The sequence below is a fragment of the Humulus lupulus genome, chromosome X (genome assembly GCF_963169125.1).
Source record: "Humulus lupulus chromosome X, drHumLupu1.1, whole genome shotgun sequence".
NCBI classification, from domain to species: Eukaryota; Viridiplantae; Streptophyta; class Magnoliopsida; order Rosales; family Cannabaceae; genus Humulus; species Humulus lupulus.
Window position 1 is genome coordinate 124,581,924 of NC_084802.1, and position 72,089 is coordinate 124,654,012.

Genomic DNA, 72,089 nt, shown 5'->3' on the forward strand with positions numbered 1-72,089 from the left:
GAGTCGCTCCAATCTTTCAAAAGATACTTCATCCGCCAGATCCCTAGGGAACAGAACATGTTTGCAGACACACTGGCAAAATTGGCCATGGATGTTGAACCACGCCTTACTCCAAGAATCCCTGGAGCTCATCGAAGAGATCCAGGAAGAATCAAAAGTGTAGTTGAAGATGTATCAGGGAAAGATCGCAACACATTTTAACTGGAAAGTTAAGAGCCGTAGGTTTGGAATCGACAATCTAGTCCTAAGAAGAGTCTTCCATGCATCTCAAGATCCAGGAGTGAGAGTTCTAGGAACAAACTAGGAAGGACCCTAAGAGGTCCAAAATGATGTGTGTCCAGGAACAAAACACCTAAAGTGGCTAGACAGACCAGAGGTCCCAAGGGCCTGGAACACAGAACACCTCCACCAGAACTATCAGTAGTCGAGAGAATTTAATTCTGCTCTTTCTAACATTTTTTATTTCAAGTAATGTATGCCCTAGGGCCATCTCTTATTTAATGAAATTTTGTGGACAAAACACCATGAGAAATGTCGTAAGAAAAGAAAAAGTTCAAGTCTGTCTTCAATTTTTACACGAACAAGTGACCCAAGGCTACACTCTTTGATCACTTGGGGGTAAGACCATCTATGCAAGTCTAGGATTGAGAACAAAAAAGGATGCAAAGCTCAGAGCTAAGTCCTAATCCATACTTGTATAGACTGGGTGTGACAGTCAGAATCCCGTGATCCGAGGGGGAAGACTGAGTAAAAGTTGTGCAATCCCACATCACCTGGGAAAGTCAAGTGTGATGATTCTAAGACTGTGTAGGTATGGGACTACGCATCTGAATATGACTTAAATGGATTGATGGGTACTACCTATGCCAACAAGATGCATCTTCTTTTCGGTAGCCCATCATTTGAGAACTCCAAAGTTAAGCGTGCTTGACCTGTAGTAGTCTCATGATGGGTGACCTCCTAGGAAGTTTTCCCAGGAAGCGTGCGATTGAGGACAAAGCACGCTGGAAAGACTCGTGTTGGTTTGTAGGGCAATCATCATTCCAAGAAGTAGCCATAGTGACATGAGGTGTTACACTGGGGGTTCAAAACTCAACTCCCAGCAAAAAAGGATGCAAGGCTCAACGCCCAGTCATAACCCGGATCTGTGTGGTCTGGGGGGTTCAACCAAAAATGGGACGCAAGGCTCAAAGCCTAGTCCTAGCCCGAACCCATATTGTTCGAAAGGTTCAAAACCCAACTCCAAAAAAAGGATGTAATGCTCAAAGTCCAGTCCTTATCTGGATCCATATGGTCCAGGGGGGTTCAAAACCCAACTCCCAAAAAGAGTGGTCCAGACCTAACGTGGTCCAGGATAATCTAATCATGGCCCCCCATGAACGGTCCAGGACCGTTGGAACTTAAATCTTAGGTTTATATTGATTAAGTTTAGTCTTGTAAATGGTCTAGGCCGTTAGAACATAAACCTCAAGTTCAAGATAAGTTAATCAATTAATTTCTACCTAAGTCATATTTTTAACAGTCCAGGCCGTTAAAATTAAGTCATGTCTGAAAAGTCCACAACGGTCCAGGCCGTTGGAACCTGAACATCAGAGTCAGGACAGATTAAGGATGACAGTTGATAACTCCTTAACGGTCTAGGCCGCTGGAACTTGAAACTCAAGTTTGAAATAAGTTAATTAACTAAGTCATATCTGAGAAACCCATAACGGTCCAGGCCATTGGAACCTGAACCATAAAGTCAGGATAAACTAGTTAACTTATATTTGGTAAGTCCAAAACGGCCTAGGACGTCGAGACCGGAACTTTGGTTTCTCCTAATGGTCATGGCCATTGGAACTAGGAGTCCACATTTAATGTCAATTCATGCATAGTGGTAAAACACTTAGTGAATTTTTGAGAAAAATAAATAAATATAAAGTGGGAACCATTATGCAAAAGCAAAAGCCAATATAATAATAATACGGATGGATAAGCAATTGTCTTAGACGCACTTGCACCCGTAAAAAATAATGTGTTTACAAAAACCAAGAAAAGGAAAGAGGGAGCCCCGATGTAATGCCTTACTGCCTTAAGGCCGTTACTAAGTGAGTTTAAAATGTGCAATTAACTCGCTAATCGAGGTTTTAGGCCAAAAATGTAATTAAACCATAATCAGAGTCATAAACTTGAGAATAAACCTTTCAATGAAAATTATAAAACGTTTAACATTTGGGATGCCAAAAACATTGTTTATAAATATTTACAACTCAAAATATAACCAGAGTCGACTAAACGACAAAATTTAAGTTTAGTACATTCATCCCTCAAAAGCACCCCTGGCCGTGGCAGCCAGGCAGACCAGACACGTAGGCATCGCTTATCTCACTCACCATACTCAAGGTTGATCGACTTTCCCATTGCCTTTACCTGCACCATAGAGCACCCGTGAGCCGAAGCCCAGCAAGAAAACCCTCACAAGTAGATAATATATGCAAATCAAACACTTAACATAAAATCACGCCATCATCAGGCTATACACATACGGCCATACCGTCCCAAGCGCTTTACCAAGCCCTGGGTTCGCGGTCTATACCGTAAGGATATCCCAGGTATCCCTTGGGGACTCGCCCTGGCAACTCGCACTCCGCGTGCTAAACACTGCTCCCGGCCCCTTGCCGTTCTCGGCCTTCGCCGTTCCATCATTTATATACACACATAATATAACTAAATAGATATTTAAACACATATAAATTCAATCAAAGGGCCACGCCCTGCAACACAGTCGTATAAGGCCGAGCCCTGCAACTCAATCATATAGGGTCGAGCCTTGCAACACAAGCTCTATGGGAACAGTAGTTTTCTTACCTGCGTCCCGAGCTTTCTAGGCACCGATGTCCCGAGCACAGTTCCCTAGTCTGAGCCTCGCCGAAACCCTAGTCACAACACATTAACAATATCAACCCATCAAGTTCTTATCCATTAAATAGCTTTGGGTCATAATTATAATCTCCGGAACATTGAATTCTATCAATCCGGGTGATAAAATCCATCCCGAGCCTTAACTATTGAATTCCCGAGCCTAAAACCTCTCTAGAACCCAAAAATGCACTAAGCGTCGCGGCCCCCAGCTCAACCCGAGGCCCTGCCTCAAAATAGCCTACACGCGCCGCGGCCCTTCTTGAAGGGCGTCGCAGCGAGCCTTCAATTCCAAACGCCCTAAGTTCTAAGGGGTCGCGGCTCAGCAAGAACAGCGCTGCGGCCCGACCCCTCGAGCCCAGAAAAACTCACCATTTTTATTCAAAAACCAGTCCAATTAACCCCAGAATCAAGCCAACAATCTAAACTAATTATCACAGAGATTATACTATAGATTCAGCAACAAAACCTAACAAGAACTCAAGCCAAAAACCTCATCAAACTCAAAATCAATTCTTCACCCAACACACATGCATACTCTCAGAAAACCAATAGAAATTTCAAGCACAATCCTTATAATTTAAAACTTACCCTTGCTGAATTGAGTCTCTGAGTTGATCTCCTAAGCCCCAAGCTCCTAGCCTCCAAAGCTCTAGCTTGATTCCTAGCTTCCAATTAGTTTTCACAAATAGAACCTCCAAGATGTCACTAAGCCTCCAAGAGTAGAAGAGAAATAGAGTGAGGGAGAGGGAGTGGGTCGGTTTAGAGAGTTCCAAATGATTCTATGTTTTGTTTTATTTAACTTAAGTCTATATGGTTACCTCAAGGCTCGAGGTACCAAAAACGTCCCCGAGGGCAAAATGGTAAATTTCCCCAATACTCCCTCCTAGGCATTCTAACCTCAAATATATCTCCAAATTTTTATTTCCATAACCCAATAACCCCATAAAATGTCTAATACACAAAATACCCCTCGACTCGTCCCGAGTCGGATTTTCGACCCCGTTGTGACTTTCTAGCTAACCGCTCCCTATAACTGTCTCGGTTCGTGCAACACAGTTATATCACAATTATTCACAATTATCACATTTATGCCCTCAACGGGCTAAAATTACAATCATGCCCCAAATAACCAGATGGGGCCCACATGCATATCTAATTCACCTAAAGATGCATCTCTAATCACATATTAACACAAATTCACATATTGTAACAGTAAATCACTTATTGCCCTCCAGGCATGCTAGTCAAGGCCCTACGTCTTATTAGCAAATTTGGGTTGTTACACCCGAACTAAAGTACAAAGGCTCAGGCCTGGGTTTCATTCTGTTCTGGGACGTCTGGAGCGTTCTCATCTTGCTGATCCTTAGCAAGAAGCGCTGCATCCTCCTTTTCCTTGGCTTCAAACTCTGCCCTCTTCGTGGCCGGATCTAGATAGAGGAGGAGATTCATATTCTTATCTTGGAGCCAAGCCATGTAAATGACATCATCAAAATCCATCCCCAACAATTCGTCAGCCTGCTCCTTCTCCTTGTGAAACTCCTCGCTCAACTTCATCTCCAGCTAGGCCATGGCCTCCAAAGCCTGGTTTTGCACCGAGAGACACTACCTTTTCCTGCTCCTAGCGAAGTTGGACCTCGACCGCCTCCAAGAGCGCCTTGGTAGAAGCTTTTGAGCCGCGAGCACGGGATAACTCTACCTCCAGATTCTCGACCAATTTCTTGTGTTCGGCATCTCTCTGGGACAGAGCCTCCTCATGCTCAGCTCGAACTTGGGACAAAGCCTCCTCATGATCAGATTGGACCCGGGCAGCCTCCTTGGCGAGGGCTTCCCTGGCAGCTTTGTGTTGATTTACAGCCCCTCTAGCTCTATTTGGGTCATCTCCAACTTCATCGCCAGCTCTGCCATCAATTCCGCGTTCTTGTGAGCCAGCAGGGCATCCTGGAACAAAGCAAAGTTAGAAAACACAAAAGGACAATGATATTAAAGAAACAAAATAGATAAGTGGCTCATCATAATGACTTGATGACGAATGTCCTAGGAGACAAAGAATGCTTCTTCGCTCGCCAAGGTGGCATAGCGTTTAAGCTGAAGGGTGGACATTGTAGTCCCCACCTAGGCTAGTAGGTCTGCAGCAAGCGGGGTCGTGTCCTGCCCCAACTTAGGCCGAAAACCCATCTTGGATGCCAACCGATCCATGATCTACTGAGGGGCGTTGAAGGCCTCCGGACGTTAAAAAAACTCCGCCTTCTGGCAGATGAGCAAGGCCCAAGCTACCTCGTCCCGTTTATCGCGCCCCTCGTCCCAGGCCCGGGTCATCATCTTCATCCTCTCCTCCAAGATGATTGAATCCTCTTCCCCATGAAGGGTCGGGTTGACAGGAAGCTTCAGAGCATCCAGGAGCTCTGTCGTAATAACAAGACTCTCACTAGAGGAATGCTCCGTGGCTAAGGAAAAATCCTTTGTCTTGGCCTTCTTGGCCCGCTTCGAGGACTCCAATGCGGCAAAGTCCATTTTCCTTTTACTCCTCCCACCTCCTTCCGAAGGCTCCTGCTCCAAATTAATGACCTAGAGAGGAGCAGGTGGGGATGAATGCTGCTCAATCGGCGCCGACGGGACAAAAGCTGCAACTTGAACTCCCTTGGAAGCTCCCAGGTCCAGTTTTGAGTCCCCGATTATTAGCTCGATTATTTTCTTCCTTGTCAGACCCTTGGCAGATTTCTTTGCTGAGGCCTTGGCAGCGACAGCCCTAGCCTTGATCATTTCCTTCATCTTGGCCACTGGATTCGACATGTCCGAGTCACCTAAGATAGGAATAAAAAATGGATTGGTAACAAAGGAATGGGGGTGACAGACAAAAATAAAGGAAACATGCAAGTATAGAGTCCTCCGGGACAAACCCTTATCCATGGAATGGGCATGACTTAACTCTCCTAGTGCAAAAGAATGAATTTGGTCCCCCATGTCATTCGGGTCCAAAAAGCTACTGTACTGAAGGAACCAAGACGATTACATAAGGTTCAGTGTGTCTACAGCAATAGGGCAAGTGTGACAGTCAGAATCTCGTGATCCGTAAGCGGAAAGACCGGGTAAAGCTGTGCAATCCCACACCGCCTGGGGAAGGTCAAGTGTGATGATTCTAAGACTGTGTAGGTATGGGACTACACAATTGAAGAGGGCTTAAATGGATTGATGGGTACTACCTATGCCAACAATATGCATCTTCTTTTTGGTAGCCCATCACTTAAGAACTCCAAAGTTAAGCATGCTTGACTTGGCGCAATCTGATGATGGGTGACCTCCTGGGAAGTTTTCCCAGGAAGCGTACGAGTGAGGACAAAGCATGCTGGAAAGACTCATGTTGGTTTTTAGGGCCAATCGTTATTCCAGGAAGCAGCCATAGTGACGTGGGGCGTTACAAATGGTATCAGAACCTTGACCCAGCCGGAAGTGTGGCCGATGGGGACGTCAGGCCCGTAAGGGGGGGTGATTGTGATAGTCAGAATCTCGTGATCCATAAGGGGAAAGACCGGGTAAAGCTGTGCAATCCCACACCGCCTGGGGAAGGCCAAGTGTGATGATTCTAAGACTGTGTAGGTATGGGACTACACAGTTGAAGAGGGCTTAAATGGATTGATGGGTACTACCCATGCCAACAAGATGCATCTTCTTTTTGGTAGCCCATCACTTGAGAGCTCCAAAGTTAAGCGTGCTTAACCTGGAGCAATCTGATGATGACTGACCTCATGGGAAGTTTTCCCAAGAAGCATGCGAGTAAGGACATAGCACGCTGGAAAGACTCGTGTTGGTTTGTAGGGTCAGTCGTCATTCCAGGAAGCAGCCATAGTGACGTGGGGCGTTACAGCAAGGAAGCCCCACCTTGCTAACAGTCTTAGTCAAATAATCCCAGTATTGTTGCCTATTCGTAACTAAGCCCTCATTGTGAGGGGTGTAAGTTAAAACCAAAGGAGTTTTACCTTGCCTCGAAATGCTAGCCCCGGGAGCTCCAATGTTGGGCTGCCTCCCCTCAAGAAGGGAATCCAGTTCCTCAGATTCGGCCCGCTCTTCACAGCGCACCTGCTCCGTTTTCTTTTTCTCTGCGTCCGCCTTGACTACGACCTCCACTGCCTTGATGTGAATAAGGGCGAGATCCTCTCTTAGGGCAGGATCCCTCTCGCATTGTAGCCCCAAGAAGCTAGGGGCATTCTATTGATTGGTGGGTGACAATCAACTTAAGCAGCTAGAGGTTCTCCATGGTCACGAAGCCCCCCACATCCAGCTCCTCGGCACTAAGGGTGGCATAATACTTTTTTTTTTATCCAGGATTGACTTAGTGAGCCGAGTTTGAGCGTATGGACCTGTTCACAGGAATGTGAGTTTCCAATAAACTAAACAAAGGGCTAAATGAAGAATGAAGAAGGATGACTTACCCACATGCTGAAAGTCCAGCACCAGGGTGGGATTCTTCTCTAGGAGGAACCCAGATGTCATGAACCAGTAATGCCTAACATCCGAGGGATGTTTCCGCGTGCTGAATGGAGCCGGACTAATGCCACAGGCCTTCAACTTATAAAACTCGTCCCGCATCTTGTCTTCGGAATTCAGTTGCGACTCCAGCTTGTAAAAGTGCAGCACCTCCGCGGGGGTGGGTGTCGCGATCTCCTTCGAAGCACAGAATATGCGCCATCCCGCAAGCAATTTATATGCTTGGGGCAACAACTGGAAAGGCATAATCCCCACGAACTTGAGGAACTGCGCAAATAGTCGTGGAGCAAGAGAGTAGCTCCTACATTGATATGGCCTATGCTCCAGGCCCCGAACATGCCCGCTCCAGTATGAGCCTTCTCTTCTCTCTAGGCCAGTCTGTTGTAAAAGAGCCCTGGGGTCGACTCTACTCTGAGGGCCTTCTCTAGCTCGTTCAGCATCCGGTAGTTCTGGAATTCGTTCTTTTCCCCGTCCATTTCCCACGTGTTTCCAGTGGGAAGCTTGTGCCCCTCTAGGACTACAGGGCCCGCTTGGACCTCATCTTCTGGATGCAAAGTAACGCCACGACCCATGATCAAAGACCTGGAAGCGACAAGAAAAGCGAAAGCCAAGCAGTTAGCACCAAAACCGAAGAAAATTGGTTAAGGTACGGGGATTCTCCTAAAACTGCTTGGAGAGGTCCCCTCCGGACCTAGATCCGGGACCAACAGAGATCCCAAGAACATAAGGCAGGAACTAAAATACTAATAAATTAATTTATCGTAATGATTTCAAGGCATCTGAATTCAATGATCTGGGACAGTCAATCCCGCACCACCAATCAAACTATCTATGGTCTGAGGTGTTATCTAAAAACCCAATCATTCATCTCTACCACTACCACTACCACTACCACTACCACTACCTAGAACCACCCTACACGGTGGTCGCGGCCCTAACAGAAATACAGTCGCGGAAATAACATGGCCATAAAAATGACCAAATGAAATATGGAAATGACCAGAAAACTTACTGTTGGATAATGGATATGGAATTCGTTCGAATTCAGGCGACAATGCCGGCAAGAATTCGGTCTTGAATTGGAGGAGACGGTGCGGCAGTTTGTCGACGCTTCCAAACTAGTTTCCTTGTCAGACCCTTGGCAGATTTCTTTGCTGAGGCCTTGGCAGCGACAGCCCTAGCCTTGATCATTTCCTTCATCTTGGCCACTGGATTCGACATGTCCGAGTCACCTAAGATAGGAATAAAAAATGGATTGGTAACAAAGGAATGGGGGTGACAGACAAAAATAAAGGAAACATGCAAGTATAGAGTCCTCCGGGACAAACCCTTATCCATGGAATGGGCATGACTTAACTCTCCTAGTGCAAAAGAATGAATTTGGTCCCCCATGTCAATCGGGTCCAAAAAGCTACTGTACTGAAGGAACCAAGACGATTACATAAGGTTCAGTGTGTCTACAGCAATAGGGCAAGTGTGACAGTCAGAATCTCGTGATCCGTAATCGGAAAGACCGGGTAAAGCTGTGCAATCCCACACCGCCTGGGGAAGGTCAAGTGTGATGATTCTAAGACTGTGTAGGTATGGGACTACACAATTGAAGAGGGCTTAAATGGATTGATGGGTACTACCTATGCCAACAATATGCATCTTCTTTTTGGTAGCCCATCACTTAAGAACTCCAAAGTTAAGCATGCTTGACTTGGCGCAATCTGATGATGGGTGACCTCCTGGGAAGTTTTCCCAGGAAGCGTACGAGTGAGGACAAAGCATGCTGGAAAGACTCATGTTGGTTTGTAGGGCCAATCGTTATTCCAGGAAGCAGCCATAGTGACGTGGGGCGTTACAAATGGTATCAGAACCTTGACCCAGCCGGAAGTGTGGCCGATGGGGACGTCAGGCCCGTAAGGGGGGGTGATTGTGATAGTCAGAATCTCGTGATCCATAAGGGGAAAGACCGGGTAAAGCTGTGCAATCCCACACCGCCTGGGGAAGGCCAAGTGTGATGATTCTAAGACTGTGTAGGTATGGGACTACACAGTTGAAGAGGGCTTAAATGGATTGATGGGTACTACCCATGCCAACAAGATGCATCTTCTTTTTGGTAGCCCATCACTTGAGAGCTCCAAAGTTAAGCGTGCTTAACCTGGAGCAATCTGATGATGACTGACCTCATGGGAAGTTTTCCCAAGAAGCATGCGAGTAAGGACATAGCACGCTGGAAAGACTCGTGTTGGTTTGTGGGGTCAGTCGTCATTCCAGGAAGCAGCCATAGTGACGTGGGGCGTTACAGCAAGGAAGCCCCACCTTGCTAACAGTCTTAGTCAAATAATCCCAGTATTGTTGCCTATTCGTAACTAAGCCCTCATTGTGAGGGGTGTAAGTTAAAACCAAAGGCGTTTTACCTTGCCTCGAAATGCTAGCCCCGGGAGCTCCAATGTTGGGCTGCCTCCCCTCAAGAAGGGAATCCAGTTCCTCAGATTCGGCCCGCTCTTCACAGCGCACCTGCTCCGTTTTCTTTTTCTCTGCGTCCGCCTTGACTGCGACCTCCACTGCCTTGATGTGAATAAGGGCGAGATCCTCTCTTAGGGCAGGATCCCTCTCGCATTGTAGCCCCAAGAAGCTAGGGGCATTCTATTGATTGGTGGGTGACAATCAACTTAAGCAGCTAGAGGTTCTCCATGGTCACGAAGCCCCCCACATCCAGCTCCTCGGCACTAAGGGTGGCATAATACTTTTTTTTTATCCAGGATTGACTTAGTGAGCCGAGTTTGAGCGTATGGACCTGTTCACAGGAATGTGAGTTTCCAATAAACTAAACAAAGGGCTAAATGAAGAATGAAGAAGGATGACTTACCCACATGCTGAAAGTCCAGCACCAGGGTGGGATTCTTCTCTAGGAGGAACCCAGATGTCATGAACCAGTAATGCCTAACATCCGAGGGATGTTTCCGCGTGCTGAATGGAGCCGGACTAATGCCACAGGCCTTCAACTTATAAAACTCGTCCCGCATCTTGTCTTCGGAATTCAGTTGCGACTCCAGCTTGTAAAAGTGCAGCACCTCCGCGGGGGTGGGTGTCGCGATCTCCTTCGAAGCACAGAATATGCGCCATCCCGCAAGCAATTTATATGCTTGGGGCAACAACTGGAAAGGCATAATCCCCACGAACTTGAGGAACTGCGCAAATAGTCGTGGAGCAAGAGAGTAGCTCCTACATTGATATGGCCTATGCTCCAGGCCCCGAACATGCCCGCTCCAGTATGAGCCTTCTCTTCTCTCTAGGCCAGTCTGTTGTAAAAGAGCCCTGGGGTCGACTCTACTCTGAGGGCCTTCTCTAGCTCGTTCAGCATCCGGTAGTTCTGGAATTCGTTCTTTTCCCCGTCCATTTCCCACGTGTTTCCAGTGGGAAGCTTGTGCCCCTCTAGGACTACAGGGCCCGCTTGGACCTCATCTTCTGGATGCAAAGTAACGCCACGACCCATGATCAAAGACCTGGAAGCGACAAGAAAAGCGAAAGCCAAGCAGTTAGCACCAAAACCGAAGAAAATTGGTTAAGGTACGGGGATTCTCCTAAAACTGCTTGGAGAGGTCCCCTCCGGACCTAGATCCGGGACCAACAGAGATCCCAAGAACATAAGGCAGGAACTAAAATACTAATAAATTAATTTATCGTAATGATTTCAAGGCATCTGAATTCAATGATCTGGGACAGTCAATCCCGCACCACCAATCAAGCTATCTATGGTCTGAGGTGTTATCTAAAAACCCAATCATTCATCTCTACCACTACCACTACCACTACCACTACCTAGAACCACCCTACACGGTGGTCGCGGCCCTAACAGAAATACAGTCGCGGAAATAACATGGCCATAAAAATGACCAAATGAAATATGGAAACGACCAGAAAACTTACTGTTGGATAATGGATATGGAATTCGTTCGAATTCAGGCGACAATGCCGGCAAGAATTCGGTCTTGAATTGGAGGAGACGGTGCGGCAGTTTGTCGACGCTTCCAAACTAGTTAGCCGGGACAAAATTGTCTGATTGCTGGGTTAAAAAAGGCTTCGTCGGAAACAAGCGAGCCCGAAGATACACTAACCGCCGGAGAAGTTCATCGACGACTTCGGACATACGAAGCTTTAGCTCTCTGCTCTCTAGATTGAGAATTTGGGATCAGTAAAAATGTGGAAGTGAGTCTATTGAGGTATTTATAGGGAAGAAAAGTACTATTCAATCCACCAGAATACGATGAGGATCCCAAGACTATCCTCATCCAACGATCCCGGATGGGGCAAGGGCATTAATTGGCCAAATCGAGTACAAAATTGTGGATTCGTCAATCCATAATCTTCGCCTACCTCATCCAACGGTCCACATCCCAAAACAATCCCCATCTGACGACTATGGATAGTACAAAAGCATTAAACAACCCACTCGAGTGCCCCAACACATCTGTTCGTACAGTCAGGACGCTTCACGAAATGTGCTGACACCCATCGGTCACCTCGGTCGTCAAATGATTCTCTCCAGATTTCTAGGGCGCGTGTGGTACAAACACACCATCAACTTGGAGACACTTGTCTAGAACCTTGGGAATGTGAAAGGACAAGGATCGACAAATTGGCCCCCAAGTAAACAAACCCCGATCCTGGTAAATGAATTGGGACTTAAGTAAATGAATTAGGATACTTGTGATTGATCCGATAGAAAGAATGCAAGTCTCCACCATGCAAATATGGATGACGACTTAGGGGGTAAATGTTATCCATATTTTCCACCTATGACACGTGGCATGACCAAACGAGTCCATGGCCCCCCAGAAGAGGCCCGAGCCCAACCTGAGCCCAATGAACGAGGAATGAGGAAACCCTGATAACCCAGACCATACTAGGCACAATGATGGGCGAATGGTGTGAGCATTATAAAGGGACCGGGACTGAGATGTAGGCCTGAATTACCTTCCCGATCTACATCCTCCGGGACTGAGATGCAGGCCTGATCTACATCCTCCAGGATGCAAATTATGGTGGCAGACTAATTGTTTCCAGGAGACGGATCCTATCAAGAATCTAGCTGAGGTCTCCATCATCAAGATGTCTGCCTTGACAAACGAACCTGAGTCCTGGTAAACAAACCCGAACATTGGTAAATGAACCCGGACTAGACGTCCGGATAGTATGAGCCTAGTCTTCCCTGATGCTGACGTGTCCCCGAGAAATCCAACAGTTGATCTCCCTAACTAACCTGCAAAATGGGGTATGCACGGAACGTACACTGTTCCTAGGAAACGGTACTATCACTACTCTGAAAAATCTTGTCCCTAGGATCTCCTTGGTAGCCCACGCGGATCAGTCCGTGCTACGTACAAAGGACAGTTGTAAGGCTTCACCACGCCTAAGCCGGCCCAATGGGCCCAGATCTACAACACTTAATTATGTTACATTTCTTTTATTATGGCTCCATTAGCGAGCAATTGTAATTATATCCTTATTGAGCCTGGATTAGTCTGGCCTAAGTGACATGAGTGCCTATAAATAGGGTCAGTGTGCCTATAGGGAGGATCCCGAATTTTCTCTTTTAAGCAAAATATTGCTGAACTTGCAAAAAACCTCTATTATCAAAACTCTCTAAAACATAATACTAGTGACTCGTAGAATAAGGTTCATTAACGCCTGAACCACGTAAAAACTGTGATCTTATTTATTTCTTAGTCTTTCTTTCTAGCTTTTATCTTTTAATATATTTACAATTTCCTATGTAATGTTTCTAATCTCTGTATTACATATTAATTTCTTAACATTTTGGTGCTCTTTGCCATTTTATATACTACCTAAATAACAAAGATCATTTAAGCATTCAATGTTTTAAACATGTAAAAAGATATGTTGGTTTGATTAATTAAGTTGTGGTTATTTTTTTTAAATGAGGTTCATTTGATTACTCCTTTAATTTAACTTGAGTTTTTCTCTCTTTTTTTTTTTTTTTTTTAAAATTCCAGATATTGTGATTGGAGTATAGGAAAATGGGTTCAGTTTTCTGAACTAGATACCAAAGATGCTCTGGGAAACTTGGATGTACAAACTTAAAATACAAAAAAAGTTGAGGTTTTGCGTAATAATAATAATAAGAAGAAGAAGGAGAAGAAGAAGAAATCACACAAATTAATAGCGTATAAAAGGAGAAGAAGTCGTAACCTGCTATTTTTTTGTGTTGCTTTTCCGTTAGAATATGTAAAATAGGAGTAAGAAATTTAAATAATGAGTCAATATTCACGATATTTTGTTTGATAGACAGATAATTTTTATACATGTACTAGTGTAGTCATCGATTCAGTTCCATAATATATAATTTCAGAGTGGTTTTGAACCAAATTTCATTAAAGAGGTTCGTAATGGATCCACCTTTTAAACATAGCAAAACATTCTTTAGGCTTATACTGAGGAGCTGTATGCCCTGCTCCCGGCACATATATGTATAATTCATAAACCAACCAAATAAATTAACAAAAGTATTCATATATACTCTATGCTAGCAATAACAATAGAAAACTTATTTCTTACCTTAATGGTTGCAAACGTCATTTTATTGGAGTAACTCCTGGTGAACCTGTTCATGCGAAAACATAATATAATAAAAAAAAACTCATTGTACATTAAATAAAATTGGGATGAATAATTATTAATATTGAAGTCATGAGGTGTACATGTACTACTTACCTGCAACTTGGTCATGGACAATCCAGGGTCTCCAATCATCTACAATTGTGTAATTTAATGACTTTATCCATGCTTGAGTACCCAAGTATGGGACCATCATGTCATGATCTCCACTGCCAACACAATAATTACTTAAGATATACAGTAGTTTGTGAGAATTTGGTCTTATTATTTTATTTATTTCCCATGTACATATTATTATTACTAACGAAATAAATTAGATGCATGCACCTGTATATTAGAGAACGGTAACCTTTGGCACTAAGATTTGCATGATACTCAACAGTGCTAAGAACTTCTGTTTTATATTTATTTTGAATGTTATCGTTGCATCGCTTCCATTGCTCTACCCTTCCCTGCACAACATTATTCATCTCGTGATCACAACTTTTTTTTTTTTTTTTTAAATGTCTGATCAATTTATATAGAGATAATGGTCGATATATTAAACATAATTATATTTTTCTCAACACTAAAGTCGGTTTAATATAGGTATTTTTATTTTCTCAATCCAATCCCTAAGGATCAATGTGTTTTCAAAAATATATTTAAAATATTTTTCTATTTTAAAATAAATTTAAAATCATTTTTAAAAATATTTTTGAGATGAACCACCCACGAAGTGACACATGTTGGTCCAATCAACACCTAACGGAGTCGGACACAATGACTATTTTACTATCTTTGATTCTTTCCTCACTAGAAAAAAAATTTGTTCTATGACACGTACAAACACACAACATTCTTTAGGTAGTTTTGACCTGAACATCTCTAAAAATTATGATATATTATTAAGAGAAATCTACGGCAAAAATCATTAAATAGTTTGAAAAGTTGCACTTAAGTCATTAAGTAATTTTTTGGTGGCAATAGTAAATAAATAAGCTGAAAGGTTGCACTTAAACCATTAAATATATTTTTTGGTGTCAAAGTTAGTAAGTAATTTGAAATATTACACTTAAGTCACTAAATAGTTTTTAAGTTGCAAAAGTTATATTTTTTACTAATTTTATCTCAATTTTAATTAATTAATAAAAACACAAAATAATATATAATTCTAACATTGAAAATTTATTTGAAATTTATTTTACTAATAAAAAAAATCAAAAGTTATAACATTAAAAATTATTTAATTTTAAATAAACTAAGTTTTAATTTTAAGTTGTATTATTTTCTAAAATTTTATTTAAATAATATTTTTATTTAGAAATTTTAAAATTATTTTTTATTTTTAAAAGAGATTCCGTTTATTATATTGTGTTATGAATATATATATTTTTAGTCACATATTGATTAATTGAAATTAAAATAAAATTTGTATAAAATATGACTTTTGCAACAGAAACAACTAGTTAATAACTTAAGAGCAACATTTTAGACTACTTACTGATTTTTGTCACCAAAAAATTTACTTAATAACTTAAGTGTAATCTTTCAGACAACTTCCTAACTTTTGTCGCTAAAAAAATTTCTTAATGATTTAAGTGCAATTTTTGAATTACTTAATTATTGTACATCACCCTTGTTTTATTTTATTTTTCATTCTGACATTGATCACGCTTAAATCATTAACGCATAACTTTGTCAAAAAAAAAAAATCAATAACACATAACTTTTCTTTAACAAAATTTGGTGACTGGTAAGCCTTATACATTGATGTATTATTAAATAAAAATATAAAGATTTGTACCTTTGGTATATGAAGGGCTTCACGAACTCGAGGATCGTTGGCCCAGAAAAAAGAAAGCAACTGATCATATATCTGAACACATTAAGAAGACAAACGATCGAGTGATAAGTAGCGAAGAGATCTAAAGCCAATAGCTCGATAGAACATCTTATTAACTCTTTTTCTTTCTTTTTAATTTTTTTGTATGTAAATTAATATTGTCAAAATTCCAACTAATCAAAGCGCATGTGGAAGTAATTGGTATCTAATATATACTCGACTACAGCCAAATGGACGAAGCCAGTCAGAATCATCAGAGTTTTGAGTCAACGATCTTCTTTCACTCGTTATCATGTATTGTGATTCCTCAGCATGCTCTTCACTCAAATCTGAAATGTAGTACTGTACATACAAAGTATATGTTACAATAATAATGTCACGTAATAAAAAAATAATAATAGTTGTTTGACAAGATGGTCATATTTTTAAATCATTTTGCACTCAATTATAATTTTGATAATTTTTTTGCAAAATGATATGTGACAATTCAAACAGCTTATAGAAAAATTCAAAATGCCCTTCAAATTTTTATACAGAAACTTTTTTTTGTAAATAATTATTAAAATTAGACCAAATTACAAAATTACTTAAAATAAATTATTCTCACCAATTTCTTATAAAATAAAAATGAAAAAAAGGTAATTTTTATTTTAATTTTTTAATCCAATAAATAGTATTGTATGAATTAAAAAATAAATAAAAAAACTTGAAATGGTGCTCACCGCGCTGCCTTCCTCTAAAATAATGGTCAATCCATGAATAAATGGGACTTTAAAATAAAGAGTGATATTATAATTATGGCATAGTGATTCCAGAATTGGTCCTTCACTCAATCCTGAAATGGACTGCACACAGAAATTGTTATGCGACAAATAAATTATACATGACCCACGTAACATAATAATAATAGTATTTTCTAAAAATATCTATTTTCTTAAGTTATTTTGCACTCTAATTTAATTATAATAATATTTTTTTTTGTAAATTGTGTTCTGAACTTTTAGACAGAACCATTTAGTAAAATATTATAAAAAATAGATTAAAGTGCAAAATTATTTAAAAAAAAAGGTTATTCTCAGTAATTTCTCTAATAATAATAATATTAATATTAATACCTTTTCATAAGCATGAAAAACTTTCAAGCACTTGATATTTTTGGGATCTATGTTTCCATAATATTGTCCTCTGCAATTTTTCTCCAAAGACTAAACACAATTTAGACCAATTATTAGGATAATCATATTCTACAATAATCCACTACTTAATTGGCTAGCATTTCAATATACATATAATATATATGATATATATATATATATATATTTAACTAAGTATTACCTGGTACTGTTCATCAGAGATAAGTGCGGTTCGATGAGCATATGAGACTTTGTAATTGTTATCAGATGAATATGTTACAGGATTCCCAAGTATGTATCCCTGAAATATTCATCTTACTACTGTAATATCTTAAATAATATGACATGTATTTATTGGTTAGACACAATTTAGGACACTAAAAAATTAGACAAAGAATTTTTATTTCACTTATATTAAGCTCTTTATATATAGGAGAAATTAGATAGCCTAATTTCTATTTCTATTTCTTAATTAGTGTATACTTACATATATATATATATGTACGTAGATGTTATAAAATATAATAAAAACCTCAAGATTTATAGGTGGTATGGTGCCATCCTTGATTCCTGCATGACAAAATATATATAAATATTTATTACAATTATTTTATCAATACTCTCACATACATTTTATGAGTGTAACACACTAGTACCAAAGAAAGCTTTTAAATCTATTTGTACATATATAATATAAGATTATTTAATTCACAAATTAAAACAATAATTCCTATAACATTGTATTATACCATTTGAGATTTGTTGAGCAAGCATGGGAACAATAATGCCTGAGTATGAATCCCCGGCAATGTATAAAGGATTCGATATAAACTCCGGGTGATTAATGAGCCACTGCAGTTATACATGAAATTTAATTGCACCAATAAGAAAAGTGAAAACAAAATTTTCGCAAACTTGTAACTAATACCTTTTTGAAAAATTGAAAAAGATGGTCCACATGTTGAAAATCTCCCTGGTCATATGCTGAAGTATTTTTGGAATAAGAAAATCCAGTGCCAACAGGAGCATCTACGAATATTATATTTGAAATCTGTTCCACAAGATTTTCACATTAAGAGATATAGAGATATCTTATTTTCTTTGTTGAGGATATAGACATATAGATAATATACCTTTGTCCAAGAGTAGTCATTTAAGACCAGCGTAGGTGTCATCCCATTGTATTCCTCAACCTTGTAACGAAGTGGACCTATAAATAAGTTCAATGTTTGTTTAGATGATGAAACTAGATTTTTCTTTATATAAATATATATAGTACTATATATTACTAATAATATAAAAATAAAATAAATTTAAAGGGCATGTTCGGTAATATATTTTATTTTGGGTGCTTTTATATATAACATTATATTTTCCACACCTTTCTAATTAAACTGCTCATAAGTTTATTAATTTTTTTCACACACCTTAAAAAGATTTAGTACAAAGTTGTCCCTTTAGTAGATTAAAAATAAATTCCACCTATATAAATATTTATTGAACATTAATATATATATATATATATATTTGACACTTTCAATTAAAAATATTAATTTTAATAATAAAAAACATTTTATCACAATTTTTTTTTAATTTTATCCCAAACTAAGGATAAATGTATACAATTTAAATTTTAAAAAAATAATCTTATTAAAATAAAAATCATTAGTAAAATAGTAATATTAAATTTTTATACTTGTAAAAATTATAATATTAATATAATTATTTCTATAAAAATTTAATTAATTAATATATATAAGTGATATATTATATATAATATTAATAAAATTATTTCTTTAAAAATTATATAATACATTTGTTAATATTTAATGAGGATATTTATGTCATTTTCTCCTCAAACTATATATTTGATAATAATTAATCTCATAATCCCACCCATTAATTCTACCATCAATCTCATCGCTCGATACAACGTGTATGGCACTACAAAAAATAGGGTCTATTCAGAGAATAGCTCTACTGAGAATAATTTTTGTTGTTCTCGGTAGAAGCATATTTTCAGAACCGCGCCAAGACTTAGCAGATTCTTTTTCATTTAAGTTGATATGCAGAAAATTTTGGAACTTCTACCAAGAACAAATGTTATCGGTAGAAGTCCTTTATATCAATCATCTTCCCCAGTAGAACTCATTTCCCCCAAAACGTAAAAAATCTACGAACTCTTTTTCTCTCCGCCCCCAAATCAGTATTCCATGGTTTCCTACCCCCAAACAATAGTTTTTTGAGAAATTTTCATCTCCAAAAAGGTTTAGTTATCAATAGGCTCTAATCAAGGTATGTATTTCTATATATTTCATTTTATTTTTGTTTAACTCTCTCTAAATGAGTTTTTTTTTCTCACTCTACTCTTATTGCATAGTATTTCTCAGATTTTGAAGCTATATTGTTGAATCGCAGAAGCCCTCAACAAGTATGTAGGGATCTAGACTTTTGTCATTTTTTTAAATATTTTCATATATTTTTTTTGGTGAAAATGGAAGAAAAAAACTTATTTTTACATATTTTTAATACGTTGTTATCTGCCATATTATATATATATATATATTTAATATTTGATTTTGTATTTATAATAGGTAAGATTTATAATTAGAAATAAAAATTTAGTTATATGCAATTTTTAGAATATAATGTTGTGTAGTATTTTAGTGAAATGCATATATAGCTTTATGATTTAGTTATTGTAATTTTTTGGATAAATAATTAATTTATTATCAATTAATTTGTGAAAGATTAATTAATGATGAATGTGAGTAATAAAATAGGCTAAATGTTTAAGATGTAAAGTAAGAATGTACATGATATGTTTTTATCTAAATTAGTATGGAAAATTATAATTTAATAGTTTATTTTTGCAATTAGAATTAATATGATTTATTATGTTTTTTGTATGTAATTTGACTTTTAGTTATAAAAATGTGTTTGCAATGCTATGTTGTTTGTTCTGGGTATTTTTTTAGTGTTGTTTGTTGTTTTTTTTTTTTTTTTGAATAGATGACAATATAGTCGTTATGCTGCCGATTTTTTTTATATACGTTTAAGATATCTACTAAATTTTTTAATAAAATGATTATTCAATAAAACTAACATTTAATTGATTTCATTAGTGAGTTAATCAATAAATTTATTAATTTTGTTAATAATGATGAAAATAAAATTTATAAATTTTAGTGAACATTTTAATGTTAAAAAATAATTATAAAACTAATCATTGCTAATTATATAATTAATTTAAAATAATTTAAATTAGAAAAAAAATAAGCCTAAATAAATAAAATATTTGTTATTCTGCTCTAAATTATTGTTAAATTTACTAAATTTAGTATTTAACTCACACATGATAAGAATAATTATTAATAAAAAAATAATTATATATAAACAAATGATGATAATTACTATACATAATAAATATAGACTTAAATATCATAAGACGAAAATTCCATCTATTTGTTTGTCTTTGGTAACAAGAAATTGTTTTCAAAGATATGATAGTGTGTTATTATCACATAGTGATAATTTTTATTTATTTAAAATTTCACTAAAAGTCTCAGACCCGTTCGGTGAGGGTGAGTCATTAATGACTCTTAAATTTTCCTCTCTTTGAATTGTCCAGTTTGACTAGTTTGGGATTGCTATATACCTATAGTGTGATTTGTTACTTATTTATTGTTTCATTTGTAGAGATTTCGGTATGCTTCTCTTTTGTTCTCGTAAGTGGGCATACTTAATTTTAGTTTGCGCACTTATGAGAAATATGGGGAGGTGCTGCCGAAAATTTTATAAATATGTAACAATATTATGAGTGTAAATCACATTATATGTATATTGTAAACCTCGGTATAGCCCCACCACATGAAAAATTTGGACAGGTTCCATCGACGATATTGTCAACTCTCTACCGAGAACATTTGTTATCGGTACTAGCTATACCGAGAACATATTTAATGTTCTCGGTAGAAGTTTACCTCTACCGACGACGATGTACTGAGAACTTTCTACCGAGGACGTGCTCTCGGCACAATGTCTACCGATGACATATGGGCTTCTACTGACGATGTTTGTTCTCGGTATAGCCCTGTTTTTTCTAGTGTGGGGACTTCATCCTCTTCATGTTACTGATTCTGGGTTGTGGCATGTGTGCTTGGGCCAAAAGTGTTGAGATTGATTAAATATAATGATTAAACTGTTTATACAATATGGTGTAAAATACTTAATAATTTTCACTTAAATTGAAGTGAAAATATAAGATTTTGTTGTAATTATTTATCAATGCTACAAAATAATTTTTTGGGACACGTTTTAAGGACACATTCAAATGCATGTACTTAAAAAAATTACGAAGTTTTTAGGAAATAAAAGTTAAGTTGTTTGTCCTAAAAAAACATTCAAGGATGCAAATTTCACGTCCTAAATAACTATGAGTATCCTAAAAAAAAGTATGGAAAATCACGGGTTTCAACAAAGTATTAAGGATATACTATTTGCGTCCTTAAAAATTAAAATAGTTATAATTTTGGTGCTATTTGGTAACACTTTAAAAAATAGTTTTTTATTTAATTAATTAAAAATTTGATAATTAAATATAAAATAATGGTAATTTTATTTTTATTTATTATTTTTTAAAAATTTCATTAAAATTTAATAAATTTTGAAGATATAATTTTTTCACTTTCAAATTTTTTTTAAACAGTTTTCGACTTTTCGTTTTTTTTTTCTTCTCTTCTTCGAATGAACACATCATTTTGTATTGTTAAACAAAAGATAAAATTAAAAGTTATCAAAAACATTTATTATTTTTTGTTTGTAAAAACAAATAACAAAATTAATTACCAAACAATTTTTATTTTTTAAAAATAAAGAAACAAAAATAAAAATAATATTACTATTTTTATATTTAAAATTTAAAAACAAAAATGTTACCGAACATAACCTTTGAGGATGTTTGACTCCTTAGCTAAAAAATAGTTTTTTGTTTTTAAAAGCAAAAAACTGTTTTTTGTAAACAAGCTGTGGGTGTTTGACATTGTTTTCAGAAAATAATTTTTAAAAACAAAGTTACAAAAAACAGAAAATTTTGAGAACAACAAAAAATTATTTTCTGTTGTTCTAAAAAAAATATTTGTCTATTTTTTTTACATCATTTTTTTTAATTATTATTATCTACCATCATTTATTGTCACATCATTTTGTCTATCATTAGTTTCTCTCTTCACTTTCTATCTCTTTATTTTCTCTCTCATCACTTTTTCTCTCCTTATATTTTATCTTTTCACTTTCTCTCTCGTTATTTTCTCTCTTCTCACTTTCTATCTTTTTATTTTCTCTTTCATCATTTTTTATCTCCTTATTTTCTCTTGCATCACTTATTATGTAATCATTTTCTCTTTCATCACTTAATATATGATAATTTTCTCTCTCATCACTTAATATATCATCATTTTCTTTCGCTATTTCCTTTCTCATCATTTTTTTCTATTAACTTATTTCTCTTCACTTTCTTTCTCATCACATTCTCTCTCATTTTTCTTGAATCAATTTATCTATTCTCAATTTCTATTTCTTCATATTTTCTCTCCTTACTTTCTCACTCTTTATTTTTCATCATTTTTCCTTTCAAATTATTTTATCTCATTATTTATTACAAATTTTTAAAAAAAATAAAACTAAAAAATTATTTTTAGAAAATATTAACCAAATACTTTTTATTTTTTGAAAACTACAAAAAAAAAATTATTTTCTGTTTTATGATAAGAACTTTGAAAACAAAAATAAAGAATACAACGAGAAATAGGCCTTTATTTCTTTACTTTTCTTGACAAAAGCTTTTTATTTTGGCTGCCTATATTCCCTAATCCTACACGCACGTTAGCCCACTTTTCAATTAATAAAAGAAAACAGAAAAAACCTAACTTCTCCTCTTCCCACACTTCTCTCTCTGATGAAATGACTCTGCTTCTTCCTCTATCACCTCTCTTCCAACCCCTTTTTCTCCCAACGGTGCGGCTCTGGGGAGGACAATGACGTGCTTGGGAGGTGGCTTCGCAGGAGATGGTTTGTGCATAGTAGCAACGGTAACTCGCTTGGCGGCGTGGGTACGATGGAGACGAGGCTTGGCGAGGTTGGAGAACGACGTCTCAATCTCTTCCACTCGCGGTAAATCTTTCTCTCTCTCATTGTGTCTCGTTCTCTCTCTTTGGCATTTATTTTTACATGTTTGTGTTTCTTCTCAAAATTTGCTGCCATTTAGTAGTTTCAAAAGCAATTGAATGATTTTTTAGTTGATTTGGTTAATTATGTTTATATATTTGCATGATATGTTTAATAAAAATTGATTGTTTCATATTTTAATGTAGTTTTGAATTTATATATGCGTGTATGTTAAATAAAAAAAATATTGAATTTGATTACTTTACTTGCTTTGGTTGTAGGTTATATTCATCGCCTCTTTGAACACCAAGATTTCACAAACATTTGGATAAGAAGCATATTGATCATTAATCACTTGAACATGTTATTGTTATTGGTTTATTTGCTATTTATCGTGTTTGAAGAAAGCTTTATTTTTATTTATCCATTGATTAGTTTAGGGTCATGTCTAATCCATTTTAGGATTTTGAATTGAATTCTTCTCATGCTATTTTTTTTATCTGCAATTAACAAAGGAAAAGCAGAACAAAGAGAGCTAATAATCATGGGTTAGCATATCCAATTCCAAAAGATTAATGGTGGAAATGAGCGCTACAGTTACATCAAAAACTCAGACTTTCAGGTGCCAAGTTGATCATACTGGTGTTGGCAGTTAAATTTTAGCAATGATTTTCATTTTATATATGCCACAAGTTTTCTTGAGAGAATATTAGCATGGTTTTTGTAGATAAGTGTGTAGCATGAGTATTTACTGTTTTGGGTAATAAGTTTGCTCTTATATTCTTGTTGGAATGTTTTTTGAAAAGTTTTAATATGAGCGATATTTATTCAGTTCTTGATTTGTCGGGAGGCATGGCTTACTGGGATTTTGGTATGGAAGGTTTATGATCAGGAGAATATCACTTTTTATAAATATAATATGTCATAATTATTTTCCTTTGTAAGAGACCATAATCTATATGTTGTATGTGTTTCATCCTCAATCAAACTTGTAGCCTCAGACACGAGATTATGAGTGCCATCTTGGTGGTGATCATATAAGTACTATTATTTGAGTCAGTCATGTATGTGTGAGCTTGAGTTGATATCTTAAAACACAATACAGAGTACTTAATTAGTTGGTCTAATGCTCCTTTTTTGGCTTTGGCTTTAGTTTTACAACTATTTTGCTAGTGTGTCCTCTGTTCATGCTACTAGGCTACTTGACTTCCTTCTTTCATCAAAAGGCTACTTATTTTAATGGCCAAATTATTTATGGCACACACTATCCCCCGCACATATGCATTTTGTCATCTATAAATATATGTTAAACGATGTTTCACTGAGTTGATTATTGATCTTACATGTTAAATAATGGATGCAAATAGTTTTTCCTTGATATGTTTATTTTGGGATTGTAATGATCTTGGATTTTTAGGCCACCTGAGAAGAAGATACTGTTTTACTTCAATGGAAATCTTTGACCAATTTTTTCAAAGGGAAGAAAATGTTTCTTGAAGAATCCATTATCAAGACATGTTATGATATTATGGGGTTCCATCTTTAACTCAAGACATTAGTATTAGAATTTCTAGTTTTGTATTATAAATGTGACAAGTTTGGTTATTCATATTTTTTTAAAAAATGTTTAGATTTTGTAATTATCCCATTGAATATATAAGTTTTGTTATTTTAATCTATAAATTTTCATATTTGTATATAAATGTTTCATTTAAATAATAATTTCAAATTAAAATTTAAAATATTACCTTTAAAGGTACTCACTGCGTGTCCTAAAAGAGAAGAGAGCCCTACAGATTTTATTTAAAGGCATTTAAAGGCACTCAACGGGATCTTTAACGATGCGCAAACATTATTTTAAGCCTCGCAATGTGTGCCTTAAAAAACCTCACTCTTTAAGGCTTTCAAATAGATGGCTCGTGGGAGGCGTGTCCTAAAAACTTTTGTATGGCTCGCAATGCGAGCCCTAAAAAGTCTTCTTTGTAGTAGTGTATAATTGATTCTAAAGTGATACAATGAGTTATCTAAGCATGCCCAAAAAGTTTGAGAGTAGTTGTAAGTATTTAAGACATTTTGAGAATGTGTTGAGTTAGGTGTAGAGGCGATGCAGTGGCTATGTTGAAAATTTTAAAAAACCATAACTAGGTGATGTGTTGCTTGTGAGGTGATTTGTCGCCTAGTGTCAAGCGATGCATCATCTAGCATGTACGTTCAAGTCTGTACGACTACGTAATTTTAGCTCCAAATGATGTGTTCAAAGTTCTAATTCTATTGAATAGACTTAATGACGGTGCCTATACTATACATAAATGTTATTAGAGTTATTGTAAAACATTGATTACACTTTTCAACTCTCACTCTCTCTAGCTCTCAAAGATCACAAGTTTTCTCCAAGAAACTTACCGAGAATCGCTTGACTTGTGTGAGTTTTAAATGCTTGTTAATTCTCAAATCTCATTCCATCTTGGTGAAGCTTCAAGCAACAATGAGAAGACTTGAATTAAAGATTTTGGATAACGATACTCTTCGTGTATAAATCTTTAGAAGTTCCTCAAGTTTGAAGATTCAATTGTTCAATTCAAATGTTATATTTCTCTAAAACCCTAACTTTTAATTGTGTTTATTATTGTTAGTATTGATGATTAAATGTTTATAAATTCGTATTATAATCATTTAATCACTTAATCTTTGATTATCAAGATTTTCATTCATACTTTGAATATGAATATTTAATTATCAATATTTGCATTCATACTTTCAATATAAATCATGATTAGCATATAAGGTTTGTAATATTGTGTAAAACTATAAATTTAAAAAAAAATGTATTATTATATATGCAAGCTTGTAATATCAGACAATAACATGGACTCTTTGTTTTGCCACTTTGATTGTTTAGGAAAAAAAATAAAATCATAAACTACCTTTTCTCTAGATTCCACCACTTAATATACAATACCCCAATAATTAATTCATTCTGATCATTGGGTCCTTCATCAATGTTATTTTACTCACACTCTTCATCATGCTACCCAACACTTATCCAAAATTGGTGAGAATGCTGAAGAAAACTTTAGTGCGAGTTTCATACTTGTGGATAGAAAGATCGTTTGTTATAATGAGAATTATTTTTTGATAAACTACAAGTGGTAAAAAGTTTTTTTTATAAATATATATAAAAATCAAAGAATCTTATAAAATGTTTTTGAGAATTTTTTTCTTAAATTTACTGGACCATAAACGCTTTCCACTACGTATTCTGAAATTTCCAACAGTAATGTGCAGTCCCCCATAGTGTGGTGTGATAAATTATCTATTGTAATGCTCTCAGCTAACCCTATTCAACATGCTTGCACTAAACACATCAAGCTTGATATTTATTTTGTTTGAGAGAAAGTTGTTATAGGCCAACTATTGTGCATGTTTTTAGGACGTATAATGTAACATGTCGGCCTTGATGGCATGTTACAAGCTAGGATGGCGCTCGGTCAGATGCGCACGCGAGGGTGCAGGCTGGTGAGCATGCTAATGCCTAGTTTGTACGGCAGTGGCATTTTCGTAAATATCTTCAATATTGCCCGGAAATGGACGGGACTTGGTAGGTTCCATATTGAAGGGTCAATGAACGCAATGGTATGATCGGATTTGGGAGATTCAGAGAATTGGCGAGCTGGAAGCCAAATATGTCTCCCAAGCGAAAATCATATATGTTCCTGGTAGAAGGCTAAAAGCTCAGAAGGCTCTTTGTAGGGGGAGCACCTGGTGTCAGCTCTCCACCACCCCCTGGCATAGGTGCGTCAAGTGAGCTACTACTAGTTGGGAGGACTAGTAGGGCGAGCATATGAGGACCACGAGGGGACTCATATGTCTCCATGAGTAGGAGTACTCATGGACATTACCGGGCCACCCCGGTAGTGCGTCGAAGTGTGCTGCCAGAGGTTTAAGGGTACGGTTCCCTTGGCTTGCCGGGATGCCGCTTGCATGGAACGTGGCCCAAACCTTCGAGAGATGTCGTGGTGCGCCATGGCCACGAATCTCGACACGAGATGGCACGGGAAGCCATTCGTGGGACTTGTTAGCATGCAAGCATTGGAGGGTGCACTATGCTTGAGTAGGACAGAGGTCCAGTGTATGCTACTAGTCTAGCAGCCAGTCTCGAGGGCCTGCCAACATGCATGATGGTATGGTGCCTTGAGGATTGGACCATGGACGTATGGGAGTCCTTGGTCTGTGACGTGAGCTAATCGGATAGTATCGAATGGGGCATGATGAGAGGTGTTGGCACGTCAGCTTGGTGTTGGCTCTTGGCCACACATGCTACCTTGACTTGCGAATGTCTGGGTGAGCATCGGTGTTGGGATTTTCCTTGCCATAGTGAGAACCTATGGACAGTGTGAGTGTCTTGGCTAGATAGCCTTGATGCACGATTGCACTCATAGATGCTTGAGAGCATGACTCAGCGAGAGTTGTTCAAGAGACGAAAGTGTGCAGAGGCACATGGTCGCGCGAAAAATGTGCCCATTGTTATTCGAATGGCTGGAAGGCTGACCTTGGCTCAGAGGAGTCAAGGTGCCGCACGGGCATTTCCGCTGTCAAAATGTCAGCCCGTGACAGTTGGTATCAGAGCCAGGTTCATCTCAAGTTGGGGTGAACCTGGTTGGCCCATCCTAGAAAGGATGTAGGCGTGTTGAAGGACCATAAAGGTCTGGATGCTTGGAAAGATGTCGTTGAGCCTTTTAGTCACCTAGAAAGGATCAGTAGGCTGAGCCGGGATGAGACTTGGTTGCTCTCCTTCGTGGGAATACTGGACATCCTAGAGAGGGGACAAGTTATGGTTGCTTCGAATCAAAGTTCCAAGATGTTAGAAAGACAACAACCACGTGTAATTGATGAGAGGTGCTACAAAAGTGTTGGAACTCATTGGCATGAGACAATGTTTGATCGAGAGGTCAAGGTTTTATGCTTAGTTCACTAGTTCAGGTTTGCCTGAGTGACAATGTAAGTCGCATGGAGCGCTGTTGTTGAAAAAGGGAACTTGTACGCAAGAATGTGGGAGCATAACGGTGGCCGTCAGACGCTTTTCAGTCACGACAGAAGTCGAGAGTGGATAGCTTTGGGGAACTAGATAAAGATGAACATGGAATGCTTCAGTTGCTACTTGTGTGCCAAATGGCATCATAGGGAGACCAAGGTGGCCGTGGCCGCGATCGTCAGAGGGCAGTCGTACTTGGAGGTGTCTACATGTTATCTTGTTTCGCCCAAGAAGGGAGGCGCCGAGACAATTGAGTGGAACGTGTTGCCTCACAGTGATTAGCTGGTGTGGGCAACACTGTGGCATCGTGGGAGATGCTGAGTTGTGGAATATAGGCATTAAAGGCCAGCAGGGCCGAGTAGACCGCGCGCAGTGGTCAGAATAGTACTAGAGTTTTGAGAGCGATGGAGGGCTGCGTCAAGGAAACTTAGTACTGCAAGAAGGCTTAAGGAGGCAGAGATGGTGCTTGAGTTTAAATGTGGGCCGGAGGGCCTTGCTATTGGGACGTAGTGACCATAGAAGCCGAGAGAAGCTGCCCGGAGGGGCGAGATGCTAGTATAGAGCAGATGGATAGCTATGTGGACAGTGTGTGCATAAGGGAATCGACAGTGGTGCTACACGAAGTAGTTGACTCGAGAGTCACATCCTACGGGGGGCACTTCTAGATTTGTTGGGTGCATGAAAACTTGGGGTGGTCAGATGTTCTTGCATGTGGGCAAGTTGTCGAGGACGCCAACAGTTGAAGTGGGGGAGAGACCTTCACGGTTCAAACATCCAAATAGCAGACCAATGTTCCATTACGAAAGCATCGAGATGAGTTATCATGGAGATCGTTTGTTGTTCAGAATGCAAAGTCAAGGAGACTCAGAGACAAAGACAGAGCCAGTTATACCTAGGGTGAAAGTCGTCAGGACTCAGGTACTAAGGTAACATCAGTGCAACGTTTGCCTAGGGTGAAAGTCAACAAGACTCAGGTACTAAGGCAACGTAGAGATGTCGAGAAGCGAAGAGTCAGAATGACCGAGACATTAGTTCAACATCATCTTCAAAGGTGATAAATGGAACGAGGGACCGCATGAGAAAAGCGGTTAGCTTGCGAGCTATACCTTGAGAGGTACACCTCGAGTAGAGAAGTTATTCCCAAGTTGAAGTGGGGGAGCCCACTAATTCATATGTTCGAAGGGTCAGGGTACTTGTTCAATTTTGGTGTGTGAATCTAGAGAGAAACACAACAACAGATGGGTTGTACAGTGCGAAGACATGCATGACTGATGCGAGTAGGTCAAGTGACCAATTGAAACTGCAGATAGACAGTATGCATGGGCGCAGGCTGAGACCAAGATTGGGCAGGTTTTGTAGCATGTTATGGGACATGCTTAGTGTTTTATGGGGACACGTGTTTATGGGAACGCAAGCCTAATGATTCAGAGAACATATGCCGAAGGGAGATAGCGGATTGGGACAACTTCAGACCTCGAGGGTGAGGTAAAGTGCAGTCAAGTTGATCAAGATTCAACAGGCCGTCTAGAGGTAGGCAAGGTTGATTTGGGGGCAGAACTTAAGGCACGATGCTGAGAGTCAGCATGAGCACGAGCCAGAATGCAGTGTAGTGGTTTCGAATGATGTCAGATCATTGACCACATTGTAGAAGCTCAGAGGAGCAGTAATGCTTATGGTCAGGAGTGGCCATTTCGCATCAAGCCGCGGGTATGCAGTAAGGCCAGAGGATCAAAAGTCTGGGAGACTACTTTGTGAAGTCTGTGTGCAAGGATGCACTAGATACTGCATAAGGCTATAGTTGGCATGAGTGCCACGTTGAAGAGAGACATGCCTTCAATGGAAGGATGTTTCGTAGGTGCCGTTGGGAACGGTTGGTTTGCGAACCTCACCCTGAGGGGTGCACCTTAATTTCGTCCTTGTCAATAATAGTAGGCATTGGAAAATCGGCGGGAAAGCAACAATCAAAAGATGTGTTGGCTTTGGGGTCAGTGTTCCAAGGGCTGCTTGGTTGACTGGAGGGACATCGTGATGGACTCGGAGGAGTACATGTATGCAAGGAGTATTCGAGTGCAGCGGCACTACTTCATGGGAGCATTCTGAATAGCAAAGGTGGCATGGGGTCCGTGATCGAGTCCAAGGGTGGACGTGGGAGATCATCACCAAGTTGGTGGTTCTACAGTGGTAGAGGGACTAGTGCAGACTCAAGATTCGGAAGAAGCATGGAGTGAGCTTAGGAGTCGAGGCAAGAAGATTGGCCAGCGGTCTGTCGATGAGGGCATCGACAATTGAAGTGTGGGAGAGTGTAACATGCCGGCCTTGATGGCATGTTACAAGCTAGGATGGCGCTCGGTCAAATGCGCACGCGAGGGTGGAGGCTGGTGAGCATGCTAATGCCTAGTTTGTACGGCAGTGGCATTTTCGTAAATATCTTCAATATTTCCCGGAAATGGACGGGACTTGGTAGGTTCCATATTGAAGGGTCAATGAACGCAATGGTATGATCGGATTTGGGAGATTCGGAGAATTGGCGAGCTGGAAGCCAAATATATCTCCCAAGCGAAAATCATATATGTTCCTGGTAGAAGGCTAAAAGCTCAGAAGGCTCTTTGTAGGGGGAGCACCTGGTGTCAGCTCTCCACCACCCCCTGGCGCAGGTGCGTCAAGTGAGCTACTACTAGTTGGGAGGACTAGTAGGGCGGGCATATGAGGACCACGAGGGGACTCATATGTCTCCATGAGTAGGAGTACTCATGGACATTACCGGGCCACCCCGGTAGTGCGTCGAAGTGTGCTGCCAGAGGTTTAAGGGTACGGTTCCCTTGGCTTGCCGGGATGCCGCTTGCATGGAACGTGGCCCAAACCTTCGAGAGATGTCGTGGTGCGCCATGGCCACGAATCTCGACACGAGATGGCACGGGAAGCCATTCGTGGGACTTGTTAGCATGCAAGCATTGGAGGGTGCACTATGCTTGAGTAGGACAGAGGTCCAGTGTATGCTACTAGTCTGGTAGCCAGTGTCGAGGGCCTGCCAACATGCATGATGGTATGGTGCCTTGAGGATTGGACCATGGACGTATGGGAGTCCTTGGTCTGTGACGTGAGCTAATCGGATAGTATCGAATGGGGCATGATGAGAGGTGTTGGCACGTCAGCTTGGTGTTGGCTCTTGGCCACACATGCTACCTTGACTTGCGAATGTCTGGGTGAGCATCGGTGTTGGGATTTTCCTTGCCATAGTGAGAACCTATGGACAGTGTGAGTGTCTTGGCTAGATAGCCTTGATGCACGATTGCACTCATAGATGCTTGAGAGCATGACTCAGCGAGAGTTGTTCAAGAGACGGAAGTGTGCAGAGGCACATGGTCGCGCGAAAAATGTGCCAATTGTTATTCGAATGGCTGGAAGGCTGACCTTGGCTCAGAGGAGTCAAGGTGCCGCACGGGCATTTCCGCTGTCAAAATGTCAGCCCGTGACATATAACACAACAAAAAGTAATATATCTACGAGTAGAAACATAATTGGACCAGAAGAAAAGACTATGCATGTGCTTGTGTAAGAACCTAATTGGTCTTAGAACAAGAGCTTTAGCGAACTGCTCGAGGTGTGCTCGACATCGTTTGGGAGCAAGCAAAGGCTCTTTTCAAGTGAGCTTGCATGGCAGGATCACAATAAAGAAAGCAAATCGAAAGAGAATTAATACTTATTAATTCTGGAATCAAAGATGAAATAATGAGTGATTAGTCATCCATTTTTTATTCACTATAAATAAGTAATAAACCAATGTATAAAGGAACGAACACTGTAGCATGCAAAAAGCTACAAAATTTATATTTTAAGGTATATTGATAACTAATATTGTCTCGTTGATGTTGGCCATTTTTGTTATGCTGAATTACGTAAAAACTTTTTTGAGAGTTCTTAGTTTTATACTCAAACTACATATACAATTATTTTGTAAAACAACTTGTTGATTTATCAGTGTCAGTACTTCATTTCAGCATGGAGCATTATAATCTTTAAACATATTTTCTATCTTCTTCTTTTCTTTATCAAACATTAATAACTCCAAAGTTACTGTGTAAAAGTTAAAATTAGCAACTAAATAAATTAAGCTAAACTTTCCAATCATTAGTTAACGTTTTACTTATTGAGAAATTATAGTAAATGACACAAAATAATGACATGAAGAAGCTAATATACTCAATTTTAAAATTGTAGAAAAATGACTCTTTTATATTATTGATTACCCAAATTATCATTTTGCACCAAGCCCCAAGTGAATATTATAGTTTACCTAAGACTAAAGAGGTTAAAAAAAAAAGGATAAATGTGGAATTTTGCTATACTAATTTATTGTATTTGGCTATTTATTTATTTTTTTAAAACTAAGACATTTATCTAAATAATAAGTGTTTTGGGCCTATTTTGCTCGTTGTCCCTTAATTATTTTAGCTTTAATTTTTCCACGCTCTAAATGCAATTCTTGTGTTATAATTGGCTAAAATATAAGTCAGCTATATATTAGAGAAAAATGGCTTTTATTCTTCGACTATAGTCTAATAAGTATTATAGGGGCAGCCTAGTGTGGTAAGCGGTGAAAAGGTAAAAAAATTTACCAACCCACAAAGTGTTTGTGGTTAAGTGAAAATCTTAAATACATGGTTAATTTTATTTACATTAATCACAAGCCACACCACACCTATGTGCCGTGCGAAATGGTGCGGTAATCATTAATTTATATATTTAAAAAATGTTAAATTTCCAATATAACAAAGTCGTAATCAAATCTTGTTAAATTAACAAACATGAGTAACAACCGACCAACTAAAATATATATATATATATTTATATATATCTCTTTTATATAAAAAAAAATGTGTAAATAATGAGAATTTTTAGTTTTAACAAGTTTTTATTTTTTTTTATTAATTTTAACAGAATATTTTTATATTTAATGTTAAATTGTAAACATAATTTAAACTTAAATAAAATTATATAATTAATTAATTAAAAAAATTAAAATATGATATTTTTGAGACATTTTATAATGATAATTATTTAAAAATAATAAAATCATACATTTTATAACTTAAATAAAATTTAATTAAACTTAATATTATATTAAACATATAATATATAATATTTTGTTATCACTGTCAAATTCAAAAACTAGAACAAACATAAACTTAAACAAAAATAAATTAATTAACTAATTAAAATAGTATATTTTTGAGATATTTTATAATAATTTAAAAAATTAAATCATATTTATTTAAAATAATAAAAACATACATATTATTTTTTGTATCTTATAAATTTGTGTTATAATTTACTTTTTTAATCAAGTGATTGTGGCGTTTTTTCTTCATCAAATTCACCAAAGGAAATTGCGAGATATATTAGAAACTAAAAATATTTTACGCATATATACTACTGTCTATACTATGATTTTTTCTATTCTTATTTTATTCTATTAATAATTTCTTTTTAAATATTATTGTATTTTATATATATGACATGTAGCCATGTAAATATATATTTATGTTAATATTGTGTTTATATGTCATATATGTAGAGATTATTGATATAAATATTTATATATTTTATAGAATTATAATTTATTCTATTATATATATATATATTTGAAAAAAACAATAAAACAATTTTATTAAAATTGTTGACATTTTTTACAACTTTAAAATCCAACAAAAGTGCATTATGCGTTGTTTTAAGCTAATATATATAAATATATAAAAACTCATTCAAAGTAAAAAAAAAAAAAAAAATTACAAGATCAACCAACAACAATTAGTCTACAACAATACATCACTTTTACTGTGATGAACTTGGACTAGCGAGATATGAGTAAAAAGAAAGAAAAATGTGTCAGGTTTAGTTTAGGTTTACTACACTTTCTGTGCGTGTATTGTATAAAATCAGTTTATTCATTTTTTATTATAATTTTTTTAATATATATATATATATAATATAAAAAAAAATTATTCAATATAGGATATTTATGATTTTTTTCCCGCGAACTATTACCAATATATTATTGTGCACCCTGATTTTTTCGAGCCGTTAAAAATTACCCCCGAACTATTCACAGTATTTTAAAGTGGGACTTCTATTAAGTTTTATCCTATGTGGCTAACATATTGCTGATTTGTCATTGCCACATCAGCACCATGTGTATAATTTAAAATAAAAATAATTTACAATTAAAATATATATTTCTTATAAAATATTAAAATTAAATATAATTCAAAAATTCAATTCTTACAAGATTAGTTCAATACAATTTTCATATATTAAAAAAAAAATCTGAACATCTTCTAATTTTTTTGTTTGATAAAATTAAATTGTTTATTTTTAATAATGATGGAATTAATAAAGCTTAAATAATATTAGTTTAAGTTTTGTTAAAAAAAAAAGATCATTTTCAGATTTTTTTTAATATTTGAAAATTTTATTCAATTAATCTTTTAAGAATTTATTCAAAAAAATTATTCTTTTAAGAATTTAAAAGAAAAAATAATTTTTTTTTGAGTTTTTCAAATATTTTTAATTTTAAATTATACACATGGCGCCGACGTTGCAGTGACAAGTCAACAATTTATTAGCTACATATGATAAAACTTAACAGAAATCACACTTTACAACACTGTAAGTAGTTTGGGAGTAATTTTTGTTACGATATCTTTGAGATCCTAATATTGATTTGTGGAATACAATTGGGATACAAATTTGATGTATATTAGGAGTGTTTCCTAATTTAGAAGATATAAATCGTCGAATGATTCTTTCGTTGGTTGAATATATACAATGTATAACATCAACACAAGGCAACCCTTTTTTAGCTTAATCTTTTCATGGTACCAGAGTCACGTTGATCCACAACACTGGCCGACGATGACATGCCATTGTCACAGACCATAACAACGACCGGCAACGAAATGCCACCGCAACCACCACAACCTAAAATCAATAAAATCGAAATAAATTCCTCTTTTTTCATTGGTCCTCAACATCGTCCTGGTGACTTCATCACTCCTGCCCCCTTTACCAAGGAGAATTATGACGATTGGGCAGGCGAAATCGAAACCACTCTTCAAGCGCGACATAAATTTGGTTTTCTTGATGGCACAATCACCTCACCGGAGCCTCCTTGCACGCAGGCTGATTGGATTACTATTCATGCTATGCTCGTTTATGGATTATGAACACCATTTCTCCCGAGGTAAAAGGTACTCTCTCAAAATACAAAGATGGGAAACGTTTGTGGGAAACTCTTAGAGAGAGATTTGCTCTTGTTAATGGTCAACAAATTCTGAAAAACTAAAACTATGACGATTGCCACCTATTACGGAAAACTGATCGCTTTGTGGGAAGAACTGTATACCCACGAACCTTTGATTACTTGCTCTTGTTGTACACGATGTACCGCTGGGCGAGACCATGATATTCGCCGTAAAAAAGATATGCTTCACCAATTTTTGATGGGATTATACAGCGAGTGTTACGGTCGATTACGATCGAGTATTCTTGCTCAAGATCTGTTGCCTTCTCTTAATCGTGCTTACCAATTAGCGATTCAAGATGAACGTGTTCGAACGGCATCGAATGTACCTGATGAAAATCCGGAAGCAGTCGGTTTCGCTGTTCGTCTCGTTGGGCGAGGACGGGGCAGATCCGAGAAGCCTAATAAATCGCATCTTTCTTGCACCCACTGTAAGAAAACCGGTCATGAAGTGACCACCTGCTTCGAGAAAATCGGATATCCTGATTGGTGGGAGGATAGTACGAAGAATGATGGTGGGGCAGACCGAGGGAAATCATCATCTTCCTTAGTTTCGGCTAGCCGTGGTCGAGGGGGGCAGCGGCATTCGTGCTAATGCAGGAGCCGCTGAAACTCTTGGCGCACCCTCTTCTCAAGTGTTTTTCGCGGATCAATGGAAGGCACTTGCAAGTGTGTTTGGTAATATGAATGTTTCTAGTGATCGTTTGAGTGGTAAGTTTAATGGTAATTTGTGGATTATTGACACCGGTGCATCCAATCATATAACTGACAATATATCTCTCTTATTTGATGTGAAAAATATATTGTGTCCCGTCGGCCTTCCTGACGGCGAAAATGTTGTAGCAACCAAGGAGGGTTTAGTAAGATTGTCGGCTACTATAACTCTTCAACATGTTCTTTATGTCCTTCAATTAAATTGCAACTTACTTGATGTGTCGCAATTGTGTGACAATTTGAACAGTGTTGTCATATTTAACTCTTATAGGTGTGCTATACATGACAAAACGAGGGAGCTGATTGGAACAGGAAGCAAGCATGATGGACTCTACTACTTCAAGGAACCGAGCTTAATTCAAGCAGTCACAGTTGATGGAGAGGCCTCTTCTTTGGCACTTTGGCATAATAGAATGGGGCATCCTTCTGAGAAAGTAGTAAAATTGCTTCCTCCTATTCATAATTTTAGGGGTAGTTTGAATAAAGCATGTGAAGGGTGTTTTCGTGCCAAACATCCTAGAGATAGATTTCCTTTGAGTGAAAATAAAGCTAGTTGCATTTTTTAATTAATTCATGTTGATTTGTGGGGTTCTTATACATATAAATCCTCTTGTGGTGCTCGATATTTTTTAACCATTGTGGATGATTTTTCTAGAGCTATGTGGGTTTATTTGATGATTGATAAAACATAAGTTTTTCGAATGTTTTTATCATTTGTTGCCATGGTTGAACGACAATTTTCTCAAACTATCAAAAAAATACGGAGTGCTAACGGAACGAAATTTAATTGTTTGGTTGATTATTTTTTTGCTTCTGGCATTTTATTTCAAACTTCATGTGTCAGAACTCCTCAAAAAAATGGAAGAGTCGAGAGAAAACACAAATATCTCTTAAATGTTGCACGTGCTTTAAGATTTCAAGCAAATTTGCTAATTTACTTTTGGGGAGAGAGTGTTTTGATAGCCGCACACTTAATAAATAGAACCCCATCTACCGTTCTTGATAACTTAACTCCCTTTAAAAAATTGTTTGGTCACACTCCGTCTTATGATGCAATTCGTGTGTTTGTTTCCTTATGGTTTGCTCACAATCAACAATCTAAGGGAGATAAATTTGAAATTCGTTGTCGCAAGTGTATCTTTGTTGGGTATCCGTTTGGAAAGAAGGGTTGGAGACTTTATGATCTTGACAAGAATGAGTTTTTTGTATCACAAGACGTAAAAAAATTTGAAGATACTTTTCCTTTTAGTGATACAGAGGCTCACAATAGTTTTGAGTTGGATGTGGATGTTGATTCAGATTTTGCGGAATTTCAATATGAAGTCCCTGACAACCAAGACACTACTGCAGCCCAATCGACTGCCAAGCCCACTAGTGCTGAGCCCATCACTACCGAGCTCCTTGTGGTTGATCCCACTGCAGCTGGTCCAGCGGACGCAGACCCAGAAGAATTCGAAACCACAACAAACATGACTCCTCCTGTTTCAGATGAGGTCTCTAGTTCTGATGGAAATACCCCTGCTATTGTTGATTTAGTTGACAATGGTTCATAGGAAGTTCTAGGTCGTGGCATGAGAACTAAAATTCCTTCGGTGCTTCTATGGGATTATGCCACTCACAATATTTTGAAAGAGTGTCCGTCTACCATTGCTACTTCCCCTCCACATCATACCTCAAGTACTCCTTTTCCTATAGCACATTATATAAATTATGACAACTTTTCTACGACATATCAAAAGTTTCTTGCAGTTATTATTGCTGGAGATGAACCCGAGTCTTTTAAAGAGGCCATGAAGGATGAAGGGTGGAAGCAGGATATGCAAGAAGAGATCAAAGCATTGGAAGATAATGGCACTTGGACTCTCGAACATCCTCCTCCTGGAAAACGAGCTTTGGGTAACCAATGGATTTATAAAAGAAAATATCACTCCAATGGTGATCTTGAGCGATTAAAAGCTCGAATAGTTGTTTTTGGTAATCATCAGATTGAAGGTTTGGATTACAATGAGACTTTTGCTCTGGTTGCAAAGATGGCAACGATTCATGCTTTTCTTGCCATTGCCGCTTCAAAAAATTGGGAAGTTCACCAAATGGATGTACACAATGCATTCCTTCATGGTGATCTTGATGAGGAGGTTTACATGAAATTTCCCCCTGGGTTCGAGTGCTCGGATCCTAATTTGGTTTGTCGACTTAGAAATTTTTTATATGGGTTGAAACAAGCACCTCATTGTTGGTTTGCAAAGCTAGTTACTGTTGGGGTTTTATGCCCTAATTAAAACCCAAATTCTTTGTAATCTCATTTTATTATCAATAAAAGAATAGAAATCATTTTTTGACTTGGTCAATCACTTTGCTCACATGTTTTATTTTCATGATTATTTGTTTAATATAAACTTCTATTAAATCCCGAGCATATAGCTAATCTTATTTATAGTGACGTAATCACAGTGGAATATAAATATGATTATATGTTCAAAATAAGTTAGTCCTAAGATTAGTCAGTGCACCGGATTTACACTGACTTGACAATCTACGATATGATCTACTTACACATTACAGTGTTATGTTCTTTCCAGAACATTAGCAAAGTAGATAAGATCAGATGTCTTTGTTACATCGGACAGGACCGATATTGACAGTTGATAAGATAAGTAAACATACCGTTATTATCTATTCTAGTCATATCATATAGTTGACCATATGTCAATTCAATCTCAATTCTGAGTGGTTAGTATTCTAACTGATTGTATTATTTGAGTTCTTTGACTTGTTCGTTACCAGCTTACCCTACGGACTAGCCCATACTTACATCTTGGGAACTCGGTAGTATAATTGAGTGGGAGTGTTAATCACAGATATGAACATCTATAGCTTCTGATGAAGAAGTGAAACGATGGTTTCCTTTTAGTTTGGTTCAAGGTGTTAAATGATAGAGATCTCATTTCAGTAATTAAATTAGTTTACTGAAATATCATTTACAAGGAACTAAGTGTTTTAAGGATAAAATACAATGAGGGGTAAAACAGTATTTTAGTCCTATCTCATTGCTGACCGTCTATAGTGGATTGAGTGACAATTATGGTTGTAACAATGGATAATTAATAGCGTATCTATATTTTTTATAGAGCGTTCTATGAATTCAAGAGTGCAATTCCAAGTCTATAGTGGAGTCACGATGAATTAATAAGTTAGTAAATTTATTTGTTAGATTTATGATAACTTATTGGAGCTTGATTTCATAGGCCCATGGTCCCCATTGTACCTTGGATAAAATCATCTAGATAGTATCAATTAATTGATTTAATCATCAATTAGAATTATCAAAGTTGACCAGGTCAATTTTGGATAGTTTCACAGAGTTGTGTAATTTTGAGAAGAAAAGAGAAATTATGGCAGATTTATTAATTAAGATAAATTGGTATCTAAATTAATAAATAAATTTAAATCAAGGTTCAAATTATAAATAATTAATTTGATAAATGATTTAAATAATTATTTAATTAATTAAATCAATAGAAAATAATACAGGCCTTGATTTTAAGTCCAATGGGCTTATAATCAAATGAGAAATTTCACGGGCCTATAGCCCATGATAATTTCGACCTAGGGCTTCAAAATGGCTGTTATTTTATTGATTTTTTAATTAAATTAAATGGCCTAATTGAGTCTATAAAAGGAGTGCTTATAGAGAAGTCAAAACAAGGGTTTTTGATAAGTCAGATTTTCTGATAGTTTTATATTCTCTCTAAACACAAGTCCTTTTCTAAGCCACTTTCTTATTTTCTCTTCTTCTCTCTATATCTATCTCATGTGTTGAGAATTGCCCACACTAGTCTAGGTGGTTCTAAGGATACATTGGAAGATCGTGAAGAAAATAGAAGATCGGTTCAGTTTCTTGATAATACTCTGCGACAGAAAGGATACAAGAGTTAGAGAAACTGAAGGAATGACTCTTAATTCCGCTGCATATACTGTAAGTATTATATTTTTGTTTCTCTTTGAATTCAATTTTAGAAACATGTTTTAGGCTATCTCGTATTAATTTGTTTAATATTAGATATACATGAAAATAAATAAAGATCCTGTATAAACTTTTTCCAACAGTTACGACTTTGAAAGGGTATGCTTTTCTTCAATCTTATTCTGATTATTCCTTGTTTACTTACACCAAGGGTGGATTACAGTTTAATGTGTTGGTGTATGTTGATGATTTGATTGTTTCTGGCAAAAATTCCGCTATGTTACAAGCTTTTAAGGCCTACTTGAGTGATTGGTTTCGTATGAAAGATCTTGGTACACTTAAGTACTTCCTTGGTATCAAGGCCGCTCACAGTTCACCTGGTTTGTTTCTGCGTCAACGTAAGTATACTCTTGACATCATTACGGAGGCTAGCCTTTTAGGAGCCAAACTGGAAGATTTTCCTATTGAGTAGAATCATAAGCTCGGCCTCGCTACAGGTGCTAAGTTGTCTGATCCAGAATCGTATCGGTGTCTTGTAGGCCATCTTGTATACTTGTCTGTCACGCGCCTTGACTTGGCTTATTCGGTTCATATTTTATCTCAATTTATGCAAGATCCTAGATGCGAGCACTGGGAGGCAGCTCTCCACGTTGTGAGATATTTAAAAGGCACTCCAGGTCAATGCATATTATTGCGAGCAGACAATGACTTATCGTTGCAAGGGTGGTGCGATTCGGACTGGGCTGCATGTCCTCTCACACGTTGGCCATTGACAGGTTGACTCGTCTTTCTTGGACAATCACCTATTTCATGGAAAACGAAAAAGCAACACACCGTCTCCAAGTCTTCGGCTAAGGCGAAATATCGTTCTATGGCGGCCATCACTTGTGAACTTAAGTAGCTCAAAGGCGTGTTGTTGAGTTTAGGGGTTCACCATCCTAGAGCTATTCCATTGTTTTGTGATAGCCAATCAGCTTTACATATTGCTCGGAATCCAGTTTATCATGAACGAACAAAGCATATTGAAGTTGATTGTCATTTTGTTCATGATGTTATTACAGAGGGATTGATTAATCCCTCCTATGCTCCAACGACGATTCAATTGGCAGATATCTTTACAAAGGCTCTAGGCAAGAAAAAATTTGATTTTTTCCTTAGCAAGTTGGGCATCTTGAACTCGCATGCTCCAACTTGAGCGGGGGTGTTGATATCTTTGGGATCCTAATATTGATTTGTGGGATACAATCGGGATACAAATTTGATGTATATTAGGAGTGTTTCTTAATTTAGAAGATATGAATCGTTGAATGATTCTTTTGTAGGTTGTATATATAAAACATATAACATCAATACAAGGCAACCGTTTTTTGGCTTAATCTTTTCAATTTTTAATGGCTCAAAAAAATCAGGGAGCAAAATAATATATTGGTCATAATTTAGGGGTAAAAATCCTAAATAACCTTAAATATATATATATATATATAGGGGAATTCTCCTATAGGGGCTTCACTTTAAGTCCTACCGGTGAGGCTCTCAGTGTTCTCGACTTGTGAATAGTTTTCGGTGCGAATTATTTTATGACCGTGTATATTGTAGCTATTTAGTGCATCATGCAAATTTTCAGAAAATTCTGAATAATTTACAGTACCGAAAACTAGGTTCAAACATGTTGTTGCACACGTGACTAATTTTTTTTATGCGCGTGGAAAACAACATATTTGAACATAGCTTTCGGTACTGTAAACTATTCGAAATTTTCTGAAAATTTGCAGGATGCTCTAAATAGCTACAATATACACGGTCATAAAAAAAATTCGCGTCGAAAACTGTTCACGGGTCGAGAAATACTGAGAGCCCGCTTAAATAAAGCCCTAAAAAAAAATTGTCCTATATATATATATGTAGTGCGGTACAAATATTATGGATTTTTGAAAAATCATTCCATTTAACCGCACCACAAAGAAAATTAACCGCACTACACCACATGGTACAATGTGGATTGGTCAATTTTCGTAGATAATGAGATAATCTGCTCACCTCTAATAAGTAATAAGATGCACTATGATATCTAGTTGCAATTCGAAGGCTGCTAGTCTTTTTTCAAATCTAATTTTAGTTATTTTACCTAACTTAATTTAAACAATTCGCTACAATTAACCTTTCTATTTTATATATTTATTAATATTGTTTTAATACTTATCATAATATTATAATAATTTTAATTTTTTGTTTTAATATTATGTTTATTTAATTTGTGCCAAAGCATACAGGGCATTTATCTATTGAAAATTTTGAAAGTCAAAATAGATAAGATTTTAGGTAATGTGACAGGAGTGCTTCAAACGTCAAAATATGACACGTTTTAATTATTTTGGCTAACTACAGCTTTTAACTAGTAGTTTTGGAGTTTCTGTAACACAATTAATTTATTTTACCAAAATAAATAATTTTCAAAATAGTAATTAATCCGCCCAAGCTAAACTGTTATAAAAAAATTAAATAAATAAAAAAAACTTATTAATAGGAAACAAACCCTCATCGTTCAAACTAAACTCAACATTCTGATTTTATTTTTAAAGCTTACCTGTATTATTGTTATCTGGATAATTATAGGGTGTAGTCATTAATTTTTTTAGTCAACTATAGTAGATAAATTATTATAAAGTTAATATAATTTTTATAATAGAATATTCTATATAAGAGAGGGAGACATTTTCATATTTATAAGGCAAACTATTTGTGTTGCCCCATTGGTTTCAATTAATAAAGAATAAGCTAAATGCATCCAATAATAAAACCATTATTAATGGGAACTTGTCCAACTATCCAAAGATGTGAGATATAAGTCAACTCTTGTTAAGCATAAACACTAATTTCAAATTGTTTTCGACTTAGTAGGCCTACTAGCTAGAAAGAAGCTGCCATCTAATTTCTTTGACCGACGGGTTATAAACTAGCAACAATGCCAATAGACCTTGAAGATCACATTATGTTTTAGAATTATAATTACTCATATTTTTAACTTTATCTTTATGTCCCCTGAACAAGTAACTGTTTTTAATTTAAAACTCAAGGGTATGTATGTGTTTCTTCAAAGAACTTAGAAGATAGTAATGGTTGTATTTCAACAAAATCAAAACTATATCCCCCGCAAAGAAAAAAAAAATGAAAAAGAAGAAAGGAGCAATAAAACAAGTATTAATGAATATTTGCATATCTATATATATATATATATATATTTATATAAGTATTGAGACATTCTCTACTACTTTACCTATTTCATAGACAAGTCCGGACCAGGCAGAGCAACCAGTACCCCCAGTAGTAAAATTTCTTTATGGACACAGTGATTATGAAATCAGCTCAAATGTAGCTGAGACAAAGATATTCATTTATAGGTACAAAGGAATATACAGGGTATTACAGTGTACTCACTCATAGGGAGACACAAGCGAATCAATACAGTTACAAAAAGTAATAACACATATCCCTAGGCTAACAGAATGGTGGGACAGCTGGAAAGCGAATCCGTTTTGGTGCTGCTGCATTCCAATTGAATTGGAGAGTGGAAGACAATTACTGAAAAGGCCCCTGCATATTTATCTCGTGACACCACCCCTCAAGCGAAGGGCTGATTCGATTACTCTGAGCTTGTCCACGAGAAATTTAAATCGTGAATGGGACAAGCCTTTAGTGAGGCAATCTGCTATCTGATCGTGGGAAGGAATGTAGCGAATTTCTAGCTGTTTCTCCAAGACTTTATCTCTAACAAAGTGCACATCTAATTCGATGTGTTTTGTCCGTGCATGGTAGACGGGATTCGCTGCAAGTGCACTCGCACTCATATTATCACACCAAATTACTGGAACGGCAGGCAATTTGAAATTCATTTCCTTTAACAGTTCTTGAATCCATGCTAGTTCGGCTGTCAAGTGTGCGAGAGCTCTATATTCTGACTCCGTACTAGAGCGAGCTACCACCGTTTGCTTCTTTGATGACCAAGAGATTAGGGAGTCTCCCAGAAATACACAATAACCAGCAATGGATCTACGGTCATCGGGACAACATGCCCAATCCGCATCGGAGAAGCCTGTGAGTGTCAGCCTGTCACTTGGTGAAATGTGTAGACCATGATGAATTGATCCTTTCAAGTATCTCAACACTCGTTTGGTTGCATTCCAGTGAGTATCAGTTGGGCACTTCAGAAACTGACTAAGTTTGTTAACTGCAAAGGATATGTCTGGACGAGTGTGACTTAGATACTGTAAAGCTCCGATAATGCTTCTGTAATGAGAGGGTTCTGTCATGGGTTTCCCATCATTTATGGAGAGTTGTTTGTTTGCTATCATTGGAGTAGGACACAGCTTCGAATTTAACATGTTGACTCTTTGTAAAAGCTCTGTGATATATTTTCTTTGAGATAAATATAACCCTATATCGTCTCTGAAAACTTCTATGCCAAGAAAGTAGTGTAAAGCTCCAAGATCTTTGAGAGAGAAAATTTTGTCCAGTTGAGTGATAAATGTTTGAAGTTCCTTTGAGCAGCTTCCTGTAACGATGATATCATCGACGTATATAAGGACCATGATAACATATTTTGAGTGCTTCAACATGAAAAAGGATGAGTCAGCCTTTGAGTTTGTGAACTTCCAGTGCAGCAGAGTGGTTTTGAGTCTGTCGTACCACGCCCTTGGGGCTTGTTTTAGTCCGTATATCGATTTTTGCAACTTGCAGACATGATGAGGTAGTGTCGGGTCTTCGAAGCCTTGGGGTTGGACCATATAAACATCCTCATCAAGTGTACCATTGAGGAATGCATTATTAATGTCGAGTTGGCGAATTTCCCAATTGAATGCAACTGCTATAGTGAGGACAATGCGGACTGTGGAAGCTTTGATTACGGGACTGAATGTCTCTCCAAAATCCACCCCAGGACGTTGATGAAATCCTTTAGCCACTAATCGAGCTTTAAAACGTTGAAAGGAGCCATCGGCGTTGAACTTGTGTTTAAATACCCATTTGTTGCCAACTACATTATATGATGGAGAGGGAGGAACAAGAGTCCATGTTCTGTTCCGTTTGAAGGCTGACATTTCATCGTCCATAGCCGCATTCCACCCCTCATGTTGAAGTGCATCTTGGACAGATAGAGGTTCATGAAGATCAAGATCGAACTTGGAATGTCCTGTGAACACTCGTGGCTTAAAAATGCCTGCCTTGCCACGGGTGACCATGGGATGAGTTGAAACAGCAGGTCATGGAGGAGTGTCAGGTTCATCATCTTGATGAGATAGATTCTGAGATGGAGTCGGTGAGTGATGAACTTGATCTGATTGGTTATTACTTGGAGAGATTGCTGGACAGTCTTGATGGTCATTAGCAGAATCAAAAACATTAGGCATAACAGAAATAGGTGAACCAATATCGGAGTGATAAGGAGATACCTGATCTGGTTTGGCAGCAGCTTGGGAAGATGATTCTGCATTGGACTGAGTTGGCATTGAGGCAAGAGGAAGGTTGAGCCACGAGTGAGGAGTAGGGAGTGTGACTTCTCTCTCTGGTGAATAATTATTAAAGAACCCAGTGTGACATGGAAACTCATTTTCATTAAAAACCACATGTCTAGAGATATAAATTCTACCATGTGGGCTGAGACATTTATAGCCTTTGTGAAATTCACTATACCCCAAATTGATGCATTTCATGGAGTGAAATTGAAACTTGTGGGTTTGATATGTTCTAAGACAGGGAAAACAAGCTATCCCGAAAGTTTTGAGAAAATTATAGTCAGGATTCTTGTGGAATAAAACAGTGTAGGGAGATTTGTGGTGAAGAATGGCTGTAGGTAATCGATTGATAAGATAAACAGCTGTAATAAATGCATCTGACCAGTATTTGAGGGGCATAGCAGCTTGTGCGAGAAGAGTAAGTCCCATCTCGACAATATGGCGATGTTTTCGCTCAGCTCTTCCATTCTGTTCAGAAGTGTGAGGGCATGAATGTTCGAAAAGTATGCCACTATGGTGAACAAGATCAGAGAAAGCTTGGAATTCTCCTCCCCAATCGGTTCTAAGCCTCTTAATTTTCCTATCAAATTGTGTCTCAGCCATTGTTTTGAACCGTGTGAAGGCTTCTAATGCATCATTTTTATTTTTGAGAGGATACAACCAGGTGTACCTGCTGTAATCATCAAGAAAATGGATGTAATATTTAAAATTAGTGTGTGATGCTATGGGAGCTGGTCCCCAAAGATCAGTGTGGATCAAGTCTAACACAGCTGTGGCTCTAGATGTGGATTTAGAGAAAGGAAGTGCATGGGATTTGCCATATTGACAAGCATCACTGAAACTTAGATTTTCATTGATAGGAATTTTTACATTTGACATTTTTAGAACTTGATTTAAAACATTAGTAGAAGGATGTCCTAATCGTCTATGCCAAACGTCTTTTAGGGAATTTGTAAAAGCTTGACTGGTTTGAGAAGAGTTGAATGCTACAGCAGTGAATGGTGAGTGAAGCTTTGATGACTGTGTAGTGACCCATGGGTTTAGTTGATAGAGTCCATCTTTAACTGTCCCTTGCAGAATCACCTTCCCTGTTGGCTGCTCCTTCACACAACAAGAATCAGAGAAAAATTCCATTGAGACATTGTTATCAGCAGTTAGCTTAGAGACACTGATCAAATTTTTGGAAATAGTTGGAACATGCAATACATTGTGCAGTAGCAGAGGTTTATTAGTGTCAGAATTAATAAAACTGATGCCAATATGAGAAATAGGAAGCTTACTGCCATCACCTATGGTGATTTGTTCCTTACCCCCATACTCAGTTTTGTTTTGGACTTTGTTTGGATCAGCAGTGAGGTGATTGCTAGCACCGCTATCTGCATACCAGTTGTCATCTTGCAGCATCTCAGGTGTGGCTATGAGTGTTGTGTATTGTTTGTCTTGACCCCCTTCTGTGTTTGGTGGATGCCCCATGTATGTTTCATCATATCTGTTATAGCAGATTGCAGCCGAATGTCCGTATTTTCCGCACACTTGACAGGTGGGTTTGGATCCACCATTGCGACCTCCTCGACCTCGACCACCCCTGGGATGTCCTCCTCTTGAGTTCCCAGTAAAACGCTGCTGATTGCTTCTATTTTGCTGGTTTGGATTGGCTCTGCGAGGCACACCAGAATAGCTTAGATTGTGTGAGCTGAACGGTTTTTGAGCATAGTTGGCAGTAGGGCTATTAAGTTGTTTGCTGCTGTTAGTGATGGCATTGAGCCTCTCAAGCCTTCCATCAAAGCTAAGGAGAATGTTCTGAAGTTGCTGCCAAGTAGTGTGTTCTCGAGCCTCAATGAGTACAACAATGGATAAATATTCTGCATCCAATCCAGATAAAACATTAGAGACTAAATGCTTTTCGGGGTAAGGGTCACCTGCTAAGGCCAAGGAATCAGCCCATATTCGTTTCTGTTTGAGATAGTCAGTCATGGTTTGAGATCCTTTGCGAGTAGTCTGGATCTTTGTTCTGATGTCATCCATGTTAGCTCTAGAATGCGCTCCATAGAGTTCTTCAAGAGCATTCCATAGTTTAGTGGCAGATTGGCAGCCCATAACCTCTGCTGCAATTGCTTCAGTCATGGATCCGTAGATCCATCCCATCAGAAGTTGGTCATGAACCAACCATGCTTCGTACTCAGGGTTGGATTCCATTGCAGGATGTGAGGTATCATCTGTATCGGCACCAGACGCGGCAGTCACTGGTCGAAATTCTGGTGGAGGTGTGCGAGTGCCATTGAGGTATCCTTCTAGCCTGTGGCCTCTGATGATGGTTGTAACCATCGTCTTCCATAATGGGAAGTTATTTCGATCAAGTTTTAGGGAGAAAGGCTGGCTCAACGTATTGCTAAAAGGGTTTGCAATTGGAGCAGGGAGAAATGCAGATGGTGCTGCAACCACTGCAGCATTTGGAGCTGATTGGTTCTGCCCATGGACAGGGGTTTGAGGCTGAGTTTGGGAGGTCTGGTCTTGGGGTGTCGACATGGCGCAAGCCTATGTTGCTCTGATACCAAGTAAAATTTCTTTATGGACACAGTGATTATGAAATCAGCTCAAATGTAGCTGAGACAAAGATATTCATTTATAGGTACAGAGGAATATACAGGGTATTACAGTGTACTCACTCATAGGGAGACACAAGCGAATCAATACAGTTACAAAAAGTAATAACACATATCCCTAGGCTAACAGAATGGTGGGACAGCTGGAAAGCGAATCCGTTTTGGTGTTGCTGCATTCCAACTGAATTTGAGAGTGGAAAACAATTACTGAAAAGGCCCCTGCATATTTATCTCGTGACATAGCCAAATCAACAATGGATCTTTCTCTGGATTCCTCTCCGATTTCACAAAGTAATAGATAACTTGGGCTTCCTTTGATTCGCCCACTCCCACATACCTTTATGCATACATAATAAATATATACATTAATTACTAAAAATGCCATTGGCATAATAACTAGCTTAATTATGTCATAGGAGAGGGTTATATATATATATATATATAAACATACCCAGTTTCGAGATGAAAGGGCAGTGGTCCTTGGAATCCAGGGAGAAATTTCAGCGTATTAGTAGTTGTAGAGGCAGCTACTGCAAGTCGTTCTGAGAATGCATCTAATAAAATTAGAACAAGAAGAAGACGAATATGATGGTTCCAAACCAGAATCGGACTCAAGACTACATACGACTGTCTTGCCATAACTTCTATTTCGATATTCCTCGTCAAAGACAAGAGAGTTTCCTTACAAAGTCAATCTGTTCACTCTTGCATTTGTGGTTTACATCAGGGTCTTTCTTAATTTTAAGATTATACAAAAATATATTAATTATATTTAACACAAGTTAATACGCAATCGCCAGGATGCCCGGGGCATTAATATAGAGTACATCACCCCCACATGGCCACATTTTTATTTTTTTATTTTTGTTTTATATGATACTCCTTTTGGGGAATTTCATTTCACAATACACGTTAAGGTGTGGTAGAATTTTGTGTTGAATGGAAAAACAAATGGAAGTTAGTCACATTCTTTATGAGAGAAATTTCTCATCATACTTAGCCTGTATAAACGGGTCTAGGCTGAGTAGTTTAGATATAAAAAAATTTCTTGAGTTTACGTTAAATAAATAAATAAATTAATTATATTTTTATTATGGTTTTAGTTAAAAGTTTTATATTCTTAGTGTTGTAGAGATTGGGTATATTTGGTTCGGCGAAGTGAGATAGACCTCAAAATTTTTTGGAGGTAGTAAATCTGTTTAAATCCCTTGGAGGTAGTGAATCTGTTTTAAGAAAATTGTGTACAACACAAGCCTTATTATTTTTTATTATAATTATTGTCTAGATTAATTTATAATTGCTATTTATATTATATTTATTTATATTTTTTATTTATAATTATAATGTTTATGTATCTTTAATTTAGTAAATATAAATATTGTATTTATCATATCGTGATTATTCAAGTATTATATCTAATTACGTTATATTTTTCCTACAATCTTAAAACATATTATCATTTAATATAATATTTGAATGATCGATATATTTTATATTATTATAATATTTAATATATCTATTAGTGATATTTCTATATCTATATATTGATATTGTTATTGCGAAAAGTTCATTTGAACTTAAATCTCACTAGAGAAGTTCTGTCTAGGAAAGCTGGGTGTTAAGTGAGACCTTTTGTGGCCCCTCCAGCCTTTCCTGTAAACTGAATATTTTCAAAGAAACTAGATTGCTGAGGCAGGGGCTAAACCCTCATAGTATTCTTTGGAAATTATCTAGTATAGATATTTGTATTTGAGGCTAGATGAATACTCAATAGAAATATTCTACGAGAGGCTGGACTATGAATGGTTTGGGTTAAGTTTGATCTAAGCGAACCCGCATAATTTTCCGTTGTTAGGAAAATAACACTATTGGTTTTGTGATTTCAAACAAAATGACAACTGAAGTAAACCAAAATGGCAAAAATAATGAGGTGACAGCTGAGTCACCAGCCTTGGCAGTTCAAGCTCATACACAATGAGGTTCTGCTGTGGTTCGTACAAACCATCCTCTAAGAGTTGGGGAAATACTTGAAAAATTCAATGGACAAAATTTTTAAAGGTAGCAGCAAAAAATGTTGTTCTATCTGACTACGATGAATCTTGCAAGATTCGTTACTGATGATGAACAAAATCTCAAAGAAGATGAAAAAGATATCCATGTCATTAAGACTCTTAAAGACTGGATAAATGATGATTTTCTCTGTTGAAACTACATTTTGAATGGTTTGGAAAACTCTTTGTATGGAGTCTTTGATACAAAGAAAACAACTAGAGAACTATGGGAGTCCTTAAATAAAAAATATACATCTGAGGATGCTAGTGCAAAGAAATTTGTGGTTGGACGGTTCCTAGATTATAAAATGGTAGATTCCAAATCCGTGAGTAGTCAAGCTCAGGAATTCCAAATTATCTTGCATGAGATTCACTCTGAGGGTATGATCCTAAGTGAGACCTTCCAAGTAGCTACATTGATTGAAAAGCTACCCCCTACTTGGAGGGAGTTCAAGAGCTATCTGAAGCACAAACGAAAGTAGGTGAGCATTGAAGAATTGATTGTTAGACTTCGTATTGAAGAAGACAACAAGATTTATGACAAAAGAATCTAAACAAGATGTGGCTAAAGCCAATTTGGTGAAACAAGGTCAAAATTCTAAGGGAAAGAAGAACTACAGGTTCAAGTTTGGGCCAAAAGGAGGAATCTCCAAAAAGTCGTTCAATTTTCTTAGCAAGTGCTTTAATTGAAACAACCGGGTCACAAGTCCATGGATTGTAGACTGCCAAAGAAGAAACAAAATAATGAGGCTAACATGATGGATAGCATCTCCAAGGATGTTGATTAAATAATCTATCTGCCATGGTTTCTAAGATAAACCTAGTCAATTCCAACCCAAAGGAGTGGTGGATTGATACTGGTGCCACTCGGCATGTATGCTCAGACAAGAGTCTGTTCAAATCTTTTGAACATGTAGATAATGGTGAGAAACTTTTCATGGGAAACTCTATCACATATCAAATTATGGGTCAAGGAAGTGTGATCCAGAAAATGACTTCTGAAAATGAGCTGACTCTAAACAACGTGCTGTACGTACTAGAGATCCGTAAAATCCTAGTGTCTGGTTCACTGCTGAACAAACACTGATTTCGTATTGTATTTGAGTTAGACAAAGTTGTTCTATCCAAAAGTAGAATGTATGTAGGAAGGGGTTATGTAATTGATGGGTTGTTTAAACTCAATGTAATAGTTGCTAAACCAAATATCAATAAAGTTAATAACTCTTCAACTTATTTGCTTGAGTCTTCTAATGTTTGGCATGGTAGACTAAGACATGTTAATTATGACACTCTACAGAGATTAATTAACTTGAATCATATACCAAAATTTCATATTGATTCAAATCATAAATGTGAAACATGTGTTGAGACGAAACTTTCAAGGTTATCCTTCAAAACGATTGAGGAATAATGAACCCCTAAATTTAATACATAGCGATGTATGTGGTTTAAAATTTGTTCATACAAGGGGAGGCAATACATATTTTATTACTTTTGTCAATGATAACACTAAATATTGTTATGTGTATTAGCTAAAAAGAAAAGACGAGGCTATAGAGAATTTTGTTCTCTATATGACTGAAGTTGAGAATCAACGTAACAAAAACATTAAGGTGTTGAGAAGTGATGGAGGTGGTGAGTATGAATCACCATTTCTTGAATTCTGTGCTAAACATGGAATCATCCATGAAACCACTGCACCTTATTCACCTCAACAAAATGGTGTTGCTGAATGGAAAAATCGTAAATTGAAAGAAATGATGAATGCAATATTGATTAGTTCTGGATTGCCTCAAAACATGCGGGGAGAAGTTTTCTTATCAGCTAATCATCTTTTAAATAAAATACCCAAAAAGAAAGAAGATAAGACCCCTTATGAGTTATGGAAAAGAACAAAACCTTCCTTCAAATACTTAAGAGTGTGGGGGTGTCTTGCCAAAGTGGTTGTACCTTTACCAAAAATGGTAAAAATAGGTCCAAAAACTATTGATTGCATTTTCATTGGTTATGCACATAATAGTAGTGCGTATCGGTTTCTGGTGCATGAGTCTAAAATATCTGACATACACAAAAACACGATAATGGAATCCAGAAATGCATCGTTCTTTGAACACGTATTTCCATGTAGATCAAAAGAGGATTCAAGTTCGTTAAAACGAACACATGAGACTATTGCTGAAAATAGTCAGGATCAAAATCAAGATTGTGAGGATGAACCTAGATGTAGCAAAAGAATTAGAACAGAAATTTCTTTTGGTCTAGATTTTCTGACCTATTTGCTAGAATGTGAACCTCAAAGCTTTGATGAAGCTGTGAACTTCACTGAATCCTCTATATGGAAAGAAGCTATTAATAGTGAGATTGAATCCATACTTCAAAATCACACATGGGAGTTAGTAGATCTTCCTCCAGGATGTAAGCCTTTAGGGGCCAAATGAATTTTCAAGAGGAAAATGAAAGCTGATGGTTCAATTGATAAATATAAGGCATGACTTGTAATTAAATGTTATAAGCAACGTGAAGGCCTTGATTACTTTGACACTTATTCTCTTGTGACGAGAATAAATTCCATTAGGATGATACTTGATATTGTTGCGTTACCCAATCTTGAAGTACATCAAATGGATGCGAAAACTTCTTTTCTAAATGGGGACTTAAATGAAGAATTTTATATGGAACAACCTGAGGGTTTTTCCTCCCCAGGACAAGAAAGAAAAATTAGTAAATTGGTGAAATCTTTATATGGTTTAAAGCAAGCACCAAAACAATGGCATGAGAAATTTGACCAAACAATGCTGGCAAATGGCTTCAAAATCAATGAATGCAATAAATGCATTTATGTTAAAGAAACAAATAATAACTATGTCATTTTGTGTCTTTACGAAGATGACATGCTCATTGTTGGAAGTAGTGATAAGATGATCAAATCTATCAAGAGTATGTTGAACTCAAAATTTGACATGAAAGATATGGGTCTAGCAAATGTCATTTTGGGGATTCAAATATCAAGGACATCTAATAAGATCAATCTAAGTCAGTCACATTATGTGGAAAAAATTCTTAAGAAATTCAACAAAGAAGATTCTGGTGTATCTAGAACCCCTATAGATTCGAGTCTACATGTGTTCAAGAACAAATGGGTGAGTGTCTCTTAGGTAGAGTACTCTAGAATTATTGAAAGTATAATGTACTTAATGAGTTGTACAAGACTTGATATAGCCTACGTAGTTAGTAAACTGAGTAGATACCCGAGTAATCCAGGGTCTGACCACTGGAAATGAATAACAAGAGTATTTAGGTACTTGCGATTTACTCGTAGCTATAGGCTGCACTATACTAAATATCCAACAATACTTGAAGGGTATTATTGTTGGGAAAACTTATACATGATCTTTATTTATTTTCATGTAGATCTAATATTAAACAAATTAATATGAGATAACCTAGAACATGTTTCTAAAATTGAATTCAAAGAGAAACAAAGATAAGAATACTTACAGTATACACAGCAGAATGAAATAGTCCTTCCTTCAGTTTCTCTAACTCTTGTATCCTTTTTGTCGCAGAGTATTATCAAGAAACTGAACTGTTCTTTTTAATTTCTTCACAATCTTCTAATGTATCCTTAGAATCACCTAGACTAGAGTGGACAATTCTCAACACATGAGGTAGATACAGAGAGAAGAAGAGAAAATAACAAAGAGGCTTAGAAAATGACTTGTGTTTATAGAGAATCTAAAACTATCAGAAAACCAGTGATTAAACTTATCTATCATCTTCTCTCTAAGCACTCCTTTTATAGACTCAATTAGGCCTTTAATTTAATTAAAAAATCAATAAAATAATAGCCAATTTGAAGCCCTAGGTCGAAATTATCATAGGCTTTAGGCTCGTGAAATTTCCCATTTGATTATAAGCCCATTGGACTTAAAATCAATGACTGTATTATTTTCTATTGATTTTATCAATTAAATAATTTTTTAAATCCTTTATCAAATTAATTATTTATAATGTGAACATTGAATTAAACTTATTTATTAATTTAGATACCAATTTATCTTAATTAATAAATCTGCCCTAATTTATCTTTTCTTCTCAAAATTACATAACTCTATGAAACTATCCAAAATTGACCTGGTCAACTTTGATAATTCTAATTGATAATTAAATCAATTAATTGGGCCTATCTAGATGATTTTATCCAAGGTACAATGGGGACCATTGGCCTATGAAATCAAGCTCTAATAAGTTATCATAAATCTAACAAATAAATTTACTAACTTATTAATTTCTCGTGACTCCACTATAGACTTGGAATTGCACTCTTGAATTCATAGAGCGCTCTATAACAAATATAAACACGGTATTAATTATCCATTGTTACAACCACAATTTTCATTCAATCCTCTATAGACGGTCTACAATGAGATAGGACTAAAATATCATTTTACCCCTCATTATATTTTATCCTTAAAATACTTAGTTCCTTGTAAATGATATTTCAGTAAACTAATATAATTACTGAAATGAGATCTCTATCATTTAACACCTTGAACCAAACTAAAAGAAAACGATCGTTTCATTTCTTCATCGTAAGCTATAGATGTTCATATCTATGATTAACACTCCCACTTAATTATACTACCGAGTTCCCAAGATGTAAGCATGGGCTAGTCTGTAGGGTAAGCTGATAACGAACAAGTCAAAGAACTCAAATAATACAATCAGTTAGAATACTAACCACTCAGAATTGAGATTGAATTGACCTATGGTCAACTATATGATATGACTAGAATTGATAATAACAATATGTTTACTTATCTTATCAACTGTCAATATCGGTCCAGTCCGATGTAACAAATACATCCAATCTTATCTACTTTGCTAATGTTTTGGAAAGAATATAACACTACAACGTGTAAGTAGATCATATCGTAGATTGACAAGTCAGTGTAAATCCTGTGCACTGACTAATCTTTGGACTAACTTATTTTGAACATATAATCATATTTATATTCCATTGTGATTATGTCACTATAAATACGATTAGCTATATTCTCGAGATTTAATAGAAGTTTATATTAAACAAATAATTATGAAAATAAAACATGTGAGCAAAGTGATTGACCAAGTCAAAAAATGATTTCTTATTCTTTTATTGATAATAAAATGAGATTACAAAGAATTTGGGTTTTAATTAGGGCATAAAACCCCAAAAATTATGATGCTAATTGGATATCTGATATGAAAGACTCAAAGTCTATGAGTGGATATGTGTTCACTCTCGGTGGTGCAGCTGTATCATGGAAATCTTCTAAACAAACGGTAATAGCTAGATCCACGATGGAATTTGAGTTTATTGCCTTAGACAAGTGTGGCGAAGAAGCTGAATGGCTTTGCCAATTTTTAGAAGATATTCCAAAATGGCCTAAACCAGTGCCAGTTATTGGCATACATTGCGATAGTCAATCTGCAATTGGTAGGGCACATAATAATTTGTATAATGGTAAGTCTAGACATATACGTCGTAGACACAATACCATTAGACAACTACTCTCAACTGGAGTTATCTCTATTGACTATGTGAAGCCAAAGGATAATATTGCGGATCCGCTAACCAAAGGGTTAAATAGAGAGTTGATTGAAAAATCATCAAGGGGAATGGGACTAAAGCCCATGAATGAAAAATCAATATAGTAGACACCCAACCTAGTTGATTAGAGATCCCAAGATCTAGGTTCAAAGGGACAACTACAACTATGAAGACTATGTTGGATCATTGTGGGGGTTATCCTCATTATCCATTCCTATGATGAAATAGTGATAACCATAAGGAAAAGGTTAAGCTATGCTTTTAATGATTTCTTATGCGTCAAAATGTCGAGCAGAGTAATACAGGTTACTCTTAATTAAGAAAATCACCTATGTGAGAGAGAAGATGGACAACTTCTATAGGAATTGAATAGGGCTCAATTCCTGGAATATGTCACTACAACATTTTTTACCAAACATTACAGTAAAGTATTACAGAATTTAAAAAGCGTTATTAATGATTTGTGTAAATAAAAAAAAATATGCATACAAAAATTTGGAGCCAAATGAAATAACAGGTGGCAATTAAAACAGGCGCCCTTTTTTTAGCCTCATTCCCTCTCTCAAATCTTAGCCTCACTCTCTCTCTTCTCAGATCTTTATCTCCCTCACATCTAACCTCTCGATGTAGGAGTCTCGACAGAGACAGCGACGGAACTTGACAGAGACGGCGACGGCGACGGGGCTAACGATATCCTTCTCTATTTGCTTTCGCCGTTGCAGGTCCGACGGTTATGTTAATCTACGAAGGTTATGCTCTTATTTTGAATGGATTTACTTGCTTTCACCATTTATTTCTCTGAATTTGGGGACATTGAAACCCTTTTAATTTGGGGACATTGCTTTCACCATTGGTTTATCAATCTATTTAATATTACATTTTGTGATTAATTTTGATATTTTTTTTTATCCAAATACAATAATAAAAACCTTTTAATTTAAAAGAAAACTTATAATTATCCTTACACAACAAAATTAAAAATCTATTATCTAGACTAAAATAATAAAATTTTATTACTAGACCTTTAATATGGTATTTATGGTTGTCTTGGATACATATTATAAGTGTAACAAAATAATCAATTATAACAGTTGAAAAGTGTTATGCAAAAATTTTAAGATTAAACTTCAAATTTATAACCAATTACTCTAACTAAATGTTATTATTTTAATATGATAGCCACTAAAAATGTGTTATTGAATACTTTAAGATAACATCGAACAGAACATTTAAAAACTGTTATAGAAAAGACGAGACTTTTAATAACAGGGGCTATGTTAGCGTTTTGAGAAGTGTTATGAATACTTCCAGTTAGCAGTTTTTAAGTGTTATGAATACTGTTTTTTTCTTGTAGTGTGTCTTGGAGAACCAGGGAAATGTTCAGGGCCAAAAACGAACATAATATTGAGAACCAAAATATGTTAGGAAAGATTCTTGTGTGTGGTATATCATCGTTTACACGAACGACAGAACAGTTCAAAGACATCGCGTTTACTGATTAGCCAGTAAAGTAAATATACTTACACAAGGGAAGGTTCAAATGGTAACCCCTACGTATCCTATGCGGGTTTCTAACGTTGAACTCTATCACCTAGGTCTAATTCTTTTGATATTTTTTCTTGAGTCAGTTTTTCATTCATGTGGGGGATTGTTAGAATTTTGTGTTGAATTTAAAAGCAAATGGTATTTAGTCCCACATTGTTTATGAGAAAAAATTCTCATCATACTTAGCCTATATAAATGAGTCTATGCTGAGTAGTTTAGATATAAAAAAATTCCTTAAGTTTAACGTAAATAATTAAATTAATTTTATTTATATTATGATTTTAGTTAAAAGTTTTATATTCTTAGTGTGGTAGAGTTCAGGTATATTTGGTTCGACGAAGTAATTGAGTTACTTGTCGTTCTCCATTGTATCCTGGGAGATAGACGTCGAAACCTCTTGGAGGCGGCGAATCTGTTTTAAGGAAATTGTGTGCTACACAAACCTCAGTTTTTATTATGTTGTTATTATTTTTCATTATAATTATTGTCTATATTAATTATAATTGCTATTTATATTATAATTATTTATATTGTTTTATTTATAATTATAATGTTTGTGTATCTTTAATTTAGTAGATATAAATATTGTATTTATCATATTGCGTTTATTCAAGTATTATATCTAATTATGTTATACTTTTCTTACAAGGTTTGCATCAATGGTAAAAATTTAAAACATACAATATATATAATCCTGGTCAACGATGGGTATATATTAGTTTTAGACAAAAGAAAATTATATTTCATATTGGCTTTCTTGACCTAGAATTATTTGCAACATTTTCAACATAATATGAATTTATATATACACACTCACCACCTCCTATAAAAGCACAAATATCTCTCCCTTTAGTTAAATATGATTAAAAATTCTCTTTAGAATAAACATTATAACTTATGCCTTTTATAGTAAAATATAAAACTTTTGTCAAAACTTAATGTAAGTGTTATAAACCATGCATTATTTTTCATGTTTAAACCAAATTAGAAAGTAGTTTTAATTTGTGTTTTGTTGTTTATATTTGTAATAACTCATATTATTTTATTGGATTTGCTTCACCACTGGACTAGGTCCCATGGAGTAGGTTGTGAGAAATCATGGCTGAACAATGTAAAAATGATTGTGTCATTTTTATTATTCCTGCACTTAGTCTTGATTCAAATCTGATTTTAATTTGATAAATTGATTGGGTAATTGAGTAGCAGTAGTTAACTAACTTTCAATTGGAACCAGAGCTTGTGTATTGATCCTTGCTTGTCTTTAGTTAGTTTATTTGCTTCTACTCTAGTTAACGTGTGGGTTGGTTCCTTAGGGGCTGCGTGTGTGTTATTTTTGCTACTGTGTTCTACATTTTCTTGTTATTTTTTGTTGTTGTGTTTGTATTGAAGGATTGCTTCAAAGAAGGCGAGTCTACTACTAGACCCCCCATGCTTGATGGAACCAACAATGCTTGTTGGAAAGCTCGAATGAGGGCTTTTATCAAAGCTATGGATGAGCGTGTTTGGAGTGCCATGGTTGACGGCTGGACTCCACCTACCATCAAGGGTGGTGAGGACATTAAACAAAAGCTTGTGTCAGAATGGAATACAGTTGAAATTGAAAAGGCTAATTGTAACTCTAAAGGAGTTCATGCTATCTTTAATGCAGCTTCTGTGAGTCAAATGAAGGCTATAACAAATTGTGAAATAACCAAGGATGCGTGAGATAAGTAGTAAACTAAAAATGAAGGAACAAAAATTGTCAAAAAATCTAGATTAAGATCTCTCACTACTGAATTTGAAAATTTAACTATGAGAGATGATGAATCTATCACTGAGTTTTCATGCTAGATTATGTGATATTACTAATGAATCTTTTGCTCTAGGTGAAACTTATTCAGACTCCAAGCTTGTAAGGAAGGTTCTCGGAGCTCTCCCTAGAAAGTTCAAGTCAAAAGTTACTTCCATTGAGGAATGTCATTATGTTGATACCCTTGATTTGGATGAGATGATTGGATCATTGCAGAACTATGAACTCAGTATGAAAAGGTGGTCCAAAGAAAAGAAAGAAAAAAAAGGTTTCTAGTGGAGTTGCTTTATCTCACAAAGTTGCCGAAAATATTTTTGTGGGAGATTCTAATGAGAATTTAGATGAGGAGAAGGTTGCACTGATCACCAAAAATTATGCTATGTTTCTGAGGAACAATATGAAAAAGGCAGTAATGATTTCAGAGGAGAAAACTCAAGAAAACCACTCAATTTTCCTCGAAAGACTACTCATATGGGAGAAAAGAGAAATCTAAAGGGTATTCAATGTCGTGAGTGTGAAGGCTTCTGACATATACAGGCTGAGTGTGCAAACACTTTGAACAAAAAAAGGAGAGTTCTGGCAGCAACCTGGAGTGACAATGAAAATGATCAAAAAGCTGCAGAAGAGGATAGTTCATATTTAGAAGAAAGCTTTGTTGCTTTCACTATTAAGACATCAGAAACACCATGTTCAAACACTGACTCAGATGGAGTGTGTAGTGATGAGGATGACTAGGACCAACAAACTGCCTATGAACAAATGTATAATCAGTGGGTTAGCGTGATAAAGAAGGCTAAAAGTCTAGAGGTTAAAGTGGGAGAAATCAAAGAAGAAAGGAGAAACTTGTTAGGAAAAGTTGATTTTCTCACTTTGGACATTGAAGAGAAGAGGGTTGCTCTAGAAGAAATGTAGGAGAAGCTAGACTATGCTAATAAAACCATTGAGACATACACTGTTGGTCAAGATTTATTTGACAACATGATGGGAACTGATCAGTTTGCTAGAGAGAAACATGGGGTTGGTTTCAATCAACCATTGGCTATCAAAAAGAAAGATCTTCCAAGTTCTTCTCAAGAGGTGCCTCCCATTCACCCTTCACATCATGCTACTCCTACAAAATCTCCAGCCACATCAAAATTTATTCCTATATGCCATTTTTGTGGAAAAAAGGGTCATATTCATCCAAGATGTTACAAGTTTAATTTCTACTTGTTTCGTCTTATAAACATCTCTAAAGATAAGCCTCAAGTCTCTCTTATTGGAAGAAAACAATGGAGACCAAAGAATGCTCATACTAGGGCTCTTGTGGTTCATACTTCTCTACTAGCTTGTATCAGTGACCAGTGGTAATTTGACAGCAGGTGTTCTCGCCACATGACCAGAAACAAGCATCTTCTCACTAATCTTTTGTCTTATGTTGAAGGATATGTAACCTTTGGTGATGGGAGCAAAGGTCGGATCATGGGAAGAGGGAAGTTGCATTTACATGGTTTACCTCCTTTGGGAAATGTTCTCTATGTTGAAGGTTTGAAGGCTAACTTGATAAGTGTTAGTCAAATTTGTGATGAAGGGTGGACGGTTCTTTTCTCCAAGACTGACTGCACTGTTGTTTCAACATCTGGAATCCATGTATTAATAGGGATGAGATCTAAAGACAATCGTTATCTCTTGAGCACCAACTTAGTGTGCAATGCTGCAAAGACGGATGAAACTGAACTATGGCACTACAAGTTACGTCATCTGAATTATAGAGATCTCAGTAAACTTGTGAAATTAAAAGCGGTTAGAGGTGTTCCAAAATTTGCTCCATTAAATGAGAAAGTGTGTGATCCTTGTCAACTCGGTAAACAAGTAAAAAGTAGTCATCTTCCCTTGAAGTTTCTGGTTACTTCCCAAGCTTTAGAGTTGCTTCATGTTGATTTGATGGGTCCTATACAATCAGAAAGTCTGAGTGGCAAAAGATATGTTATGTTGTGTGTGGATGATTACACTAGATTCTCTTGGGTTAGATTTCTTAGAGAAAAATCTGACTCTTTTGATAATTTTCAAGGGACTGTGCCTCTCTTTGCAAGCTGAAAAGGGTGAAAAGGTTAAGAAAGTGATTCGTCTTAGAAGTGACCATGGCAAGGAATTTGAGAACAACATCTTTGCTGATTTTTACAACCAAGAAGGGATAGCTCATGAGTTCTTAGTGCCTAAAACTTCTCAGCGAAATGGGGTTGTGGAAAGGAAAAATTGAACTCTTCAAGAGATGGCTTGTGTTATGTTAAATGCCAAGAAATTATCCAAGAGACTTTGGGCTAAAGCGGTGAATACAACTTGCTACATTAGCAATAGAGTTCATCTTTGTCCTGGTACTAAACAAACCTTTTATGAGCTGTGGAAAGGCAGAACACCAAATTTGGCTTATCTTCATGTGTTTGGTTGCAAGTGCTTCAATCTCAATGATAGAGAAAAGCTTGGTAAGTTTGATGCCAAGAGTGATGAATGAGTGTTTTTGGGGTATTCTACAAACAATTGTGCCTACGGAATATACAACATGAGAACCCTGGCTGTCATGGAATCCATTAATGTTGTGTTTAGTGACATAGAAGACTTTGCTAGTTACTCAGAAGAAGAAGAACCATACTCTTGTTGACACATCCTTTCCGCCTGTTGCATCACGAATAGGAGATGAACCAAGTGGATCTAAAATTGAGGAAATTGATGCTACCACTGAAACTTCTGAGGCTTCCAATGTGTCTTCCATTCCAAAAAATATTGTTTCCTCTGACTTAGGAATTCATCAGAAAAAGGGACCACCCACATGGATACCCAAAGTTCATCCTCTATCCTCCATTGTAGGCAATCCAAATGAGGTGATGGTGACTCAGAAGAAACTAGCACTTGAAATTGCTAATGCTTGTTATCTTTCTTCAGTGGAGCCTAAATTAGTCAAGAACGCCCTTAAAGATGAGCACTGGATATCTGCCATGCAAGATGAGCTTCAACAATTTAAGAGAAATGAAGTATGGACCCTTGTTCCTCGTCCTTTGGGTGCCAACATCATTGGTACTAAGTGGGTATTAAGAAATAAGACTGATGAAGTGGGAAATGTGGTGCGCAACAAGGCCAGATTAGTTGCTCAGGGGTATACTCAGAATGAGGGAGTAGACTTTGAGGAAACATTTGCTCCGGTGGCTAGATTGGAATCCATAAGACTCTTGTTGGCTGTGGCGTGTTACATGTAGTTCAAGTTGTATCAAATGGATGTGAAGAGTGCTTTATTGAATGGCATCCTTGTGGAAGAGGCTTATGTGTTGCAACCTCCTAGATTTGATGATCCTCATCTTGGAGATCATGTCTACAAACTGAACAAGGCATTGTATGGGCTTAAGCAAGCCCCTTGGGCATGGTATGATCGTCTTACATCTTACTTGCATGAAAATGGGTATACTAGAGGTAATGCTTATCAAACTTTATTTATTAAACCTCTGAATCCTGGTCTTGTTTGTGCCCAAATATATGTAGAAGACATAGTATTTGGATCCACTTGTGAAGCACACACTCACTCCTTTGTTCAACTAATGACAAAGGAATTTGAAATGAGCATGGTTGGTGAACTAAGTTACTTTCTTGGTTTAAAAATTAAGCAACTTGATAATGACATTTTCTTGTCTCAATCAAAATATGCCAAAAACATGCTCAAAAAGTTTGGTTTAGAAAATGCAAAACATGCTCGCACTCCTATGGGCACCACTGCCAAATTGATGAGAGATGAAATAGGTAAAAAGGTTGATGCAACACCGTATAGAAGTATGATAGGCAACTTACTTTACATTACTACTAGTCGTCGTAATATTTGTTCCAGTGTTGGGGTTTGTGCTAGATATCAATCTTCCGCCACTGAACTGCATCTTACTGCCATGAAAAGAATTCTAAAATACCTGGCTGGTACCACTGACTTTGATCTTTGGTACTCTTGTGGTACTAATCTTTCTTTGGTTGGTTTTAGTGACTCTGATTGGGCAGGTAACCTTGATGATCAGAAAAGCACTTCAGGTGATTGTTTTTATGTGGGAAACAACCTGGTCTCTTGGCACAGCAAAAAGCAAGACTCCATCTCGCTTTCCACTGCTGAAGCGGAGTACATTGCAGCAAAAAGTTGTTGCACTCAACTTCTTTGGATGAAACAAATGTTGCGCGATTATGGCCTTTGTCTTGACACCTTTACCATCTATTGCGATAATACCAGTGCCATCAATCTCTCCAAAAACCCTGTCCAACATTCTCGCACCAAGCACATCGATATCCTCCACCACTTTCTTCGTGAGTTTGTTGAGTCTAAACTTATTGTCTTATCTCATGTTGCATTTGAAAGTCAACTTGCTGATTTGTTTACAAAGGCTTTGAGTTCCCAAAATTTTGTTCACTTGAGAAAGTCAATAGGAATTTGTTTGTTTGAGTGATAACATGTGGCATTTGAAAATAAGCAATACAGGTTGAGATTTCATCTTCTATCTTGACTATTTGCATGTGTGAGTCTTTCTTCAACTTGCTTTTGACAGTCATATGTTTTGAAGTGATGTAGGAATGTTTATGCTCAGTTGTAGTCTTACTTGATGCTTGACTTCTCAGTCTTGGTTATTGCATTGAATTGTCTCCCCCATTACAGGCGCCTTATGTTTTAGTGTGAAAGCTATCATTGGGTGACTTTGCTCTATGTAGTTTGCTCCTTCACTTAGGATTGTGTGTCCGCGGAGAGGGCTACCTATGTGCTTGGCTCGCTAATTGGTAATTGTTGAGGGGATTTCTACAATAAATAAAAAAAATAAAAACAAAAAAGGACAAATATATACAAAAAAATAATAATTTTGAGGGAGAGTTTGCCTAGTACTTCTATAGTAGGCAGCTCATGAGGACACTTCACACACAAATGGAGATTGACTTTCTCTGCATCTACCTTGTTGAGGTTTATCTTGTGTCTTGTTAAGACTCATTTTCGCATCTGTGAGGTTTATGTTACAACATGCTATATGTCTGTTTCAACAATGTGTAGAAAGTCTTTCATTTTGTTTTGTGTCGTTTAAGTTGATGTTTATCTTTGTCTATATTGTGATTAGTTTCATGCTATTTGTTCTAGCTTAAATATTTCAAATTCTCCGTGTTCTCCTGTGTCCAAACAGTTGGTCTTACTTTTCCAAAATTTAAAAAAAAAAAATTCTATTTTTCTCAAATCAGCATTGGTAGTGAGTCTTTGGTTTTGTCATTTTTGTCATTTTTTTCTTTTCAATTTAAAAGAAATTATACATATAATAATAATAATAAAAAACAAATTTCAAAAAGTTATTATTAAATACTATTGGGTGTCAGATTTTTTTTTCTCTTAAGTTTTTTTCCCTCCCAAACTCCCTCTTTCATCAACCCATGCCCATTCCCTTTCTTCTCCAATGCCGATACCCAAAGCCAACCGCCCCTACGCCCTTTGCCATTGTAATCACCTCCCCACCCCGACCCCTGAATCCTATAACTCCTCTGCTCATCCCTCCCCACCTTCTGCCGTCCCCTCCACCCCGTCCACCCTCCCCACCACTCCGTGATCCCTCTCCACCACCTTGTGCCCCCTCCCCTCCACCACTACCCAAACCCACTGGCATCGTCTCTCGCACCCGAACCCACCAAAAAATCCCTACCATTCCCTCTGCTTCGCCCAAGCTTCCTGGTTGGGTCAAGACATTGGCTCACAAATGTAAGCCCTTTCCTGTTGTTGTGCCCGAGCCAACTCTGGTCTCTTCGCCACCATCTCGTCTTGACAAGAAGCCCAAGTTTGTGCCCCCACCTACACCAACGATACCATCCTCCTCTCGATTCTCCAAAGGCAAGGCTTCTGCCTCCTCATCATCTAGAGGTAATGTCTTTCTGAATGACTCCTGTAAAAATTGGTTCACTGAGACTATTTCTTTGAGAAAATTACTACCTGAGTGATTTTTGGATTACTCGGAGTTTGCTTCTTTGGGCTTGTATGACATTATTGATTTTCATGGGTGGAATGAGTCTGTGTCTGCTCTGCGTGTGCCCTATCCATCTTTGGTCCATGAATTTTATTCTAACCTATCTGCTGATGTTATTGATCCGATTCATGAAAATTTTGGGAAAATGTTTTTGCGTGGCAATTGGATTCCATTTACTCCATCAGTTATTGCAAAATGTTTACACTTGCCCCTGCTTGATGAGCCTGTGTTCCCTTCTGAGTTTAATCCAGACATGGACAAGGTTGCTCGCACTCTCACCGGTAACCCTTCTTCGACTTGGCTCACTTCCAATGCAGTTCTTGCTCCTGAACTCACCCCTCTCTACCACATTCTGCATGTTGTTGCTATCTTCAATTGGCAGCCCACCGCTCACAAGTCCATAGTTTGGGTTGATCTGGCTCGCTTTCTCTTTACTGTGGGTACCCGCCAGACTATCAGTTTACCTCACGGTCTATTTCAGGTTATATTGGAGGCTGCCTTGTGGCCTGGGGTATCTAATATTATCTCCTTCCTTGTCTAATTCAACGTGTAGCTCACTATTTCTCTGCTGTCCCTTCCAAAAGCTTGGACACCTGCATCTCTCTCAAGGCCATAAACTTGGCCTCCACTAGGTCCAAAGCTAAAAAGAAAGTTCCTCAGTTAAGGATCCTATGGCTGCCTCTTCCTTAGGTGTCAAACAATCATCATGGAAGTATCGATTGTTTGAGTGGATTCATTCTCTTAGTACTGAGTTTCGATCCTTCAAATCTGAGTTTAGATTGGCCCAAGTTTAGAATCAAGCCTTTCAGTCTGCAGTTCTTAGCCACTTTGGTCTGCCTCTTCTCTCAGTCACATCCTCCGCTGCTGATGACTCCTTTGAGGAAGCACCACCATCTCAGGGGGAGCAAGTCCCTAGTCCTGCTAACACCCAGATTGTGCCTCCTGTCGCTGCCCCTCAAGGGGAGTTTGTTGTGCCTCCGAGCACCTTCAAGAGTTGTAGGAAGAAGAAGCAACCTTCTTCCTCCAAGTAGTTGTGGTTCAGCTTTGGCATGCCCTCTAAACACTGAAGGGGAGTTTCTTTAGATTCTCTTTTGTTATCTATCATTGTTTGTCGTCCTTTTAGTTGTGTTTGAACTAATTTTACTACCGGCTGCTTTTGAATATTGTCTGTTGGTATCTGATTGTATTTTGAGTAGGTTGATTTGTTATTGGTATCACTGATATGACAATTTATCTAATTTAGTTAGCTACTGTTATCAAATTTGTCTGTTGTTATTTTTTGTAAGCTGTTGACACGGTTTTTCGCCAACAGTGTATTACGAAAATTAGCTGGAATGAACTAGTGCTTAAGGATAAATCGTAATGAGAATAATCACTCTTTAAGGTACTTAGAATGATATAGTAAGAATACTCGTTCCTTTTTACATGGTTTGGAGGTTAAAATCCCCCTAGTCCACGAGTGAATATTATTGCTGTATATCTCTTTCTATTTTTACAGAATATTTGCACTAGAGAAAGAATCCAACCCTTTTTCTATTCAAGGTCTTGGTATTTATAGGAGAATGATCCCTGGGTAGGTGTTGGGGTCATCCCGTGATCACTTGATCCCTCACATCATCCATGTGACACTGATGATTAACATTTACATTTTATATTGAAGTGTGGTCTAATCATTATGTAAAATAGATCATGGATCACATGGGCTAAATCAGGCGTGTGCCGTCTGATCATGCACGTTTATATTGCGTATCCGGGAATTCAGGAGTAAACAAACATCACGTGTCTGTTTACGCACGCTTATATTGTGTGGTCAACTTTATAAAGATCCTGGGGTACGTCAGACCCTTGGCATACCACGAGCTTAGCGTAATGTCAGCTCATGCCTTTTGATGCTATATTACACAAATGGTTCCAGGAAGTATGCTGCTTTGAACTCACCAGTTCGAGTTATTTGTCTAGGGAATCGTACCGAATTTCCTCGGATGAAAGGTGAACACGTGGCACATCGATTATAGCTTTTTGCTAGCCCGCTGTACCCGAGCTGCCTTAACAGGGTACGTGCAGATTTTCAGGGCGTACATTTGCCCCCCAAGTCCCTGCTCGTGTTTTATGACGTCACTTCTGACTTTCACGGCAGGGACTTTTAAACTTCCTTTGCGATTATCCAGACCCTGCCCACCATTTGTGTACTGGACACGTGGAACGCTGTGATTGGCGTCTGTTCGGGTTTTGAGGATTGTATTAGATGGTCTAGCCACCTTTTTGCCACCATTTCATCTTTCAAATTATGACCCTCGTATCTCGAATTAACTTGATCGGACGGTCCTCATTTCCTTATGCCTTTTACGTATAAATAGGGTTGGCAATTTTCAACACTCATCACCTTTCATTCGAAATTTTTCTTCATTTTCTCTCTTCTGAGCTTCAAAAATTCTTCTTCTTCTTCTAATTAAAATCCCAGAAATCCCCATAATCTCGTCACAAAAAACCCTCGAAAACCCAGTCAGCAAGGATTTCCCCAGGAGCCCTTCTTCTATTTTGCTTGCAACATTCGTTTGAAGAACATATTGTAAGTTTCCTGTTTTTTCGAGATTTGTATGTTACTGTTTTCCGCGTGTTTCAATTTTCTTCCTTTTTCTTTGTCATGTGAATCTGCACTTTATAGTTACCAATAGTAGGCTGCTCGTAAATAACTTTGGTGCATAAGTTTTGATTTTAGGCGTATTGAGTAGATCCTGAAGCATGCCTAGGACTGTGATGTTCATAACTAGGTAATTTTGGGTGATTTCTGGGTAAATTTAGGAAATACCCATTGGGGATATGGAAGACGAGAGGTTTTTAGGGTACAAAACTGGGTAGCTTAGGGGTCACATTTCTTAGGCGGTTTTTCTTTAAAACCCTTTCCCCAAGGCAAGTAATGGCCTGACTCTACTCACGCACGGATCCCTGAATATCAGGGATCTGTTGGGAAACCTAGGCGCATAGCATAGGCAATGCGCGACATCACGCAGGCTGGTATTGCATCAGCTCGCGTGTTAGGACCCCTGGCCCTTGTTATTTCTCATGTTCAAAAATTCTACGTCGCCCACTAAAAAATCTGTTGTTTTTATTCGATAGGTGAGCTGATGGCACCCAAGAAAGGCGCATCCAAGAAGAATGTAGCTGGCTCGTCGTCCCATCAACCTCACAAGGGAAAGGAGGTCGTCCCTGATTCCCCCTGCCTGAGTTTGGCCCCGTGGTGGAGAAGGAGGTCGCGGTCGCTCTTGACGCCTTTTTCGAGGCCGAAAGGATTGTCTCGAAGATAATGACCCAAGGAAGGGTCAACAAGATCCTGCTGTCCCATAACATTGAGGCTGGGACGGGGGCTCTCATTGCCCAACCTCCTTACGAGGGGGAGCGGAGCTGCGCACCACTCCAAGAAGATTTCGTGGCCTGGAGTGATGAACACTTGAAGGCTGGGGCCTTCCTCCCCCTTGACCAATACTTCACGGACTTCCTCAACTATGTGAGGTTGGCGTCGTTTCAACTTCCACCGAACTCCTATCGTCTACTGGTCGGGCTGAGATATCTCTTCCTGAAGCAGATGTGGGAGGTCCCCACTCCGGCAGATATCCTTTACTTCTTCTGCCTTAAAGCCAGCCCGGACCAAAGGGGGCAAGGTGATGGGTTCTACTACTTAACCCGGTTCCCGAACTCGCCTTCGATCATCGAGCTGCCCAGTCATCCCAATGACTTCAAAGACCAATTTTTCATGTCGAATGGGTTTTGCAATTTCGAATACCATTACTTCAACCGTCCTCGTAAGTTTCCTTCCAGCTCACAAAACTTTTATTATTTTTTATTCTCAGATTTTTCGCGTGTATACTGATTGGGGCATCATCGTGCAACCATTTTTGCGAGGACGGCCAAATTAGTGACCCTTGGTGGTCAATATGATACCTTGGCGGGGCTTCCGCCTAGTGAGAAGGACTACCGCCAGATCGTGTTTGATGACACGATGTTGACGTGTAAATTAATTTCTGAAGGCCAGAATTTTGACCCTGAGGAGGACGCGGGCTACTTACATAGTAGCTCGCGAGCTGACACCCATCCTTGAGGGAGGCGCCGCGGTCGTCGACGGCGACGAGTAGGAAGAGGAGCCCAAGGTGCCACTTGTACGAAAGAGGCGAGCTCCTGAGATTGCTCGGGAACCTAATGTGGACCAAGCTTAATTGGTGGCAGCAGCCGGCCCCTCCATCCAAGGTAACCCATACCCTTTTCGGGACCTAGATAGGGCACCCGTAGACCTTAGGCTAGTTTGGTTTAACCCAAACCAGCTCGTGCATCGTCACCAAAATGACCCTGAATGTAATATAAGCTTACTCCAGTGCGTCGATCAATTAGTACTACGTCACGACATGGGCTGCCCTAGGGGCACCATAGTAGTAGATAACACCTTGTCTTTTAGGTCGGCCTTCTTTGAGGAGTATGGAACCAATCTTAGGTCGTGGCCATCCCTTCTCCAGGGTGTTGTAACTCTTGGACTTAGGCAATACGTAAAGGAGTCCAGTCCTGAGGTAGACCCTAATCTGGAACCTCCCCTAATACAAGAAGTGGTTGACTTAGGCTCTCCTTCCCCTATAGCAGTTCCGAGGCCAGAGGTCGTGGAAATAGACTCCTCTAGCTCAGAGGGTAGGATTTTTGTTACTTTATATGCATTTTCTTGGTAAACTGATGAACGTATATGCATGCTTAACACATTTCCCATTCTTTTTCAAGTGAGGAGATGGCATAGCGAGGGGAACCTGACATCTGCTCGATGTTCCAGGAGGGGAGATCCAGCGAGGGTCCCCTAGTCAAGAAACTTCGGCCCACATCGAAGAAAACGCCCCCCTCGGCCGTGACTGCTTCCAAATCCCCGGCTAAGGGGAAAGGCTCAGGCTCGGGAGCTCAGCCCGCCTCAGCCCCAGAGAAGAAAGGTTTGGATGCACCCCTCCTCGCTTTCCCCCACCTCCTGCTCGGGACCCGGTAGCACCGGTTGGTCCCCCAGCTCCAGTGGTCCCTGCCGCCACTGTTCGCATCCTCGTCAACCCCCAAGATCTGGAGCTGATTCCAGACACTTTTTGGGGGACCATCTACGAGACGGCGAGCTACTCAGTGGAGCATTTCTATAAGGCCAAGCCTAATGACCTGAGGGCGATCGAGGAGAGGAGCCCGGAGAATGTCATGGAATCCGCCCTGGGGATGAACCTCATAGTAAGCATTTCCCCTCACCTGATTTTTATTATTTTCCCCTGGTATGTGTCTAACTATCTCTTTGCTTTTTGCAGGCTGCCTTAGCTCAACATCACAGCATATCTAGGGCTAGGGCCAGGAACGATGAACTCAAGGCTGAGCTCCAGACTGCCCAAGCTACTCTCGTCACCTCTCAACAAAGCGAGCAAAGTGCCAAGGCTGCTTTGGCGGCAGCCCAAGCGGGAGAACAGGCGGTGAAGACTGCCTTAACCACGGCTCAAGAAGGCGAGCAGGTGGCAAAGGCTGCCGTTGCAGCCCTTCAGGCTGAGCTCGAGGGGGCCAAGGCCAAACAGCTGGAGGTCAAGGCGGCTATTCTGGAGGAGAAGAAGGCATCGGCATCCTCCATGGAGATCATGTTGTACCACTGCTGGGCCTTCAATTAGGATGGCAACTTCTCTTTCATGGCTTTTGACGTGTGGGGGAACTACCTCGAGAAGTTCAAGGCTCGACTACAACAGGAGCTGCAGTCTGAGACCGGGGAGGCCTTTGTCGCTGGCGAGTAGGAGACTGAGGAGGTGACGTCCTCATAGCGGCCTGGGGGGTCTTAGATTTTTATTTTGTTTTTGCTTTTACTTATGTATTTTTCCTATGTAAATGCTAAGCACGAGGTTATTCACCTTGAGACAATTAATATATATATTAATTTTAGTTATCTAAGTTTTACTTATTCTTCGATCTCTTTTTCATGCTTTATGATGTGCTCGGTAGAAACTTAGTTTGCGTTAGTTTTATTGAATACTTCGCTTTTTCTTTAGAAAAAACATTGTTAATCAATTTAACCAACTTCTAAGTTTCAGAACCTGGTCGTGTCCAGGATATTTAATTAAAAACTTAGTTCGTGTTAGTTTTATTGAATACTTCGCTTTTTCTTTAGAAAAAACATTGTTAATTAATTTAACCAACTTCTAAGCTTCAGAGCCTGGTCGTGTCCAGGATATTTAATTACAAACTTAGTTCGCATTAGTTTGGTTGACACCTCGTTTTTTTTTTTGAAAAACACTTAATCAATTTAACCAACTTCTAAGTTTCGGAACCTAGTCGTGTCCAGGATATTTAACTAAAAACTTAGTTCGCATTAGTTAAATTGACACCTCACATTTTTTTAGAAAAACACTGTTAATCAATTTAATCAACTTCTAAGTTTCAGAACTTGGTCGTGTCCAGGATATTTATTTAAAAAGTTAGTTCACGTTAGTTAAATTGACACCTCGTGGTTTTTAGAAAAACACTGTTAATCAATTTAACCAACTTCTAAGTTTCAGAACTCGGTCGTGTCTAGGATATTTAATTAAAAACTTAGTTCGTGTTAGTTTTATTGAATACTTTGCTTTTTCTTTAGAAAAAATATTGTTAATCAATTTAACCAATTTCTAAGCTTCGGAACATGGTCATGTCCAAGATATTTAATTAAAAACTTAGTTCACGTTAGTTTGATTGACACCTCGCGTTTTTTTGAAAAACACTTAATCAATTTAACTAACTTCTAAGTTTCAGAACTTGGTCGTGTCCAGGATATTTAATTAAAAACTTAGTTCGTGTTAGTTAAATTGACACCTCGTGTTTTTTAGAAAAACAATGTTAATCAATTTAACCA

General features: G+C 37.5%; 1 protein-coding gene and 1 long non-coding RNA gene across 2 annotated transcripts; one reads left to right on the forward strand and one right to left on the reverse strand.

The window, feature by feature from the left end:
• Positions 1-13,766: 13,766 nt before the first annotated feature.
• LOC133806231 (serine carboxypeptidase-like 13) lies at positions 13,767-48,892 on the reverse strand. The gene is made up of 16 exons (XM_062244355.1): positions 48,705-48,892; positions 48,495-48,590; positions 43,418-43,467; positions 18,102-18,178; positions 17,897-18,019; positions 17,718-17,820; positions 17,501-17,538; positions 17,171-17,269; positions 16,951-17,040; positions 16,558-16,680; positions 16,052-16,177; positions 15,797-15,868; positions 14,338-14,462; positions 14,103-14,219; positions 13,952-13,996; positions 13,767-13,851 (listed from the first exon to the last, which is right to left on the reverse strand). The coding sequence occupies exons 1-16, from the start codon at positions 48,890-48,892 to the stop codon at positions 13,767-13,769; spliced, it is 1,557 nt and encodes a 518-aa protein (XP_062100339.1).
• LOC133803747 (uncharacterized) lies at positions 22,839-23,974 on the forward strand. The gene is made up of 2 exons (XR_009878129.1): positions 22,839-23,139; positions 23,415-23,974. It is a non-coding gene; the product is annotated as an uncharacterized LOC133803747 (long non-coding RNA).
• Positions 48,893-72,089: the final 23,197 nt, after the last annotated feature.

Coding starts and splice junctions, on each gene's coding strand:
- LOC133806231 (XM_062244355.1), bottom strand. CDS start 48,892: ATGGCAAGACAGTCGTATGTAGTCTTGAGTCCGATTCTGGTTTGGAAC. Junction 18,020..18,101: donor ATGACTACTCTTGGACAAAG/GTATATTATCTA, acceptor CTTGTGGAACAG/ATTTCAAATATAATATTCGT. Junction 16,178..16,557: donor TTTTAGAGGAAGGCAGCGCG/GTGAGCACCATT, acceptor TTGTATGTACAG/TACTACATTTCAGATTTGAG.